The 71,772-nt window shown below is 42.1% G+C and overlaps 4 protein-coding genes across 5 annotated transcripts; 2 read left to right on the top strand and 2 right to left on the bottom strand.

The window, feature by feature from the left end:
* Positions 1-10,720: 10,720 nt before the first annotated feature.
* On the top strand, positions 10,721-14,149 carry LOG8 (Putative lysine decarboxylase family protein). Its single transcript, XM_008777692.5, has 7 exons — positions 10,721-11,806; positions 12,090-12,187; positions 12,339-12,369; positions 13,234-13,333; positions 13,427-13,497; positions 13,577-13,720; positions 13,905-14,149. Exons 1-7 carry the CDS (start codon positions 11,696-11,698, stop codon positions 13,989-13,991), a joined length of 642 nt encoding a protein of 213 aa, XP_008775914.1. The 5' UTR covers positions 10,721-11,695; the 3' UTR covers positions 13,992-14,149.
* Positions 14,150-18,513: 4,364 nt separating this feature from the next.
* LOC120110357 (uncharacterized) lies at positions 18,514-19,300 on the top strand. Its single transcript, XM_039125174.3, has one exon. The coding sequence runs from the start codon at positions 18,638-18,640 to the stop codon at positions 19,298-19,300; it is 663 nt and encodes a 220-aa protein (XP_038981102.1). The 5' UTR covers positions 18,514-18,637.
* A 22,248-nt stretch (positions 19,301-41,548) lies between these two features.
* On the bottom strand, positions 41,549-52,814 carry LOC103724077 (casein kinase 1-like protein 2). Its single transcript, XM_008815232.5, has 14 exons — positions 52,128-52,814; positions 51,989-52,029; positions 51,005-51,074; positions 50,753-50,901; positions 50,167-50,262; positions 50,003-50,073; positions 46,249-46,310; positions 46,011-46,074; positions 45,837-45,921; positions 45,629-45,755; positions 45,410-45,492; positions 45,248-45,308; positions 44,885-45,039; positions 41,549-42,439 (listed from the first exon to the last, which is right to left on the bottom strand). The coding sequence occupies exons 1-14, from the start codon at positions 52,201-52,203 to the stop codon at positions 42,146-42,148; spliced, it is 1,434 nt and encodes a 477-aa protein (XP_008813454.2). The 5' UTR covers positions 52,204-52,814; the 3' UTR covers positions 41,549-42,145.
* Positions 52,815-56,082: 3,268 nt separating this feature from the next.
* On the bottom strand, positions 56,083-69,116 carry LOC103724076 (magnesium transporter, putative (DUF803)). 2 transcript variants are annotated; one of them, XM_008815231.4, is made up of 9 exons: positions 68,759-69,116; positions 67,406-67,504; positions 62,782-62,911; positions 59,938-60,026; positions 59,086-59,142; positions 58,885-58,943; positions 58,461-58,581; positions 57,129-57,277; positions 56,083-56,589 (listed from the first exon to the last, which is right to left on the bottom strand). In XM_008815231.4, the coding sequence occupies exons 1-9, from the start codon at positions 68,867-68,869 to the stop codon at positions 56,367-56,369; spliced, it is 1,038 nt and encodes a 345-aa protein (XP_008813453.1). In that variant the 5' UTR covers positions 68,870-69,116; the 3' UTR covers positions 56,083-56,366. The 2 variants fall into 2 exon arrangements, with proteins under 2 accessions (XP_008813453.1, XP_088566115.1); XM_088709989.1 differs by having other exon boundaries at positions 58,885-58,974; positions 59,112-59,142; positions 59,934-60,026; positions 68,759-69,071.
* Positions 69,117-71,772: the final 2,656 nt, after the last annotated feature.

Genomic DNA, 71,772 nt, shown 5'->3' with positions numbered 1-71,772 from the left:
GGAGCCATATTCAACCTCAATCTGGTGGCTCACCGGCCGAATTCAAGGAGAATAATGGCCCAATGACTGGAGAAAAGAAGGAGAAGGAGGCGAAGGGCTCTCACCTTGGTCCGGCAAGGTTCCGATGGCCCTTTCCGGCTGCGAACCGAGGAGGAGGCTCGAAGAAGGGGTGAAGACCTAGCCAGGGTCTTCTTCCCCGATCGCCCACATGCCAAGCACGAGTCGGCTTTGGGCCTAGCCCATTCAGGCCGGGGGGGGGGGGGGGGGGGAGGAGGCGAACCTATTCTGTGCATTTATTTACGATAAGCACGGTTTTATGCTGAACCATGGTTGTTTTTTTTCAAATATGTCTTTTAAATGGTGAACATTTTGTTACAGAATCGTCTAGATAAAGATGAGCGCAAACATCTTATTCTTCTAGAATAAGCATGGTTTTATTGTAAGACTACCCCACAGCAGCAATAAAGATTGTTCCCCCCTTCTGCCAACCAAGAAATGTCCACCTTTTCTGTCAGGATTTGTGTTGCCATCAGAGGAGAATAGATCAAATGAATTAGGATGACCTGAACTTAAGAGTAGTCTCCTTGTAGAATATTTCTATGGAGGGAAAATATGCTAGTCTTTTAAAACATGGAACTAAGTAGTACCATCAATTGTATTCAATAATTTAGTGATTAGTTAGGATGAGTTCAAGAATTCTTCCAACACATTTTGTAGAAGCAGACAGCTTATTCTGACGTTCTAGAATCCTTGCAAGCCTGCAGCTTGTCATATAAGTTATATACCATATTGCGGGTGGACATCGAGCCCTCTTGAGCAAAAAAATGGAGCATTTTTTCTGAAATGCAGGCCTCAGTGGGTATTAGAAATACTGGAAGCCATTTTAAGGTTGTTGATGTTATTTCAGATTGACTGAATCAATATTTATTGTTTCTTCAGCAAAATCGGATCTTGAGAGATCAGAGCTTCACAGAAACTCATGCTCCTAAGGAGGCATGGCCTTTTGAGTAATAAAGAAACTCATTTTAAAGGTCAATTATCTGCCTAAAATCAAGTTGATCTTTTCACTACTGAAAGAAGAAATCGAAAATTGTGTAACTTGGATCGTAACAAGAAAGGAAAAAATGATAAGCAATTTGTGAGAAAAGATGAGGATTAAAATTAGTTAACTTTGGCAACTTTGCCAAAGAAGTAGATTGATCATTGTGGTATTTAAAATATTGAGAGCATGTTATGACTCAAATCCAACGAAATGGAAAATTGTTCAATTGATTCTTTGGATGTGGAAGATGAGTATAAATATTGATTTTCATCTGAAGAATAAATGAGGTAGAGAAGCAAAGAACTGAAAATTTAATAAAAGAATTTATGATACCAAAAAACGTTGTCTATGAAAGAAACTAATGTGGTTTCAACTCAACTTAAAGTTTATCTTGAAAAATAGCATTATGATGATATATCTAGGTGTAGCTGGCAGAACTTAACAACTCATACAAGTTGCATTTGTGTTTTGAAGATTGTTGGTTGTCCACTTATAGGTAGTGTTAAAATGCAAGCAGTCAAGGCAGTTTTTTTCCCACTGCCTGAATGTCAGAAACTGGACAAAGTTAAGAATCTTCTGGGATCTTGGTTTCTGAAAATCAAATACCTATTGCCATAGATGAGGTGTATGCTGTGATGGATGCTTTTAGGCCAGCAAAAGCAGGTCAATTTTTGACCTATAGTAGTACTTTCATTGATCAAATGACAGCTAATTAACGCATTCTTAGTAAATACAGAAAACCCTTTTTGTTTTCTAATCAATGACTATTGTTGCATCAAAAAATTAGAATTACCATTGTTTGTGCAATTTGAAGTTTGGTAGAGGCAATTCGGTCTCCCACTAGAGCACTGATTCCACTCTGCCTGCAATTTCACATCTTACCTGAAACTTCAACCTCATCAGAAACAGCACTTGCGAATGATTAGAACAACCATTGTTAATACAAGTAACATCATTATATGTATATAGATGCATACATATATATATATATATATATATATATATATATATATATATATATATATATATATAATATTGCAACCTAATTTCCACAAATGATTTCATCCATATTTATGCTACCACAGGATTGTTGGTGCAATTAATTATTGTTTTGATGGTCAAAATAACACCAGCAACACAATTTTGAGCATCACTATATCGCATCGAAATGGCTTTTTCTATCCTGGGGACATGTCTGTTTTGGAGTCTTTTGCATCTTGGAACTGCTCGCTGTCACTGAAGTTGTCAAAATTGTCCAACATTTACCAAAATTTAATCACATATCAATAACTAAATGCTAACAAATTTAATTACAAAATCATTTAAGCTCTTTCTCAGAAATAAAGATCCCTGAAAGATGCAAATGAATGACATACTATAGAGTGATATCATTATTGTAGAACCTCTTACTACTCATGAGGAATCACTAGCAGAGCCTTTAAATTTGGACCTTCATGCAATTTCCAGATTAACTAAATTTCTTGTATCACACATAATTGAAGTGTGCACATGAAAGTTCTACAATAATTCCTCGAGGATTTATTGCTGTTTCTGAAATTTGAGAAAGAGGCAGAGTGCCATTAGCGGCATTCAATAAATGTTCAATTTAGTCAACTAAGAAGTTCAATGAGAGCCTTGATACATTGGAATTTCAAACTACTGGAATTCTTACTCCATAATCTTCTCTTTTCCTATTTTGATGGTATTAATTAAAATCTGAGAATGTCTGTTCCACTGGTAATGTAGCACCACAGAGAAACCGGTCTCATCCATATTAATGCCTGAATCCTTTCATAAGATTATCTGTTCCACTTATCACAATGTACCTTTTCTGATGTAAATTGGACCACAATGTATTCAAGAAAAAAATGATTCTTGGAGATAGATAGTACTACCTTGAACTTTCTAGGAGTGCCTTAAGTCATTATCTATTTAATCACAAGTCCTTGCATGCAAGAGCTGTGAACAAACACCAATAGCCCAAGAACGCCGACCAGTAGAAGAACAACCAAGGTGTATAGTGGAGATAAGATAACTAAACTTGTATTTTATCTGGTTATCTTTTAAGGATTACATGACAACTACATATATATAGCAATGGATGGAACACAATCCAACCCATGCATTAATTACAACATAGAAAACTAAGAGACATATTAAATGCAACATAGAAAATTAAGAGACATAAATTGTTGGCCTTCCTCATGAATGCATGGAACACGAAGAGATAGCTATTAAGAGATGCTTCCATAAATACACTTTACACAAATTCCAACACTCCCCCTTAAAGTGCATTTCTGGAAAAGAGACCAAGTTTAGCTCGGAGATACTCAAACTGGCCTTTGGAGAGAGATTTTGTGAAAATGTCAGCAGCATTGTCCTTGCTTCTCACCTCCATGACATTAATGGAACCATCAAGCACCTTTTCACGAATGAAATGATGCTCGATCTCTATATGCTTAGTCCTGGCATGACAAATCGGATTTGTAGCTAACTTGAGGGCACTCTAGTTGTCACCATGAATAATAGATGGACCTTGAACAGGAGAATGAACATCTCCAATTAGCCGCCTCAACCAAACACATTCCTGAGCGGCAAGTGAAAAAGCCTTGTATTCTGCCTCAGTAGTAGAAAGGGAAACAAAATCTTGTTTCTTACTACACCAAGAAATACAAGATGATCCAAAAGAAAACACATAACCAGAAGTAGACCTTCGATCATCCAAGTCGCCACCCAAGTCAGCATCCGAATAACCATGCAAGCAAATATCAATACCCTTTTTATAAAACAAACCCATATCAAGAGTAGAATTACATATTTGAGGATTCGCTTTGCTGCATCCAAATGTGGCTTCCTTGGATCTTGCATATATCGATTAATAAGACCGATAGAAAAAGCAATATCAGGTCTTGTAATAGTCAGGTAGATAAGACTTTCAACAAGAGTTCTAAAGGAATAGGAATCAAGAAGAGTTTTGCCATAAGTTCGCCTTAATTTGACATTCTGATCCAAAGGAGTAGAACACCACTTGCCTTGATGCACACCAAATTTTTTGACAAGCTTTAATGCATAAGCCTCCTGGGAAACAAAGATCCCATCCTTTACCTTCTTTACCTCTAAACTAAGAAAATGGCTTAATTCTCCCAAGTCCTTCATTTCAAAACGAACAGAGAGATCCGCACGAAGCTTTGCAGCCTCCTTTTCATCATTTCCTGTGATGATCATATCATCCACATACAAAAGCACAACAACATGCAAGTTGTCTTGTTTTTTTGACAAATAGACTAACATCTAAATCAGAAGAAAAATAACCACAAAACTACAAGTATTGGGCAATTTTTCTATACCATGCTCTGGGAGCTTGTTTCAACCCATAAAGGGCCTTCTTAAGCTTGCACACATAATTAGGATGAGTGGCAGAAACGTACCCTGGTGGTTGCTCCATGTAGATTTCTTTGTCGATTTTCCCATATAGGAAAGCATTTTTTACATCTAATTGCCAAAGCTTCCATCCAAAACTTGTAGCTAAGGCTAAACCATATGAACTGAAGTCATATTTGCTACAGGGCTGAAAGTTTCTTCATAATCTTTACCATACTTCTGAGAGAACCCCCGAGCAACAAGCCTTACCTTATAACGGTCTATACTCCCATCTATTTTGCGCTTGATTTTGTAGATCCACTTGCAAGTGACAGGATCAACTTCCTTGGGCTTTGGTACAAGATCCCATGTCTCATTCTTCACAAGAGCCTTTATCTCCTCATCCATAGCATCTTCCCATACTTTGACACCTTTAGCTTCTTTAAACAAAACAGGCTCATGATCATCAAGAGGTTCTGAAAAGAAACAAGAAGTAATATTTACAAAGTCCCCATCTCGATAACGAGCAGGTTTCACAATTTTTCTTATGGACCTCCTTAAAGTTGGTACACCATCAACTTGTTGCACTTCTTCAGCACTGGATTGCTCAGAACAGCTCCCCCTGTCACTTTGCTCCACCACTTGTGAAGATGTAGAATCAGTAGAGGAAGAAGCCATAGGAGCACTAGGTGATAATGGAACTTCAGTGATAGGATTTGAAGCTTTTGTGCATCCAGTATCAACATCTTCGAAGACAACATCTTCTGGAGAGAAGTAAGAAGAAATTTCATCAAATACAACATCTCTAAAAACCACATACCTCTGTTTTTCTGGATTCATACACTTCCACCCCTTCTTCCTCTCATCATAGCCAATGAAGATACATTTCTTGGCCTTAGCATCAAGCTTGCTCCTCTGAGAAGATGAAACATGAACATAACAGGGACATCCAAAAACCTTGAGATGTTGAACAGTAGGCTTCTCTCCAAACAAAAGTTCATAAGGAGACTTCATGTTATTCGGACTCAAAGGAATCCGATTAATGACATAGGCTGCACACGCCATTCCTTCTGCCCATAATGCCTTTGGCAAGTCTTTTGCATAAAGCCAACTCTTGCATGTTTCCATAAGATGGCGAATCTTCCGTTCTGCGACACCATTTTGCTGTGGTGTATCCGCACAAGAGAGCTCCCCTTTTTATGCCATGCTTGCGGCAAAATGAAAAGAAATTATTTGAAGTAAACTCTCCTCCATTGTCTGTCCGCAGCTTCTTTATCTTCTTTTGTAGTACTCCTTCTACTGTCTGTTTGAACTCCTGAAATTTAAAAAATACTTCCGACTTCTCCTTGACAAAATATACCCAAGTGAATCTTGTAAAATCATCAACAAAGAGTAATATATAACGAGAACCAGAGTAAGAAGGAGTTTGGGTAGGACCCATCAAATCACTATGAATAAGCTCCAAAGGAGCCGTGCATCTTGAAAGAGATCTATCAAAGGGACGACGATGTGCCTTGCCATACTGACAACCCTCACATACTTCAACATCAGAAAATGTAGTAAAATTAGGAAGCCCATTTACCAGATTTCTTTTTACCATAATTTTTTAATTTGTCCATATCAATATGGCCAAGTCTAGCATGCCAAATTGAGGCACCATCATTTGCATTCATTTTAGCAACATATGAGTTAGAAGCTGATAAAACATGTAAGTCTTTTACCATTTTACCAGTGTGGATGACTTCCACCTTTAACTCCTTAATATTGCGGAGAAACTGGACATTCTTTGGGCCAAATAGAACATAGTGACCCGCATCCACGGCATTAGCCATCGAGAAGAGATTCTTCTTCATCCCAGGCACATGATAGACACTTCGAAGAGTAATAGAACTGCTACTATTGCATGGAAGAGTGACAGAGCCTTCTTGCTCTACTTCGTGGATTGTATTATCCGCCATTATGATAGCCTCATTTCCCTTATACTGATGGAGATTTGTCAACTTTGATTTATCACCAGTGAGATGGTGGCCGCATCCAGAGTCGACAGTCCAATCATCTAGGGACGTGATGGAAGCCATAGCTCCTATTGATGAGATATCTGCTACAAAACACTTGCTCCAATCTTCTTCAGCTTTATTAGAGTCACATTCTTTAATGGCAGCATTACCTCCTTTGAGCTTGACACGACAATTCTTTTTAATGTGACCAAACTTGCCACATCTATAGCATTGAATCTTCTTCTTGCCATCACCATTGAAAGATTCCTCCTTTTTGTCTGGGCTCTTCCTACTCTGGCTCTTCTTGCTGCCAGAGAAAAAAGCCTTTCCTTCACTTCTTGAAATAGAGGTTTCTGCCATTTGTCGAGCAAGAGATTCTTGGGAAGCAAGAAGGTTTTCAAACTCAATCAAGGATGGTTGTGTATGCCACCCTTGAATAGATGTGATAAAAAGAATATACTCCTTTCGAAGACCACGGATGATAAAGCGCTTCATACATGTCTCCAAAATCACCTCATCAGAATCTAGCATAGAAAAATCTGAACACAAGTTTTTAATTTTCAAGAAATATTGAGAAATGGAGAGATCGCCTTGAATTGAGTTAGCCAACTCATTTTCCAAAAACTGAAGCCGAGCCATATTCTTCTTATTGAGCAAAGCATCAAGAGTGGACCAGATCTTTGAAGCCGACTTGCACCCAATGATATGTTCAAAGAGATCATGAGAGATAGATCTCTTTAACACAAACTCAGCCTTCGCATTTGCTTGCTTCCAGGTTCTTAGAGCATCGACATTCTCCAAATCTACCTCTTGATTGCCATCAACAACTTCCCATAGATCTTCTCCAACAAGATAGGACTCCATGCAGGTCCTTCAAATCTTGTAGTTAGAATGAGTAAGAAGCTCTACACCAAGCCCACCAACACGACCAATGGACTCCATTGCCAGATAATAGAACCGATTGTCTTCTACACCAAGAGCGTCTTGAAGAGCACCGTCACCACCTTAGTGAGGCTCTGATACCATGTGAATAAACACCAATAGCCCAAAAACGCTAACCAGTAGAAGAACAACCAAGGTATATAGTGGAGATAAGATAACTAAACTTGTATTTTATCTGATTATCTTTTAAGGATTACATGACAACTATATATATATAGCCATGGATGGAACACAATCCAACCCATGCATTGATTACAACATAGAAAACTAAGAGACATATTAAATGCAACATAGAAAACTAAGAGACATAAACTGTTGGCCTTCCCTATGAATGCATGGAACACAAAGAGATAGCTATTAAGAGATGCTTCCATAAATACACTTTACACGCAAGAGCCTGTTGAATGCAAGCATTTAGAACCCAGCAAATGAAACACATAAGCTCTGAAAGTTTACAAAGGGGACATGCGACCTTACCTTCTGTAAGGATTCCATTATGCTTTCTAAGAATTGGAAGGACCAATGCAGTGGCTAGACAGAGTATTAAGTGGGTTTTTATGGCGGTTTGTCCAATCCCTTCTGATCCTGGTGAAGTGCTCCAGAAGTCTTTACATCTCAAATAACTTTTATAGATGGTGACAAACTATTTGAATTCACTAAACACATATCACATGTCTTTGCGAATTCTTCTTACATATTTACTGCATTCCACCAAAATGACCTACACACCAGTATCACAGTAAGTGACTCTTCTATGTCCCATACTAATGTTGGCACTTTTGAGTTTATCTACTTGAAGAAAGAGCAGTCTCAATGAACAGTCTGTCTTAGCTTTAAGTTTGGCCAGATTGCAGTAAAACATATTCTGCAAATTATCATTAGACCAGGATAATTTTGGCACCCTCGTCTGACTCGAACACTTTTCATTTGTTTGCTGCTGCTGTTTTTTTTTATTATTTGCCTTTTTTTCCTTTTGATTCTCTCTCTCTCTCTCTCTCTCTATCTATCTATCTATCTGAGAGGAGAATCTTCACTTGGTTTCTGAAACACTCTCATTAATTATATAAGCATCCTTATGAACCTGTTTCTTGCTGCATATCTCCTTGCCCATTTACGCCCCACTGATTTAGTTTTCTCATATTTGAATCACTTTTGGACACTTTTCAGTTATCTTCGACTATTGCATGATATGTATTTGCTAATTCCTGCATGCTGCTTGTATTGTAATATTTCTACACTAACTGAGCATTAGTTTGATGCTATGGATTTTTAAGCTATGAGATAACACACTCAAAATCTGGAATAAATGATCTATAAGTTTCCTAATTCTGCATAATTTGAAAGCAATCAAGAGAAAGATGAAGTACATACCTGAGAAAAATCAAGTTAATTGGCACGAGAAAAATCAATTTAGAAATAAGAAAACTATAAAAAAAATTAATCTATTGAGCCACAGCTTTCACTCGGGATGAATACGGCTAATGTTAGCCTCCATGTAAAATGTTATAAGGGTTGCTTATTATGTCTCAAAATTTATATGGTTATGTGGAAGAAAACTCATTATGACCATGACTTGGACAAGGTTAGCATCCCCTAAGCTCCTGCCTCTTTCTTTTTTTTTTTTTTTTTGCTAAAATGGGTATTCAATATATTACGAGTATGGATATACCCAATAAAATCAGAAAATAACAGGTCACGGAGTGCCCTAGGCAACTCCCCTTCCTCGGCCCACAGGGTGTGCCTAAAGTGGTAGGCCACGTAAGTAGCCACTCAATCCGCGGCTCCGTTGATCTCTCTGAATATATGCTTAGCCTGAAAGGCCACCCATTCCTCGTCATCGTCTAAATGTCTCAAAGCAGGAGATGACCCAAGCTCCTACCTTTCGGGAGCCAGAGGCTTGGGCAAATGTTGCCGTTTTCCTTTCTTTTCTACTGCCTTCTCAACATTGCGAGAGAGAGAGAGAGAGAGAGAGAGAGAGAGAGAGGGGGGGGGGGGGGGGGGGGGGGGGGGGGTGGGGGAGGGTACAGCCCTATAATTGTTGTTTTGATGAATATGCCCGTCATTGCGGCATGTAATTACTCATTTTGATGTGGAGTTCCGGCATAATAATTTTTCCAGTTAGTTTATAAACCTGTCATTTGAATCTTTTGGCAATGGAGTCAACAACTTTATGGCCATGTTGTATATTAGGTTCATGCAAGGTGGAGTCCCATTGAGCAATGATTCAAAGGACATATGGCAGTCTAAAAGCTAATATTCAAATAAATCTTGATGCACATCAGTAGCCCAAAAAATGTTAACCACGTCACCGAAGGATTAAATATGATGTCCATAGTCAACTATAGTCTTAATCATATGAGTAAAACCTACAAAGTAGAGCACATATTAGTAACTCTTGACTGTAAAAGAAATGATAAAACACATGTTTAGGGGAGATATAATAGCTAACCTAAACTCCTATCAACAAATGATTTCCCATGGATGAAATTACTACCCTTGCCCTCAGGCCACCCATTATCAGTTTATACACCCCCCCCCCCCACATCATCATCCTAATGTGGATCACTTAGGGCTTAACCTAGTTTCTCGATCAACTTAGGCTTAAGTTTGAGCAAAACTATTATCTTAGAAGAATTTACAAAAATCTCTTATGTGGGCTCCTTGGTTATCAAAAATTCAATGGAAACAATGACCTTAAAATGTCATCGATTTTGAGGAGCAAACAAAATCTCTCCAAGATAAGCCTCCTATAAAGATGTTATGTAACAATGTACTAGATCCTATTCGTAGTTAAGCAACCTCAATCAAAAAAAGCTAGATGAAAGGTATTATTTGAGTTTCTTGTATCCAGTGCATAATCTATGTAGGACTAATATATGTCTACATGTATCCTCACATACTCTTTCTATGTAAGCTCTAGCATCCTTGCCAAGTTATAGGTATAAATCAATTAAATCTAATCATAAGCATTATGATCGGTCTGTGGTCAATCTCAATGGACTCATGCTGCAATATCCTCTAGTTCACATGAGCTATGAGTTGGATCTGCTTTAATACTTTTTATCACAACTAAAGTCTTCATTTAAAAAGACTAGCTGAAAGGTATTATTAATTTTTTTGGACATCCAATGTATAGCTAATATGGGACTAAATATGCATCCGTACGTATCCTTACAGTTTTAGACTAGAATTGTGTGGGCTAGAATTGTGTGGTCTAGTCCTTTCTAACATGCAAGTTCACAGCCCAAGGGCCCACCAATCTAAAAGACACTATCCAATGGTAAATAACATCACACCGTTGCGGCCCACAGGGCAAATAACATCAATTAACGCCAACACCGGATCAATAAGTACGGGCGGCGGTCGTGGCTTTGAGAGAGAGAGAGAGAGTAGAGACGCAGCGCGAGAGCTTTCCTACTTTCGGTTTTTTTTTCCCGTGAAGTTTGCCCAGCCCCCAGGGGAAGGAAGGAGAAAAGACGGAGAATAATAAATAAAAAAAAGCCATAGAGAGAAAAAAAAGGAGACGTTGGTCTTCTTTTCTACTTTTGTTTGGATTACAGGGAGGGGAGACGTCAGGATTCCAGATACTGCTCAGATTCAAAGAAGGCGGTCGTATCGATTTGGATTCGCTCTTTCTCCATCTTAAATTCCTTCTCCACGTGAAAGTTTTTACCGAGGACCTGAGGGGGAAAAATCTCTCCTTTATCTCAATCATTTTGGAGAAGAGAGAGAGGCCGAGGGGATTAAGGGGAGGGGGGGACGGTAGGATTCCAGATACTGCTCGGATTCAAAGAAGGCGAGCGTATCGATTTGGTTTCGCTCTTTCTCCATCTTTAATCTCTTCTCTACGTGAAAGTTTTTACCGAGGACCTGAGGGGGAAAAATCTCTCCTTCATCTCAATCTTGTTGGAGAAGAGAGAGAGGCGCCGAGGGGATTAAGGGGAGGGGGGGCGTTAGGATTCCAGACTACTGCTCGGATTCAAAGAAGGCGAGCGCATCGATTTGGATTCGCTCTTTCCCGTCTTAATCCCTTCTCTACGTGAAAGTTTTTACCGAGGACCTGTGGGGGAAAAATCTCTCCTTTATGTCAATCTTTTTGGAGAAGAGAGAGAGAGAGGCCGAGGGAAAGATATCTCCTAGTTCATTTCATTCGTTTGGAGAAGAGAAAGGAAACGAGGAGAAAAATCTCTCCTTTATCTCAATCTTTTGGAGAAGAGAGAGGGACTCAGGATAAAAAATCTCTCCTTTATATATTCTCTTGGAGAAGAGAGAGGAACAGAGGGGAAAATCCTTTCCTTTATCTTAATCTTTTGAAGAAGAGAGAAGGATAAGGGAGAGGTTGAGTAGAACAACGATGGAAGAGGTGGCTACGAGCAAGTTCAAGAGGATTTGCGTCTTCTGTGGCAGCAACTCTGGCAACCGAACCATCTTCAGCGATGCAGCTCTTGATTTGGGTCACGAACTGGTATGTTTAGTTGCTGCTCCTTTTTCTTTTTCCCATCTGGGTGATCGAAAGATTGGGTTGTGGGAGCTGGGAAACCATAAAGTTTTAATCTTGAAGTGACTTAAATCAGAGATGAGGACTTGAGTATTGGTTTTTTCTTTTTTTATTGCTGTGAATGGGGTTTCCTCCTCCTCCTCTTCCTCTTTTAAGCTGGATTGTAATGTTTAGATTGGATGATGGATTAATGGTATTTGATTTTGCTTGTCTTTATATTTGTTTTGTTGTATTTCTTGGATGTTTGCAGGTGAAGAGAAGAATTGATCTGGTTTATGGTGGTGGGAGTGTGGGACTGATGGGTTTGGTCTCTCAGACAGTATATGATGGAGGTTGCCATGTCCTTGGGTAGTTACCACACAGAAACTTTGCCCCTTTGACTGCCTTCTATATTTTGCTATCTTATGCCTTCTCCTTTCTTGCAACCACTTATTAGTGTTTTTAAAAAAAATAAAGACAACTGCTTGTGTTTTAAATTTACTCGAATGAATTCATGCAGGGTTATTCCTAAGGCTCTCATGCCCCTTGAGGTATGTAATTGTTTTGTGTAGCCATTTCTTCTTTTCCTTTTTGTTCGTTCTGCCATGTCCTATATTTCCATGTTTTCTATGTTGTAAATCTTGTTTTTGAAAGAATAGGCATAGCAAATTGTTATATCTTTCCCTGGTCTTACATACTCGCGCTTCGAAATGGATCTGTTCGATGCAAACTTAATCTTATGCCTTAGATCTTATCCTTTGGTCTCTTAGATCAGAGACTTTTAAGCCCATGTGAGGCATATGAAGGCGGCACAGTGGTTAATTTGTAACTGGTAAGGGAATCATAGGTGGATTCCATCTGATTTTGGTACTTATTCAATAACATTGCATCTACCTTCTGAATTATCAATGTCCATATCATATCGGTGGTATCTTGGACCTAATTAGATGCAATCCGAAAACTGTATTAATCTTTAATTATGTACAATGTCATTCCTCGTTTCATGATTTTTTGGAATTTTATACTCCTTTTACACATGTTTTCCAGAGTATCCTCCTCCTATTGCTCATTATTAATAAGAAAAAAGGCCAGGGACTGTTAATATATAAGGATCCTCTTGAAATTAAACTGTCAGCCCTTCATTGGATTTTCAGCTTTCTATATGAGAGCAACAATCTAATAAAAGGGCTTTTGAATTATTGAGAGATATATAACATGGAAGGGATGATGACCTTATGCCCTTCCCAGATTTGACACGATACATGTTTTTGAGTTGATATGTGCCGTATGGAAAGCACAATCAGATGTGGACTGAAGAAAGAATGGGAAAGGGAATTTTCTTATCCATCATTCCTCTCCTCTTTCTTGTTATTCATTTCAAAAATGCACCGAATGGTGGAAATTTATCTTCGCAGATATCTGGCCAAACCGTCGGTGAAGTAAAAACTGTTTCTGACATGCATGAGCGTAAGGCAGAAATGGCTCGAAAAGCAGATGCATTCATTGCCCTTCCTGGTAAATCCTCACCAGATCAAGTTTAACTTGAAAGCAATTATAAGCAATAGTTTCATCTCAATAATTTACTGCATTTACTTTGGAATTCCTAAGGTGGATATGGAACAATGGAAGAATTGCTGGAGATGATAACATGGTCACAACTCGGAATCCATAGTAAAACGGTGAACGTCAATTGCTTGCATGTACATATTTAAATTTTTTAATGAATTACAGGTGATAATACATTTCCAATTTGTGCAGGTTGGGCTGTTAAATGTTGATGGTTACTACAATTCCTTGCTTGCACTATTTGACAATGGGGTGGAGGAAGGTTTCATAAAACCAGCTGCTAGACACATAGTTGTTTCTGCTCCAACCGCAAAAGAACTGCTAACAAAAATGGAGGTTAGCTATCCTCATTCTTAAATTCGTTGCATGAATTTATATTAGTTTCCCCTGCTTCATCTTTTTGTTAATTTGATTCTATGCAGCATTTTTTATGATAGTTTTAGCAAAGAGCAACAATTACCACCCTAACAATTGTTTCAGGCCTTATTCTTTTTATTTTGTTCTTCCATTTGAGTTGCAGGAATATACTCCATTGCACCAAGAAGTTGCTCCTCGTAAGAGCTGGGAGATCGGACACCTAGGTTACTCAAAGGCACCAAGTCCATGACATCTTGATCCTTCTCAATATCATTTCTTTCCAACCTAATGTGATTCTTTCTTTAACAATTGTATCTGAGAAGCCTCATGCATGGGCATAACTGTTTATGGGATGTGTTTCTTATATCATCCAATGATATCCTAATAAAATTATCGTTGCCTTCTTTATTTTTTCATATGAAGAATAAATATTTACCTACTTTTACCAGCAATCTTGTAGTCGAGATCCGAGCACAGTTGTACCTGATGTAAGACGTAATACCCGTACCAATCTGCATCCTTAGAGAGGAATCCCATCTTTTAACAGTCGTGTGCTGTCATGTATCAGAATGCAAGGACGTGCTTCATTCTTGCCTTTAATGCAATCATGTGTTCGTGACTCTGTGTGGAAGGCCATATAACCCTTCTGCATTAGTTTTGCATTAGAACCATGTTTGACAAATTTAATAACAATATCAAAGTTGCATACCATATAATTGCTTCATCGTTTAGCGGAATTGGTTCCATAAAATCTATGGTTTCCAGATTCAACAGACTTCTCTGTAATATTCTCCAATATTGGTGGAAAAAAGCGCATGGTGAGATGCTTCCCCTAGAAATACAACCTTTCTCTAGAGCTGGTCCTTGGTTCTCTTGAGCTTGTAGATACTCTTTTTACTTTTTATCCTCTCTGACCTTCAGAAGCTCTCTGGAATATTGATGCATTATCCATACCTAACAAGAAATCATTACTGTGCTTTTTACTGGTCCAAAATTGCTGATTTTGAGACTTCTAAGATGCCTTGGGTGGAAGGGATGGTCCAGAAGTTTTTCTCTTCTTTTTTTCTGGTAGGTGCCTTGGGACCTATCTAAAGCTTAAAGTTGGTGTTGGCTCTAAACTCTTATCAGGGGTTTGGTAGGCCTTGGGATGCCCCCTGGTTCTGCACCTCTGAAAACAAAATGTGGGATTGCTGTATGTGAGTTCGCTTTCATCTCCTCAGCCATGAGGTGTGTCTGTGAGCTCTGCAGACATTAAGACGCTGGGGATGACTGCTTCCATCACGGGATATGAATCAGTAGGAGTTCTTGGTCTTGTTTAATGGGACCACGTCCCCTTTCAGCCAAAACAAGTTATAATGTAACGTGCGACGATGTTCCTTGTAATCATTTGCTCTAGTTGCTATCATCATAATCAGCACTTATAATTAGTATGCCATCAACTTCTTATCAGCAACATCTTGCATTCATCAACAGGTCATGAGGACTTCGGAATGCACTGTCAGTTCTCCTCCTCCTCCTCCTCCTCCTGAAAGACCATCCTCCATGAAGAAAAAGAAAATAAAATTATCATGAAATAGTGATTTTTTCATGATCTTGTAATGTTAAGAGGGCCATAGACCGGTGGTGGCCGGGTATACTGCAGAGATCTAATGAATCTTTTAGCTTCTGCTGGTGTATGAGTGTCTTTGTATGCTATTGCCAGTGCCACCGTACGATTGCCAGTTATACTGCATGCAGGTGGTGAGTTGGACATTTTAAGAGTCCAGTTGCATAATTTATTAGAAGAGAACAGGTCATGCCAGATCGAACTTGCTCGAGTTTGTTTTGTTTCTGACACTTGCTTATGGGCTTCATGTATACGTACAGTCCTCGAATCCATTAATTTAATCAGACCTGGTTTTCTATTACCTCATGTTGTGATGAATGCATCAATGTATGGGTTTTAAACTGATGCTACATGTTTGTCTAAGATTATTAGGTATGGTTAGAACATATGATGCAAACGAATCCAAGATTCGGACTCGTTATGGGATTTTGTAAGTATTAAAATTCGTATCTTGTGATGAACGTCTCTTTCTTCGTAGCAAATCATGCCGGCAATATCTCCCAATTTTTGAATTTTATTTGGCGAATACTAATCAATTAGAACGTTTCCTAGCTCCGAGTGATTAGATTAAGGTTATAAGCAGACCTACCCATGTTGCTGAATCAAGCAGAAATCATTTCTATTTTTCTAAATGTTAGGTGATGCATGAGAAAAGGCGGCAAGCAGTTTTTTTTTAAGCAAAATGTCAAATATGATTATAATAATATAAGTAGAGTGGTGAACCTGGATAAATATGTTAAACATGTCAAGCAGGTCGAGTTTTATCAATTTCATCCATCTTGTCGATTAATTATCTTTTTCTACTTAAGACATTGACGAACCCCTAGTTGCCTACATAATTAACATTCCATGCTTACTGTTATAACATCGTTCGATCCAAAAGCCACCGAAAACATTTTGGTCTCATCCCTTTATCATATACTTCTCTCTGCTGCTCTTTTTTTTGTATTATACTTCTCACGCATGAGGAAAGAACACCTCTAAAATCTAAAATTGCTTTGGTTTTAATGACTATTTTAAATGTTGTTTCATATATAAAAATTGATCTTTTATATGATGTTCCTCAGAGAAAAACTTATATAACATGTCAAAGAGGAAGGAAAGGGCAATGTTACTTTTATGTTGAGAATTTTTCTTATAAAAAAAATCAAGTTATATAATAGCTTCGAGCATGTTCCGTCGTAAAATCCTTCCGATCAATGTTAGATTAGGCAGGCCTAATTTGGAACACTCCGAATCTGCCCTGCAGGGTATAGATTAGGTGCACTTATAGCCCAACTATAAGGTACAATATGCTAATATTTAACCATGTTGGTCATTATTAATTAATATCGGATCACCCTAGTAAAACTCTAGGTATGCAACCCTAAGACATGGTGCTTTTCTACTAATTAGGGCCTCCTCACTAGGACCTACTTGTGCCTGTCAAGCCCTTAGGAGCAGACATTGGCCACATGCAACCCATAAGTCTGGTCAATGTTCATACTGGATGGTTAAGATAACCTGGCTACTGCATGCATTGGCCACTATCATATAAAGGGTTTTTGGCAGAATCCATTTACTTGGTCATTGGAGGCAGGTCGGATTTGATGCTTTTGGGACCATTCTGGTTGTTGATGCAGATGAAAAAGAATTGATGCTTTACGTATCATATTATCAAAAGATCTGATGAGCATCAGACCTGCATGACCAGTATTTTGGAACCAAATCTGCCCCAACTTAATTGAATGCAAAATGAGCTGGGTTGATGATTCATTTGGGCCAGATCCAGTTAAACCTTTTAAGGTCTTACAACAGGCCTAGCCCAAGGGATTCTTACCCAAGATCAAAGATCGATTTTTATGAGGATATTCTTCCCAGCAGGAGGGGGCCATTGGCAATTCTCTCTCTCTCTCTCTCTCTCTCTTGAACATATGTTCAATTTCTTTTCCTTTCTCTCACTATCTCGCTTTCTATTCGGAGCATGACATGGTTGTGCTACAGAAAGGTGCAACCCATGATAACACATAGCCAACATCACATGTAGCTTCCAAATCCATCTCAAATATAGTAAAATAAATAGAAATTTAATTTCATTATCCGATAAATGCAATTACCAATACTGGTTCAAAGCGTTTAAATCTAAATATAAATACCAAACTCATAATTCTTACTATTCAGAAATTCACTAACTACAAATTCATAGTCAAAGAAGTAAAGTTTTGCTCTGCTCTGCTTCATACCAATATTTCTTTTCTCATAGTTGTTTTTATGATCTGCACTTCTTAGCAATCTATTTATAAATATAAGACCATAAACATGGCCAACCGCCTATATCAAAGCATGAACTTTCTTCACACTACTTTTTCCTCAAAGTTGCTGAATCCTCAGCCAAAAGGATGCTACTCAAATCCTCGAGTCTCTTTAGCTTTGCCTACGTTAATAAGACCTCGATGGCAATTCATTTTAACATAACATGCTTGAATTTGTCTTTCCTCTATGGGAGCGCTATCGTCCAAAATATGGACGAGTATTGAGTGGAAGAGTAATAGTTCTGCAATTCCTGAAACTGATTATATAGTTTAACATATAAAGCATGTCACCAACTTCTGCTAAACGGCGTTATTCAGACAGAAAACCAGGCCGAAGGATATTTAGGGCCTTGGGCTATGTTTCGTTACTTAACTTTGGAACATTATTGTTCTAATGAGATCATCACTAACAGCACAGAAGCAGCAAAGACTCTTGAAGAAAGTCGCAAGGAAGAAGACTCCCTAGGCGTATCTTTTGGTGTCAAAACAATGTGAAGAAAATGATGGCGACCAATTCCGAGCATACAGCTTGAGCTGTTGCTCACGTTCGATCTTATACGGTGCATGGCGAAGATTCTTTGCTTAAATTGGATGGCAGGATAAACTTCATTCCAAAGTCACTTAGGATAATAGGAATAGCCCAAAAACTTATGCCTATTTTTAGTGCTTTTTCCAAACTTGTAACAAACCCAGTCACTCATGACCACAAAGCAGCAACAGAAACATCTTCGGAGTGCCCAATCCTTCCTCACTCCCTTTATTTCGGATCAAGGAGCTGAAAGCCAATGAAGAAGATTAGCCAAGGCAACAAGAAGAGAAATAACCAGTCCTTTTTCTTTCCCTTCCTTCAATCTCTCCAAACATCAACAAGCCTATTTATGTAGTCGGAGACAAGAAGGTCTATGCTTATCGAGCAAAGAAAGGAGAAGAAGAGAGAAGCAAAGGCCCACTGGAGACCCTCAGCAGCAGCTGATCATCCCATCTTTTTCTCGAACTTCCATGGCAAGAAGGACACCTCCTTCTGAAGCCAACACCTTCATCCATCCATCACTTCTTCTCCCCCTCATCGCAGCATGGGCTGCAGCTTCCATCGCCATCTTCTTCACCCTCTGCATTTCTCATCATCGCAAGTCTTCAAGACCGAAACCACAGCCACAGTCATCACCTTCAGCAGCATCAAATAACTCGGTGGAGAAGACCAAGCCAGCAACAGAAACAATCGAGAGGTCGCCGCCGCCGCCGCCGACACCGGCAGTGATCCACGTCGAAGAACAGGAACGATCATCACCAACATCAACACCTGCGGAGAAAACGGACTTGGTGATCGCCGACGTCGCGATACACGGACCAATCGGCCCAAGCGTGCGGCCGTCAGCTTCGAGGCGAAAGCTGTCGATGAGCCTCAGCATGAAGCTCCCTGATAAGTTATCTAAGATCAAGATCAATAGAAAAGAACGGAGAGAGCAGTCGGTAGAGGACTCGATTTGGATGAAAACTATAATTCTTGGGGAGAAGTGCAAGGTTCCGAGCGATGATGATGAGGCGGCGGCGGTCTTCGATGACAATGGGAACAGACGCAGGAGCTACCGGCCAAGGACGCCAAGGTCGCTGCCGATCTCTCGGAGCAATTCATTTATGGGAGTTGAGCAAGGCTGTTCTTGAGGTCCACTCATGGTGTCGTTGCACAAACTTGTCTTGGGATCCGCTGGTTCGTCAGCATCTCAGACTGCAGGAGTTTCTTGAGGTGAGGCATTTCTAAGAGTTCATTGTTCATGAAGGACAAGCGCGCGACTTGGACCAATGTTGCTCTACTTATGTTCTTCTGTTTCTTTATGTTTTTCGCTTTTCCTCACACTTAAAATACTACATATACCGAATAATAATCGCTATCCTAGTGAGGCATTTCTCAGAGTTCATTGTTCATGAAGGGCAAGCAGTCGCAGCTTTTTTTTCTTTAGAGAGAGGTCGGGGTTTAATTATTTATCTAATTTAACAGTTACTACCTTGCCTCCATTCTAGTAAAGTCTCCATATGCACAATTGGGTTGTTAGAGAGAGAGAGAGAGAGAGTTGCTTAAAGTGTATCTGACAAAGGGGTTGCCCGAAGTTTTCAGCTTTTATCACAAAAAAAATAAAAGAAGATCCAGTTACAGATTAGGAACGAATGGCAATGCATGGTCCATAGGTTTAATTTCTATTGCTGCAAAATGAACACGGGGGCGACCGTCGGCTGAGAAGGAGGAGCTCCGGCGTGAGATGGTGGGTGGTGGTCTGTCGGCGGGCGGCGTTCTCCGGAAGACCTGCAAAAAGCCGGTGGCCAGAATTTCCGGCGCTGGCCCTCCGATGCCTAAGTCAAAAGGGGCAAATGTATGAGGGGAGAGAAAATATGTCTCCAGAGTTTCAGAGTCCAACCCCTTCTAAGGGTGAGGGATTTTTCTTTTATAGAGGGGTACAGGTGTACCTGTGATGCGACGGAGCGAACGGGTTACCGTCATGATTGAGCACGATCATGTGAATTAATGCATTGCCGTGGGAGATCAGGCCGGAGTCAGTGAGTCGTCGTGGCTGACCAGACGTGGCAGAGTAGCTCAACTATCTACCGTGGAGAGCCTGAGGTCCGTAGATGGTATTAATTGTTGAGTGAGCCGGAGATCAGCAGAGGCCATGCACATTAATTGTTGAGTGAACCGGAGATAAGCAGAGGCCATACGCATTAATTGTTGAGTGAACCGGAGATCAGCAGAGGCCATGCGCATTAATTGTTGAGTGAACCGGTAGCAGGGCATGGCCCCTGGTCGAGCTGCAGAAGGATGTGACCGCAGCAGGTGGATGGTAAGGTCGGGCTTCCGAAGTCGGGCTTCCGAGGGAGATCAGGCCGAGGTCGAGTGCTTGGATGGGACGTCTCGGAGTCGAGCGCCTGGTCGGACGTCGGGCCCGGCTGCACGTCTTAAAGTCGGACGCCTCCAGGTCGGCCGCCTTCAGGTCGGGCGTCTTCAGGTTGGGCGCCTTCAGGCACGTGATCGTCATGCGCCCATGTATTTCGGGACGACTCGTTTTTCTCCCAACACTACCCCCCAACTTCAGAGTTCGAGCCGTTTGCGAGCTTGGACGCGGGTAGTTGTCTTTACCGTATCGGTGTGGACCAGGAAGTTTTGAATTATTCCGGCGCTTCGTATGCCTTGAGGCATTCTTAATGAGAGAGGACGGGACGACACCTTTTCGCCTTTCGAAGGGGCCTCGCGTCGTGAACTTATGATGGGGCTCCGCGATCCAATGGGACGCCGCCCTGACTCTGCATTCATACGCTGATCTGAATTGAATATGCCGCTTCGGTCTTCGGGGCCGACATGTGGCACGATCTGGATGGGAGGCGGGATCCTGTCTCGCCGATCCAGACCGTTGGAGAGGTCTATATAAACCCTCATCCTGGCCCTAAGGGCTCTTATTTGGCCGTTGCTATAGTTTCTCCTTCTCTCCTGGTTCTCCTGTTCTCCAGTTCCTTCCGATAGCATTTCGAGGTGTTTCCAGGCGATCGTCTCGGTTTCTCTCCTTCGAATCGTCGACATTTTCGGTGGAAATTTCAGTAGGTGCCTCCCCTCCCCTCGTGCGCTCGGAGGGTTTTTGCTCTCTCTTTTTTTTCTTTTCTTCTTCTTCCTTCTTCTTTCATTTTCTTTTTGGGATGGGTCATGGTCCGGACGAAGTCGGATCCACTTTGAGTAGTGAGGAGTTGGAAATGGCCGCTAAGTGGTTTTCCCCTCAGTGCGGGTTTCGCCTTGAACCCGCAGGATCGAAGGATCGGATAATGAGGCCTTCCCCAGGTCGGATCGGAGTGTATATAGAAACACTCTGGGCCGGCCTACGGTTTTCCTTACACGGGTTCGTGAATGAGCTCCTGGCAACCTATCAACTTGTCCTAGCGCAGCTTGCTCCGAACGCGTGGAGGACCATTGTCGTTTTTTGTCCCTCTGCCTTGCGCACGGGATACCGGCTTCGGTCAATGTCTTCCGGCGGTGCTTCTTGCTGAAGTCCAATCCGGAAGACGGAGAGTGGCTTTACATTGCCCTTCGGGGCGGTCGGTCGCTTTTTCGGGGTGCTCCTACATCCATTCATAGGTGGAAGGAGAAATTTTTCTTTTTATCCTCTGAGCGTGCGTGGGGGTTTGACCCCAGGTGGGGGCAGGCCCGGCTCAAGACTGCCAACAAGCTCCCTAGACTTTCCGAGAGCGAGCAGAGGATCCTCGACGCTCTTTACGGTCTCGGAAAAGATATTCTTCTGAATGACCTCATGAGCGAGGTCGCTTTGGTCAATGTCGGCTTGAGCTCGGCATGCCCCCAAGGTAAGGGTGGTTGTCGTTTTTTGTCTTGTTCGTTTTACTCTTTCCCTTCTTCTCTCGTCTCCTCTTCCTTGACATCTGGGTTTTTCTTTTTTGTCTTTTCAGCCGTTCCAAAGATGGTGACCAGCAGCGCGGCTCTCTATGCCTGATTCAGGAAGAGGGCAGCCAAGGCCGAGGCAGGTGGGGCCCTACTCGAGCCCAGAAAAAAAACCAAATCTTCGGCGAGCGCGGCTGCCGAAGCAAGTGCCCCCGAGGCCGGGGCCTCCAGACCTGCTCGGAAGGAGGTTCCGAGCACCAGTCGCGGGGGCTCGAGCTCTACGGGGACTTCTGCGGCCCTCGCTTGTCCAGCTCCCGTCTCTCAGCGTCCCAATCGGTAGCTCGTCCGGTTGCGGCGCTCGGTCCCCGAGTCGGGGAGCAGCCTAGGGGTCCCGAGCTCGTCTTCGCCGAGCCCAGCGAGGCCCAGTCTTTCGGGTCCTTCGGGGGGTGAGACCCGACAAGAGAGGAGGCCCCACTACCCTGAGTGGGCGGTCTTCGAGGGTGACTCGGCCCTCCATGATGCCCAAATAGTGCGTCAAGTCTTCCGGGTCGCTCTGCTTCCGGCCGATCGGGCCGAGTTCCAGTCCGCGGACTTCAACAATCTTGTGGACGGGATCCATTGCTCCGCCATTCGGGTAAGTTTGTTTTCGGCCTTAACTCCTGTATTCGATTTTTGGCCTTGGCTTACTCTTTCATTTATTCTATTTGCAGCATCTTCACGAGGTCGTTATGCTGATCTCTGTGGCCGCAAACTACCGGGACAAGGCCCGAAGATGTCTGCGGGGGCAGGACGAGGCCGAGAGGAGACTTGGCGAGGTCGAGGTCTCGCGGAGGGAGCTTCTTGCGAGGGTGGAGCCGCCGAAGACGAGCTCCGGGCATTGACTGCGGAGCTTGAGGAGGAGAGGGCCGCACATGCTCTGGCCAGGTCAGAGGTACGCGCCGCCGAGGCTCGTCTGGCCAAGGTTCGCTCCGTGATCGCTGTCCACCAACAGGAGGCAAGGGACGCCCAGCTAAAGGTTGAGCAGCTCGAGGCTCGGGAGAAGAGGGCCTTGGAGCAAGCTCAACATGCGGTGCAACTCTTCCGGGAGTCGAAAGAGTTCCGCGAGTTGCTGGAGGAAGAGGTCGTAGATAGACTTATCCGCGGCTTTGAAGACTTCCGAAGGCAACTGAAGCGGCTCTGCCCTGAGTTCGATCTCAGTATGCTCCAGCCCGGAGGGGCGATTGACAAGGACGAGGGCGGGCCCGAAGGCCCGGCTGGAGCTGAGGTCGAAGCAGCCGAGGAGGCCGCTCGGGAGGCTTCCGCCGAGGGAGCTCCTGAAGGGGTGCCTGATGCCGCCCCTGAAGCCACTGGCGGCGTTATGACCGAGACCTCTATGATTGCGGCCGGGCCAGTGGAAGAAACCGGGGAGGCTCCAGCTGAAAATTCCGAGGTGGTCGTTGTGGACGACCTCGAGGCCGGCGTCAAAGCTGCGGCTACTCCTTAGGACTTAGTCTTTTTTTCTTCTTTTGGTTCTTCTTTTTTGTAAATGAGGTCGGCCTCCGAAATTATTGTACGGCCGAACCTTGATTTTGTACTTAGACTTTGGGCTTTTGTTAATGAAGAACTTTCTTTTTCTGAATCTATGTTTGTCTCACTTTTTTTTTTTTTTGCATAGTAGGTAAACTTTTACTTTAGTTGCTTAAGTTGAGTCTTCAAGCTCGGCTAGATCTGCAAACTTAGATTCCGGTAGCATTCGCTAAGTTGTTAGGCTTAGCTCTGATAGGGATTGCGTTAAGGCTCTGGGTTTAGACTTTAGGACTAAGTCCTTAAGCTCGGGATCCGAAGAAGTCCCGCTAAGCCTTTAGGTTTAGCTTTCGGATATTTGGCCAAGTCCTTGGGCTCAGCTTCTAGAATAAGCTTGCCAAAGCTTTAGGGTCAGGCTCCGAATAGACTTGGGCATCGGGCCGTGCCGGGCCGGCCCGGGCCAGAGGTCTAAACGGGCCGTGCCTGGCCCGACCCGCTTCGTTAGCGGGCCGTGCCGGGCACGGCCCGCTCAGCAGAGAACCGAAGCCCGGCCCGGCCCCAAGCCCGTCTATTGGCGGGCCGGGCCCGGCACGGCACGAGACGGGCCGGGCCCGGCACGGCACGAGACGGGCCGGGCCCGGCACGGCACGAGACGGGCCGTGCCCGGCACGGCCCGTCTCGGGCGCAAACGGGCCGTGCCAGGCACGGCCTGCAACGGGTCCACACGAGGCTGATGCCCCTTCGTCTCTGCCATACCTAGAAAGAGGCCTCCTTGATGGCTTGGTTGGCGGTGAAGTGGGAGAACTTGACGAAGGGGCTGATGCCGTTGAAGACCTGGAAGGCCGAGACGAGGTGGGAGCGGTGGGGGACGGAGGGGAGCGGCGCGTAGAGGCCGTACCAGGCACGGTCCGCTTCGTGCCGGGCCGTGGGCGGCCCGGCCCAGTGCCCAAGTCTAGCTCCGAAGAGATCCCGCTAAGCCTTTAGATTTACCTTCTGGAAAATTTGGCCAAGTCCTTAGGCTCGGCTTCCAGAACAAGCTTGCCAAAGATTTAGAGTCGGGCCTCGAAGAGATCGTAGACCGAGGTCGAGCTACCGTTGGGGCTTTTGTACCTTCTGCTCTCGAACTTGGTCGAAGTATCAACAAGTAGAATCGGAACTTACGGTGAGTGACTTGGCACTTCCGAGCTCGGTCAGAGTATCATCGGACGGAGCTCGGGGTCGTCGCTACAGGCCGTCATCGGCTTAAATCAACGTTTGGACTCGGCCAAGCCCTCGTTTGGAAGGGTCCGGAGCAAGTGAAGATTGTCCCGAAGATTAGTGGTGAGGAAAGTACGCGCGGGGCCTCGGGAACCCCGGCTTATGGTTGCTTCAGGTGAGCATCCCGACCTTGGTCGGGGGGGATCCTGAGCTTGGTCGGGGTTTTGTCGATCGTCTTGTAATATAAACAAGTAGATGTAATGATATAGGTGCTGGGTAGGGTTATACCTCTTGCACCATCGGAGCCGGGCATCTCAGGTTAAGGTAAGCGACTCCGCCCTGTGGTCGGCTTTTAGGGGCAATCTTTGGCATGTAGTCCGCTTCCGCAGGTGGTGTCATTTGTAGGGATGGCGCTTTGGTCGGGGCCTCGCACAACAGCATAGCCCGCACTGGCCGAGCAGGGGAGGGTGCCGCATCCCCTACGAAGTATTATCTGCTTCGGGCACGCCTACACGCTAGGGAAGGTAGGTGTTGAATGTCTTCCCGAGGTCGAGGGAGCTTGGGCTCTCTGTCGACTCAGCGGGGCATCCCGACTTTAGTCGGAAAATCGAGCACGAGGCCGAGGGAGATTGAGCTCGCTGTCGACCTGGTGATGCTTTCCGAGGTCGAGGGAGCTTGGGCTCACTGTCGAACAACGGGGCATCCCGACCTTAGTCGAGGAATCGAGCACGAGGCCGAGGGAGCTTCGGCTCGCTGTCGACCTGGTGACGCTTTCCGAAGTCGAGGGAGCTTGGGCTCACTATCGAACAACGGGGCATCCCAACCTTAGTCGAGAAATCGAGCACGAGATCGAGGGAGCTTGGGCTCGCTGTCGACCTGGTGACGCTTTCCGAGGTCGAGGGAGCTTGGGCTCTGTCACGACCCCCGCCCCGTTTCCGGCGGGCCGCCGCGACGGTCCTAGGGTGCGGGTAGGCATAAGGCCACCAGCCACCGCGTAGAACCCTACTACCTATAAATCATCAATAGATCTTGAAAAAAATTGGCATGATACATGCACAAAATGATCACTTTTCCTATAGTGACCTGTCAGGATTATCTCAATACATACAACACACTACCTGTCAGAGCAGCAATCACATAATCTGTCACATAATAAACCTGGACAATATATAGCAATACATCATCTCAGGCATATAACTCATCTGCACACATATATATATACCTGCTTCCTAATCCATCCATGGTCAAACCCATATCCACAACAGGATCTATGACTGTAACTATGCACTATATACAATAGAAGGTTTATAATACACCAAAAGGTATAAATCTCTATCTATATTATACTATACTATGGAGCGGCACAGCTAGCAGGCAACCACTAATCCTGCTCCTCTCTATACAATACCTGCCCTGCAATCAAAAATACCAAACTGGGGAGTGAGTATATAAATACTCAGTGAGTGGAGTAGAGAGTACTATACATATGAGACAGAATATAATCATGGCTCGAGATGAAATCTCAAGATCAATAACAAGATGAACATGAACTCAATATAGAGAATATGGAGTGAATCATCACAATCCCAATCAACACATCTGGAGCACATATGGAATAATCAAGTAATCATATATGCTACCCATGAATATGCTCAATAGGTCATAGTACTGAATCATATAAATCAGGTGTCAATAGGCTGAATCATCAACAAGACAGCTATCGGGAGGTGGGTTTTACGCCCCAGGCGAACCAGCAACAACTCTCTACTGCCATATAAATACATCGAATATGACACCACACCAATATGTAAATCATCACTAGACAGCTGTTGGGAGGTGGGTTTTACGCCCCAGGCGAACCAGCAATAACTCCCTACTGTCACATGCATATGCAGGATAAGACACCATACCGATAATATAAATGCTGGCCAGTATCCAGAACAGAAATCCATCTCACATCTACATACTAAACGGCACCTCGCGGGAATTCTACATCCGCGGAAAGCCATACTGCACCTCGCGGGGTCTTACTATGCCCGGCGGCAAGCAGAATATAAGTCGTAGGACCGGCCGATCCTACGCCTAGGGCCGTGTCCCCCCTAGGAAGGGACTGGGCTCCGCCCACCCAGAAGGCTACTATGTGCACAAAGGCCGATGTTCAACCCCATCGACTATAGGTGTCCTGCAGATACTGCCAAGCCATGCATAAATGCCATAATGCACCCTCCCAATACTCTACTAAAAAGGAGCATAGTCAAGACTACCACTCACTCGGCCACGACCCAATTATAACTAACATCAGGGTTGGGAGTGAGGGGTCAAGGGTGTGCAATGCAACACAATATACCACTGAAATGGGCTCTACAAATCTTTGAAATAGAGGAAATGAAATCAATTTACAAAAGAAATCATTTCACAATTCAGATCCAATTTGATTACTCATCAACCCCTCGTAATTCCTCTCAATGTTTCCTCAAATGCATGTACAAAATAATCAAGCATGGAGAATCAAGTTATAGAGGAATCTACTACGATATCAATCAATATGCTCAAGTGGAATCAATTCACACTTAGCGACATTCATGAAAATGAATTAAGGAAGCTCATGGTGCAAAGTACATGACTCCCACTCACCTGTCAATCTGGCACAGCCCTGATACGCCTCCAAAAATCTACAGCAGGCAGTGGGGAACTTCTTCCTCTTGTTCCCTAGCTTCTTGCCCAACTGTGACATGCATTTACAATACATTTAGTCTTGTATCAAGGGCTATAATCTACGTGCCAATTATAACATAGGGAACTTTAGTTGATTCAACTCCCCTGTTCCCTAAATCTTTTCTTTTCTTTCTTCTTTTCCTTTTTAATTAATTAACTCACCATTTATGTGTATTAGGGACTCCTTTGCATGAGTACAAGGTCCCTTTTAGCTTGATCTAGGCTTAATACTCTATTATAGCATGAAATCCCCTATTTTCCACCCGGATAAACAGTAACCCGAACTGACAGTGGGTTACTACATCCCGGTTTTGATCCACTTTCAGGACTCCAAATTTGATGAAATTTTTACCTAACATTCTACACTCATAGAGGATTCCAAAGAGATAACATGCATCATCATCGGAGGCCGTTTGACCCCCTAAATAATTCACCGAAGTTGGAACTTCGACACAGTTTTTCCGTAGTGCCGGAAAAATTTGTCAAAATCCGATTCTTCTTCTTTTAACCGCCTCTACAACCCTTATCCGACCTCTCTAGACTATATCCACCCTTTGTATAGCCTAATATCATCAAAAGACTAGATAGGAATGGATATTTACTTTTTTTCTTTTTGGAAATCGAGGTCCTTGCGTAGAGGAGAAGGAGATCTACACTTTTCCCTTCAGCTGGAAGTGCAACCGGGATCCCTTTCCCTCTCGAATTCCCTTCCTCTTCTTCTTTCTTCTTCTTCTTCTTCTCTTTTTCTTTCTTTCTTTCCTCTCTGTTTCACGCCTGAGAACCCCCTCCCTCTTTCTCTCGGTTTCATTCCAAAAGCCAGCTCAAACCCTCCAATTAAATCACATCAAGATACTATTCATCCTTTTTTTAATATTATTAAATTCCCATTTTGCCCCTAACACTTCAACATATCTACGGTTATGCCATTAACTTTTGATTCCTTTCTAATTTTACCCTTACCACTTCAACGCATCTACAACTATGTCATTATCTTTTCATTCTTTCCTATTTTACCCCTTATATTAATTGAAAAGGACTATTCTATCCCTTTTTATATAAAAAAAATATTTTGGGGTTATTACATCCTCCCCCCTTATATAAAATTCGTCCTCGAATTTAAAAGAGTAAATTACCTGTCATAGTTGCATTCGATGCCTATGCCTCCTGTGGATTTACCGTGAACACCCTTCCTTGCCCTCTGCCTACTGGAGCTGACAGTTGAGATGGTCCAACACTCTGCTGTGACGCTGGTGTCTGACCTCTGCCTCTGCCTACAGGCCCCCTACTACTAGGCCTGTCCATCTGCACAGAAGGGTAGGATGTTAAAGGCACAAACTGCTGGGTGGCACCCTGCGGGCATTCTCTGACAAAATGACCCGGCTGTCCACATCTGTAGCACACTCCCTGACCCATTCTGCATCTGCCAGGGTGCTGCTTCCCACATATGCTACATACTGGCCATGATTGGAACCTAGATTCAGTTCTGGCCATAGTGACTGGAGGACGAGGTACTGATGGTAGAAAAGTATCTTGTGATTGACCTCTTTCCCTCCATTTCCTCTTACGTGGGGCAGGTGGAGCTGAGCGTACAGACTGCTCCGTCGGGCCCTCCGAGAGATCTACTCCCTCAGATTTATCTCTACTGCTTTGCTCCTTCCCCACACTCATTTTTCTCTGTTCTCTTTCAGCTCTTTCCTCTTTGTTTCTGGTCTCCCACTGTTTTGCTTTATCTATCAGCCTAGACAAGGTGGGGACCTCTACTGCCAGTACTGCATTATAAAGCGGGGAAATCAGACCCCGCCTGAATCTTTCTATCCTGGCAGCTTCAGTGGGGATGATGTAAGGAGCATACTTCCCCAATCTAGTGAACTCACGAGCGTACTCAGATACGCTCATTCCGGGCATCTGCTTCAGCCTCTCAAACTGAAGAGCCCGATTCTGCCTCTCAGCCGGAGACAAGAACTCATCCATCACTGCTTGCCTGAACTCTTCCCAGGTTGGAGGATTCCTACTGTACAATCTGTCCTCCATATGCCTCTGGTACCAGTCCCAGGCATCTTCCTTCATTGTAAGCCCTACAAGTTCTATAGCTCTTGCATCAGAACAGGGCAGTCCCCGTATCATCTTTTCAGTCTCCTCCAGAAATCTCTGAGGATCTTCACCTTCTTCCCCCTTAAACTCCGGGGTTCTGAGCCTCAGAAATTTCTGTACAGTAATCCCCTCATCATCTAGAGCTCGCCTGGCCAAACTTCTTGGCACAGGTACAGGAGGTGGGATGGATACTACTGACGGGGCAGTAGATTTCCCCCGAGCAATCTGCTCCCTCAGAGCTTGATTCTCCACCAGTAACTGTTCCATCAATGCATCTCTACTTCCTACCTCTCCTTGATCATCAACCCTCCGTCTATCAGCAGGAGGAGGTTTTTCTCTTTGGGGCTCGACATGTGCAGAACCCGCATCCAATGCTATATCTGGCTCCATCCTCTTTCTAGGACGAGCAGGTCCTCTCTTTGGAGGTATTCTTTATATGTCTCTAAAAGAGTTAAAAAGAGAGGGCAGTCGTTACACACTGAGTCATAATATATTTTACTGAATTGTAAATGACTCATAAATTAACATACAGAAAAATCCTATGCTCCATAGTATAATCCTTTACTTAATCCTGACTCACTCTATTGCTCTGACAGGACTCTTCTTAACCTTTGCTCTGATACCAAGCTTTGTCACGACACCCGCCCCGTTCCCGGCGGGCCGCCGCGACGGTCCTAGGGTGTGGGTAGGCATAAGGCCACCAGCCACCGCGTAGAACCCTACTACCTATAAATCATCAATAGATCTTGAAAAAAATTGGCATGATACATGCACAAAATGATCACTTTTCCTATAGTGACCTGTCAGGATTATCTCAATACATACAACACACTACCTGTCAGAGCAGCAATCACATAATCTGTCACATAATAAACCTGGACAATATATAGCAATACATCATCTCAGGCATATAACTCATCTGCACACATATATATATACCTGCTTCCTAATCCATCCATGGTCAAACCCATATCCACAACAGGATCTATGACTGTAACTATGCACTATATACAATAGAAGGTTTATAATACACCAAAAGGTATAAACCTCTATCTACATTATACTATACTATGGAGCGGCACAGCTAGCAGGCAACCACTAATCCTGCTCCTCTCTATACAATACCTGCCCTGCAATCAAAAACACCAAACTGGGGAGTGAGTATATAAATACTCAGTGAGTGGAGTAGAGAGTACTATGCATATGAGACAGAATATAATCATGGCTCGAGATGAAATCTCAAGATCAATAACAAGATGAACATGAACTCAATATAGAGAATATGGAGTGAATCATCACAATCCCAATCAACACATCTGGAGCACATATGGAATAATCAAGTAATCATATATGCTACCCATGAATATGCTCAATAGGTCATAGTACTGAATCATATAAATCAGGTGTCAATAGGCTGAATCATCAACAAGACAGCTATCGGGAGGTGGGTTTTACGCCCCAGGCGAACCAGCAACAACTCTCTACTGCCATATAAATACATCGAATATGACACCACACCAATATGTAAATCATCACTAGACAGCTGTTGGGAGGTGGGTTTTACGCCCCAGGCGAACCAGCAATAACTCCCTACTGTCACATGCATATGCAGGATAAGACACCATACCGATAATATAAATGCTGGCCAGTATCCAGAACAGAAATCCATCTCACATCTACATACTAAACGGCACCTCGCGGGAATTCTACATCCGCGGAAAGCCATACTGCACCTCGCGGGGTCTTACTATGCCCGGCGGCAAGCAGAATATAAGTCGTAGGACCGGATCCTACGCCTAGGGCCGTGTCCCCCCTAGGAAGGGACTGGGCTCCGCCCACCCAGAAGGCTACTATGTGCACAAAGGCCGATGTTCAACCCCATCGACTATAGGTGTCCTGCAGATACTGCCAAGCCATGCATAAATGCCATAATGCACCCTCCCAATACTCTACTAAAAAGGAGCATAGTCAAGACTACCACTCACTCGGCCACGACCCAATTATAACTAACATCAGGGTTGGGGGTGAGGGGTCAAGGGTGTGCAATGCAACACAATATACCACTGAAATGGGCTCTACAAATCTTTGAAATAGAGGAAATGAAATCAATTTACAAAAGAAATCATTTCACAATTCAGATCCAATTTGATTACTCATCAACCCCTCGTAATTCCTCTCAATGTTTCCTCAAATGCATGTACAAAATAATCAAGCATGGAGAATCAAGTTATAGAGGAATCTACTACGATATCAATCAATATGCTCAAGTGGAATCAATTCACACTTAGCGACATTCATGAAAATGAATTAAGGAAGCTCATGGTGCAAAGTACATGACTCCCACTCACCTGTCAATCTGGCACAGCCCTGATACGCCTCCAAAAATCTACAGCAGGCAGTGGGGAACTTCTTCCTCTTGTTCCCTAGCTTCTTGCCCAACTGTGACATGCATTTACAATACATTTAGTCTTGTATCAAGGGCTATAATCTACGTGCCAATTATAACATAGGGAACTTTAATTGATTCAACTCCCCTGTTCCCTAAATCTTTTCTTTTCTTTCTTCTTTTCCTTTTTAATTAATTAACTCACCATTTATGTGTATTAGGGACTCTTTTGCATGAGTACAAGGTCCCTTTTAGCTTGATCTAGGCTTAATACTCTATTATAGCATGAAATCCCCTATTTTCCACCCGGATGAACAGTAATCCGAACTGACAGTGGGTTACTTCATCCCGGTTTTGATCCACTTTCAGGACTCCAAATTTGATGAAATTTTTACCTAACATTCTACACTCATAGAGGATTCCAAAGAGATAACATGCATCATCATCGGAGGCCGTTTGACCTCCTAAATAATTCGCCGAAGTTGGGACTTCGACACAGTTTTTCCGTAGTGCCGGAAAAATTTGTCAAAATCCGATTCTTCTTCTTTTAACCGCCTCTACAACCCTTATCCGACCTCTCTAGACTATATCCACCCTTTGTATAGCCTAATGTCATCAAAAGACTAGATAGGAATGGATATTTACTTTTTTTCTTTTTGGAAATCGAGGTCCTTGCGTAGAGGAGAAGGAGATCTACACTTTTCCCTTCAGCTGGAAGTGCAACCGGGATCCCTTTCCCTCTCGAATTCCCTTCCTCTTCTTCTTTCTTCTTCTTCTTCTTCTCTTTTTCTTTCTTTCTTTCCTCTCTGTTTCACGCCTGAGAACCCCCTCCCTCTTTCTCTCGGTTTCATTCCAAAAGCCAGCTCAAACCCTCCAATTAAATCACATCAAGATACTATTCATCCTTTTTTTAATATTATTAAATTCCCATTTTGCCCCTAACACTTCAACATATCTACGGTTATGCCATTAACTTTTGATTCCTTTCCAATTTTACCCTTACCACTTCAACGCATCTACAACTATGTCATTATCTTTTCATTCTTTCCTATTTTACCCCTTATATTAATTGAAAAGGACTATTCTATCCCTTTTTATATAAAAAAAATATTTTGGGGTTATTACAGGCTCACTGTCGAACAATGGGGCATCCCGATCTTGGTCGGGGTCTTTGAGGGAGATCGAGACCGAGCTTGACGTCGACGTGGCGAGTTGTTCCAGACTTGGCTGGAGCATCCGAACCTGGTCGGGCATCCGAGCTTGGTCGGGCATCCGAGCTTGGTCGAGCATCCAAGCTTGGTCGGATTTTCTGAAGATCACAAGTGTCCCAATATCAGAAGGAGCACGGAATAATTAAAGGAGAACTGTAAATAAATTAACATGAGAAGGGGATGAGAATCGTATTCCCAATCGTCGAGGAACCCTGAAGGGTTTACTGGTAGTACATCCGAAGATTTTCGGAATTCCAGCTTCGTGGAATGAGGGTCTCCTCAAGAAATTCCAACTTGTATGCTCCGGGCCGCTGGACTCACGCGATCCGGTAGGGTCCTTCCTAGTTCGGGGCAAGCTTCCCCTGCTCGGCGGGTGAGAAACCTCTGCTCTCCTGAGGATAAGATCTCCTGCCTTGAAAAGCTTGGCCTTCACTCTCAAGTTGTAGTACTGCGCCGTCTTTCGTTGATATCTTATCATACGAACTCGGGCTGCCTCCCTTGTCTCCTCAATGAGGTCCAGGTTGCCCCTGAGTTGGGAGGAGTTGGAGGTTGCGTCGTAATGTTCCACTCTTGGTGAGGGGAATCCAACTTCCAGAGGGATGATAGCTTCCGTTCCGTATGCCAGGTTGAAGGGGGTCTCACCGGTAGGAAGTCGGAATATGGTTCTGTAGACCTAGAGGACATTGTAGAGGTCCTCGACCTATTGCCCCTTGGATCGGTTGAGCCTAGCCTTGAGCCCCTGAAGGATGGTGCAATTCGTTGCCTCGGTTTCTCCATTCATCTACGGATGGGCTACCGAGGTGAAGCGGTGATCGATGCCGAGCTTAGAGCAGAATTCTCTAAAACGGGTGTTGTCGAACTGACGGCTGTTATCAGATATAAGGATGCGGAGGAGTCCAAATCTGCAGATTATTGACTTCCAAATAAAGTCCTGCATCTTCTGTTCGGAGATCCGAGCCACTGGTTCGGCTTCGATCCATTTGGTGAAGTAGTCGATGGAGACGACCAGAAATTTTCTCTGCCTGATAGCCAAGGGGAATGGCCCCAGAATGTCAATTCTCCATTGGGCGAATGGCCAGGGGACGTCGATCGAGGTCAGCGGGGCCGAAGGTCGGCGCTGGATGTTGGCATCCCGTTGGCATCGATCGCACCTTCGGACGAAGTCCGTTGCGTCCTTTTGAAGTGTGGGCCAATAGTATCCTTGGCGCAAGATTTTGTGGGCCAGTGCTCGGCCTTCCAGATGGTTTCCGCATACCTCTTCATGAACCTCTCGCATAGCATAGTCTGCCTCTGACGGGCAGAGGCATCTGAGGAGGGAAGAGGTGAAAGATTTTCGGTAAAGCTTGCCTTCATATAATATGTATCGGAAGGCTAGACGCCTAATTCGGCGAGCCTCAAGCTCATCGTTGGGGAGGGCATCATTTTGTAGATAGTTGACGATCTCGTCCATCCAGCTTGGCTCGATGTCGACGCAGAGGGTTGGCTCAGGCTCCTCTGTGCTGAGCGTTTGGAGATATTCGAGCATTGTTGCCTTAGGAAGCTTGCTCATGCAGGAAGTCGCCAGCTTCGACAGTTGGTCCGCCCTTAGGTTCTCCATTCTGAGAATGTGCTGGATATTGAAGGAGCCTAAGGTGGACGTGAGGTCTCGCACCTTTTGGAGATATCTCTGCATCGACAGTTCTCTCGCTTCAAAGTCTTCCAGAATCTTGCTTACGACCAGTTGGGAGTCACTGAAGACCTTCAGTCCTCTGCTTTCAGCTCCTTTGCCAATTTGAGCCTAGCGATGAGCGCCTCGTACTCCGCCTCATTGTTCAAGGCTAGAAATTTGAGGCGTAGGGCCTGCTCCACAACTACCCCATCTGGGCTTGTAAGGATAAGACCTGCTTCGCTACCCACCGAGGTCGAGGAGCCATCCACATAGAGGACCCATGGCTGCCTCGGGGTCTCCTCCATTGGCATGAGCGAGAGCTCGGGATCGTCCGGCAGAGTACACTCTACGATGAAATCGGCGAGCGCTTGGGCTTTGATCGCCGACTTTGGACGGTATTCGAGGTCGAACTCCCCGAGCTCGACTGCCCACTTGGCAATTCTCCCGGCGCGATCCGAGTGTTGCAGAATCTGCTTCATAGGCTGGTCGGTCAGTATGGCCACAGTATGGGCCTGGAAGTAGGGTCGGAGCCTCCGAGCCGAGATGACCAGGGCGAAGATTGTTTTCTCCAGTTTGGAATATCGGGTCTCAGCATCCCTCAAGATCCGGCTGGTATAATACACTGGTCTTTGAAGCTTGTTCTCTTCTCGGACTAGGACCGAGCTTACCGCAACCGGAAAGACGGCCAGGTACAAATAGAGGAGCTCACCCTGCTGTGATTTTGTGAGTAATGGAGGGGAAGCAAGGAGGTGCCTAATCTCTTCAAAAGCTTGCTGACATTTTTCCGACTACAAGAAGTTCTTCGATCGCTTGAGGATTGTGAAGAATGGGAGGCACCGCTCGGTCGACCTGGAAACAAATCTTTCCAGAGCCGTGACCCACCCTGTGAGCCGCTGTACCTCCTTGACCGTCTTTGACGATACCATCTCCTGCAGCGCTCGGATCTTCTCAGGGTTTGCTTCGATTTCCTGTTGGGTTACCACGAACCCAAGGAACTTGCCCGAGGTGACTCCGAAAGCGCACTTAGCAGGGTTGAGCTTCATCCGATATTTTCTAAGTGTGGAGAATGTCTCATTGAGGTCAGCCACATGGTCCCCCGCTGTTCAGCTCTTTACCAGCATGTCGTCCACATAGACCTCTATGTTTCGGCCTATTTGGTTTTTAAAGATTTAGCTGACCAGCCTTTGATATGTAGCTCCAACATTTTTCAACCCGAAAGGCATCACTTTGTAGCAGTAAGTGCCCCTGTCGGTGATGAAAGCCGTCTTCTCCTTGTCTTCTGGCGCCATTCGGATTTGATTGTATCCCGAGAAGGCGTCCATAAATGTCAGCAACTGGGGTCCTGAGGTGTAATCCACAAACTGGTCAATGCTGGGGAGTGGAAAGCTGTCCTTTGGGCAGGCTCTGTTCAAGTCGGTATAGTCCACGCACATGCACCACTTTCCGTTAGCTTTCTTCACGAGGACCATGTTTGCGAGCCAATCTGGATAGGTGACCTTCCGGATGAAGCCGGCCTCGAGAAGTTTGTCCACTTCTTCGGCCGCTGCTTGTTATCGTTCCGGGGCGGAGCTCCGTTTCTTCTGCCGCATAGGTCTGTAGGTCGGCTTCACCTGACGTCGGTGAATCATGACCTCAGGATCAATTCCCGGCATGTCAGCGGGTGACCAGGCGAAGACGTCCATATTGGACCGAAGGAACTCGATCAGGCGGTTTTTTTTAAGAAAGCTCAGGCCGGAGCCGACCTGCACGGTTAGCTCTGGGCAATTTTCTTGTAAAGGGATTTGGGTAAGAAGCTCACCATGTTCTACCCGTCCTTTTTGGGGGTCGTCCTGCACTTCCAAGATTTCGATGGGCAGCATCTGATCCGACGTTTGAGTTGGCGCCTTGGCCGGTAGCTCCTCCAGACTTGGTGCCTTAACTGGTTGCTTTGCTTGGTGAGTTGCCATGTAGCACCGCTTAGCTATTGCCTGGTCCCCACAAACTTCGCCTACTCCTAAGTCGGTGCGGAACTGCATAAGCAAGTGATATGTCGAGACCACAGCTCGGAGGGCATTTAGCCCTGGTCGTCCAAGAATGGCATTGTAGGCCGAAGATAGGCGGACCACAAGAAAATCCGTTCTTACAGTACTTTCTCGGGGAGCGAACCAGACCGTGACAAGAAGGCCGACCTCGCCCTCGACCGGAACCGAATTTCCAGTAAATCCGACTAGTGGAGCGCTCATTCTCCGAAGCTGGCTTTCCGTCATCCCCATTTTTTGATAGGCATCGTAGTACAAAAAATTTGCCGAGCTTTACATCAAATTTGTTTACAATCATGGAGATGACCACAGCGTCATCATGAGGAGTCTCAACTCCTTCCAAGTCCTCTTCTGAGAATGAGATGGTTTCGGAGGTGCGCGGGCGCTTCGGAGGGGTCCTTCCCTCGATTGGTTCTTCAGCCGAGCTTCCTCCTCCAATGGTGTTGATGGCATTTGGATTTTCGGACAGTGCGGCATTTTCCACTGACCTCCTTTCCTCATGCTGGTTTCGCGCAAACCGGTTGAGTACCCCACGGCGGATAAGCGCCTCGATCTCATTCCGGAGCTGGAAGCAATCCTCCGTGTCGTGGCCGAGGTCCCGGTGGAAACGACAATACTTCCTAGGATTGCGCCAAGCTCCTGTATCCCGCATCGGGGGTGGAGGTCGGGAATAGTCTCGACCTTCTATCTCCATTAGGACCTCTACCCGGGGAACATTCAGGGGAGTATAATTCTCGTACCTCCCCGAGGGCATTCATGGCCGCGGCGGAGATCTCGGTCGAGGCGGGGACCTTGGTCGAAGCTGTCTCCACTGTCGAGGTGGGCTCCTCAGCCGAGGCAGGTTCTTATCTCGGCGGGGAAGATCTTCTCAATGGAGAAGAGGAACCTGTAGGAGCGAGCCCCAGTCTTTAGTGCTGACATGGCTATCGACTGGTCGAGCTCGCGGACCTCCTAGGTTGCAGCGGTAAAGCGGTCGAGGTATTCTCTGAAGGATTCTCCCTTCTTTTGCTTGATGTCCAGGAGGGAATCCAACGTTCGCCGCTGGCGCCGGCTGGCAGCAAAGTTGGTGGCGAACTGCCTGCCGAGCTGCTCAAAAGAGTATACCGTGCTCGGCTTCAGTCCAGAGAACCAAAGTCGAGCTGTTCCCCGAAGAGTCGCTGGGAAGGCCTTGCAGAGCACAGCCTCCGAGGACCCTTGCAATGTCATGAGGGCTCGGTAACTTTCCAAATGATCGAGGGGGTCGATAGTTCCGTTGTAGGGCTCCACTTGGGGCATTTTGAACCTCGGTGGGACCGGCTCATCCTCGATCTGGCAGGAGAAGGAGAACTTGGTGGTAAACTCAAAGTCACCCTCGCGCCTTGCCTTCCTGCTGTGAAGCGCTTCAATCTGGCGCTCAAGGTTCTCGACCTTCTTGTCGAGCTCCCCAGCCTGGGGGATTGCCACAGTAGTCTGCTCCGGTTCGTGACGGTCCGAAACTGACTCAGCTTCCGAAAGCTGCGGCCTTCTGTCTATACTCCTTTTTGGCAATTCTCTCCGGGGAGACGCCCGAATTGAGCCTTGGCGACAGCATCGTTCTTCATTGTTGGCCCTCGAGGAGCCGTAGAGGTTTTGGCCCTGGGGCACTGGTCCATTTGGAGGAAGCACTGGCTAGACCTGGCCTGCGAAGGCGGCATAGGTGGGGCTTCCTCACGTTGCAAGCCTTGGACGGCTGCGGCCAAGGCCTGGACCTACTGCACCAGGATATTGAACTGTTTCGGTTGGACTTGGGGAACTGGGTCAGCCGGAGGTGGCGAGTTCTGGACAGAGTGTCCAGAACTTGGTGGGAGACGCCGGGAGGCATTGGAGGCTCCTTTGCTTCTCAACTTCATGGCCACAACTCGGGCCCTTCCTCTAGCGCCAACTGTTGCTGGAAATTGGATCCGGAGGCGGCCGTCGGCTGAGAAGGAAGAGCTCCGGCGTGAGATGGTGGGTGGCGGTCCGTCGGCGGGCGGCGTCCTCCGGAGGACCTGCAAAAAATCGGTGGCCGGGGTTTCTAGCGCCGGCCCTCCAATGCCTAAGTCAGAGGGGGCAAATGTATGAGGGGGGAGAAAATATGTCTCCAGAGTTTCAGAGTCCAACCCCTTCTAAGGTTGAGGGGTTTTTTTTCTTTTATAGAGGGGTACAGGTGTACCTGTGATGCGACGAGGTGAACGGGTTACCGTCATGATTGAGCACGATCGTGTGAATTAATGCATTGCCATGGAAAATCAAGCCGGAGTCAGTGAGTCATCGTGGCTGATCAGACGTGGCAAAGTAGCTCAACTATCTGCCGTAGAGAGCCTGAGGTCCGTAGATGGTATTAATTGTTGAGTGAGCCGGAGATCAGCAGAGGCCATGCGCATTAATTGTTGAGTGAACCGGAGATTAGCAGAGGCCATGTGCATTAATTGTTGACGGTGGTAGCAGGGCATGGCCCCTGGTCGAGCTGCAGAAGGATGTGACCGCAGCAGGTGGATGGTAAGGTCGGGCTTCCGAAGTCAGGCTTCCGAGGGAGATCGGGCCGAGGTTGAGTGCTTGGATGGGGCGTCTCGGAGTCGAGCGCCTGGTTGGACATCGGGCCCGGCTGCACATCTTAAAGTCGAGCACCTCCAGATCGGGCGCCTTCAGGCACGTGATGGTCATGCGCCCATGTATTTCGGGACGACTCGTTTTTCCCCCCAACAATTTCCAAATTGAAGGGATTGAACATTCTCATTTACACCGCCAAACAACTATTAGCTTAATTTGTTGATATCTCTCCTCCAATGGCTCCTCCTTGGAGGAAATCTGAGGTTCAAATCCAAATCCGAGATATTGCTCGGGAAAAGCCATAAAGGACTATAATATAAAATTTGGGTTCAGTTGGAGCTCTGATGTCCATTTTCACCTAGCAGTCTAATAAAAAATCCCTCTGGGTAATAAAAGTGTCACGTAAATACATCGTTCGTGTTCATAAACATGATCCATCAGCTGCATATCACACAAACCAGTGACTTGGTTCCTCTCCGCATAGGCGGAGCAAATCTGAAACAGCAAACTCTGATTAGTACGAAGGTCAGTACCAGAGACAAGAATGGCGCGTTGGCAGTGAGTGTTCGTGGGTCCCGATCAAAACTTTATTTCATTGGGCAGCTCAAGTTTGGAGGAGGATATCGTTTTTCCTTCTGAGGTCCAGTGTCGTGCTGGAGGACTTTCTACGGCAGGTAAGATTTATCATACGATCTCTGAGCACTGTAGGGTAGAATATTGCTACCGTTTACTTGGTTTATCATATTTGGCTGGACAGAACTATCAAAATCTTTGAGGACAGAAGGGCACCCGTAAGGTCTGTTGTAGAACGGACTCTTCATCAGGTAGTGGAGATCAATGAGACTGTTGGGTCTGATTCATCTGCGATGGCTAGGGATATCTGGGACCCCTCTTTGCTGCCACAGCACCTAGGTTTACTCTTGTTTCTTATGAGCCTCTACCCTCTGACCTTAAGGTGAATTTCGATAAAAGCCTGCCCGCCGGTGGCGATAGCGCTGGAGTGGCATTTGTGATCAGAGACCACTGCTCCAGACTGATTGCTGCAGGGGGATGTCGTTCCTTCAAGGCTTCAACATTTGGGACGGAACTCAGGACAACATGGAAGAGGCTCTCATATGCGAGACATGTACTGAAAACTGGTTGTATCATTCTGGAGGGAGACTTAATCTCGTTGATTGAGCGCTTGCGAGAGGAGAGGCGGGAGGAAGCAAAGCACCCGCTTTTACGTGACACGTGACGGATGCCACGAGAGTGCCATACTGACTAGGTCGGACATACTCTTTAAGAGGCGAACCAAACTGCTGATTGTGTCACCTCATTTGTTGCTTATTATTTTGGAGATTTTTTCTGACCAGCAATCCTCTATTTCTATTAATTTGTGTAGTCTTCTTTCTAATGATGTAGCTGGCTATGCTCATGCAAGACCAGTGTAAGCAGCTGATGTACCACAAAAAAAAAAAACACGACTCATCACTCAGGCTTTAGGCCTGCTAAGTGCCACAGCGGGTGCCAGCACCTCGAGCAAATGAGTACATAAGATACTGCACCGCCGCAGTATGGACTAAAATTCCCAAGGTTTCATAACCCTTACAAAACCAGAAAACTCCGTGAGAACCTTAATAAGCCCCAGCCCTACGCTAAGCACCGCACAGGAAAACTCTGTACTTGCCCAGAACATCAGCGTTTTTAGACAAAAATAAACTTCATTAATTGAAATCATCGCTATAATCCTTTCTTTCGATTCCTCTCCAGTTGAGAGGCTGATCAGGATAGGTACTATGACTGGGCAGAAAAAAAATCTAAGTGAATCTCTAAGATTTTTGACCAGCATCTAAATAGCTTGAGATTAAGCAATTAAGAATACCAGTTTCACAACGTGAAGAGATTGAAAACTACCTATTTTTTCTTTTTTATTAAGAAGTTATATGCGCGCAGCACCCCCCTGGTTGGAGCACTTTGCTTGACCTGATTGTTGTACCAAAGGCTATAAAGATACCCCAATCGTGCGCCTTTGTGATTGTCACAAGCTGGGCTCGAACACACGCTTTCTAGATGCAATGCACCGTCCAGATTTCAACCTTTCTGATCATAGCAGAAAATCTAAAGCCCGTGGCACGCCCTAAAACATTGTAAAAATTAACGGAACGAAAGAATTTCTCAATGCCGCAGCAGAGAGAGTCCAGAAAAACACAATTCTGCAATCAGTAACTGAATCACATCGAGGCTCAATAAGAACAGAAATCCTTGTTCAATTTGTGGACGGAATCATAGCACGAGAATCAAAGTACTGCAAACAAATACAAGGAGCTCCGAGCATGCAGATAATACATCCTCGAGCAGAAAGAGGCACAGGTAATTTGTTCAACACACCTAGAGTCCTAATATTGTTAATTAAATACAAAAAATTTAAGTGGTTTTTGTATGCAAACAAGTATCATTAAATGATTAACACCACAGACAAATGTGGATTCCGGGTGGGTGGGCGGTGGGAGGGGGGGGGGGGGGGGGGGATCCAAGCAATATGATCAAATAACACGAATGGCATCAGGAGGAAGCCGTAGCAATGCCTCAGAACGCGTACAAGCAGCCTTACCATTGGCAGCGGCATGGTTAGGTGCCGTAACCCCTTTAGACCTGCCTTTCTTATTTTGCACCGTCTTTGGGACCCCCTTCTCAAATCAGCAGCCACCTCCGACCCAACTCACAACAGCTTCCCACGTAGACTCTTAATGGGAAACATGGCCGAGCACATATTGTTCTCCAGTTTATCATATTTTTATACAGATGACCAAAGCATAAGTTGCAGCAGCTGACTAGCAACACTAATACTGAACCCTCTCATCGCTGTCGAAATTAAGGCACTCAATGCCTTCGAGGGTGGACTCATAGTTCTTGATGTTAGATGGATGCCTCCCGGACGAAGTTCGCTTATGCTCTGCAGAGCTAACTGGGGGACTTCTCTGAGCACCAGAAAGTTTGAGGAATGTCCCAGCGCTTGCCTCGGTGGTACGAGTCCGAGATGGGTCAAATTCACTAGCAGCAACATCTCGGCTGCTAGAAACAGCAGCACGCCTTGAAGATCCGCTTGACCGCCCCAAAAAAGTTGAACTGGATAACTATATTGTATATGCATCCACGGTCAGGAATTACATGGCAAACACTAAATATATCTAGCAAAGCAACATGTACTACGAAATCACATGATTTGCGACAAATATATCCCAGCCTGATGCAGCTGATCCATCAATGGTTAAAAGGTTGGGAAAAAGGGTAACATAAGCTCAGAAACAGGATTTTTTAATTCTTCAGAGCGACATTTGAAGCTATGCGCACCGCTTAATCACTGTATTCAGAATTTCCGAAGTTAATGTATCGAAAGCAGATGAAAATCTACAAGCTCAAGTCTTTAGCAAATATTTGGTGCATGAACTCCCTCTCGCAATAAAACATTCTAATAGACCTCCCTCCTATTGTTGATACCCTAACAGATATAGTTGCTAAAAATCCCTGTAACTTCACAGCTCGCAGATTACAAGTCACATGCCAAAAATTTTTATTTGCATTCGTACAGCAGGTAATTTATTATAATTGTAGGCTTGATATATTGGTTCAGAATCTGCCTTATACTGCAAGGCTGGGCATCCAATTTTGGCCCAGTCTGGAAACAGGATAAGCAATTTGGGAATAACTTTTTTTATCCTCAGTAGGTACACAGTTCCGGAATAAAATGAGGTAAGAAAGGATAATGCAAAATTTGCATTTTACAAGTGCTTTTATCCCCGTTTAATCATCACTTCTGTTGGTTATTATTTGGGTTAAAAGACAAATATGCTTTTTTCTTTTGCTTACTTTTTTGCTAATGAAGGAATTCTTTTGGTATTTTCACTAATCAAATGGGGATAAAACTTGGGGATAGTAAAATTCTGGAGACCAAGAGAATCACCGATCCCTGATTATCCCTGGTTTTGACCAAATTCTTGGCCATCAGCTGTTCCACCACACAATTTTGTTCTGTTTGGCTTTATCGATAGAGAACAATAAACCCTTTCTCCCACCCTCTCTCCCATTACCAAAGGGGGCCTTGGATATTAATTCAAACTATTTTTGTTTCAGCATGATAATAAGCTTTTACAAACCAAAGCTGTTAGGATAAAGGGATGAGCAGGGAAAAAAAGAGCAAGCAGGAAGGAAACACAGCATCATCATAAGCAAATATGTACTATGTGAGTCAACTATTACGACAACTCATGTACCAAATGAGGTATCCCTCCCCTAATACTAGATAAATATTAAATCTAGTATCTAGGATAACCATCACATGTAGCAGAAAAACTCAAGCTCAAAATCAAGGACAATAAATCTCTGTCCTCCAAAAATAAAGTGTTTCTTTGATCATCTAGAGAGAGAACCTTCTTACAGTCGTGCTTTCTTCTTGGTATTAATGCTCAAAAATGGATAGATATGAAAAATTAGGAACAATGTTGTACCGGGCATACCATACCGGTAACGAATCGGTATGCAATTTCCTACCATAACGATACTCGATATGCCTCGCCATCTCGTACCATATCGTGTACCGACATTGTAATAAGATGATACCAGCATGGGGTCCAATACTAAGATAGCGAACCTTGATTATAAATTTATCTACCCTATAACTAGATATGTGGAACCCACATAAACATATAGATCATTAAGAGCAGAACGTGAAGAATCTCAAACAGAACAGTAAAAGACAACGTTGAAGTTTGTTTGGACAAGCTGGTAAAGGTGGAATTTTAAGAGTAAAGCAGGCCACAGGAGGCAAGATTTTGTCGGTGAGACTGTGCATAAACAATTACCCTACGGTAGCCACTTATAATGCTTCATCTTATACTCGAATAAAACCATGCATATGGAAACATTTAAATCAGATAACATGACTATGAAGTCATTTCCATCACCATCTACCACTCTCGATGCAATATTTGTGAACCTAATCCCTAGTGCAATCTCCAATTTCCAATGTGTTACGAAACATAAAGGAGAACTTTGATTCGACCTGTGGATCTAGAAATCCTAGTAACCATATCTGAGGGAAAAAATTGTGGAGGCTTTTTGTATTACCATCATCACAATATTATACGGGCCAAATTCCAATGGATGTCTCAGCACTAGTAATGTAAACCAGGGAACTGAATAAGATTGTGACAATCTGCTTTCGATGTCAAAGATGACTCCTGATTATAGAAGATTAAAATGTCGGAATACAAGAAGATTATATTTGAAAGAGGACTCTACGTTGAATGACCCAATACATCAGTCTGTTCCATTGTTTGCACATGTTCTAAGCTATACCACCATATTTTCAGAATTAGAACTTATATGCGATATCTCAAACCTTGATCTAAAGGCTTCATGCATGATGCATCGATCATCTTTTAAACATGTTAGCAAGATAAACCTCCGAAAAGCATATAATAACTAAGAAAGCCTCTGTAAAATATGATTCACTGATCTCAAATATGGATAAATGAATAACAGCACATACAGGATAACAAGGTGGAATAGGAAGATCTCACCATCACATCTTTAGTAGCAGTTGGATCTTTTCTCATTGGGGTTTTCTGCTTTGATAAGCTGCCCACATTTGCAGCTGGAGCTGGAGCTGGAGCTGAAACACGTCGACGAGAAGGATCCATTGCCGACCAACCACTTGTTCTTCCTTCCTCACCACCTAGAACAAAATTTTGAGCAGAAAACTCACAATAGGTAAACAACATGCAGATATATCATACATAAGGACTCAAGAACTTCTAATCTAGTAATTGAAAAGTCAACGCTAGTAAGAATCTTAGGTATGCAATACATCAGCATAAGACCATGTAGCAAATATGCAGATTTATTTGCAGGTTGAAAATATGATAGATGACAACAAAGGCTACCTGACTGCCTATCATTAGCAACTGCAGGGGCCAAGCCAGAGCTAGGTCCAGCACCAAGACCCTAAAATGAGAACAAACAATAAAAAAAAAAGATTTAGCCATTGTTTGAGTACTGAGAGACAGGGAGGGGATCAAAAACAGCATATTCTGCATTGGACTAACAGGAGCACGTGGAGGAGCACTGGAAATCTGTGACTGCTGATATTTCAGAATGGTCCAGTCAAACACATAATCAAACTGAAATCCTGAAGAAGAACAAACACAAAAACAATGTTAGCCTTATATGAAGCAATATTCACAGTTTTCCACTTTAGAAATAAATAATCCAGTCAATAAACAAATCTTCCATTCTTTCTGCGAATAATAATGTGAAATGCCCACCCTCACGGATAAAAAGGTCCCGAAATAATCTCTTGAGATATGCATAATCTGGCTTATCTTCAAAACGTAGCGAGCGGCAATAATGGAAGTACGATGCAAATTCTGAAGGATATCCCCGACACAGAGCCTGAACATTATATAAGTGTTACGCATTAAAAGAGAAAAAAATGTTATAAGCCGCAGTTCATAATACCAACAAAAAACTTGCCTCAATTGATGTGGCAACTTTTCTTTCACTGATCTTCTCATACTTCTGTTTCTTGGTTCCTGCTTTCAAACCCTGCCATGGAAGACTGAAAACAGAGGAGAAGACTTCTTATTAGATATGGCAAAGTGGAAAACAGAAACAAATAAAGAAAAGGTCCAAACAAGAAAACCACACCTTCCTCTTAAGAAGTACATGAGAACATATCCAAGAGATTCGAGATCATCCCTCCTGCTTTGTTCTTAGAAACCAAAAAACACTAGTCAGATCCAAAACATGGCATTTAATGAATGCAGCAAAATATAGAGAAAATGAAGCACAAACAGCAATAGACAAACATCAGATCAGACATTAAAATTTCAACATTAGCAAATGTTAATCACAAATATGCATTTACAGATATACAGGTACATACCTATGCCAAGATGAGTGTTTACACTTGCGTATCTTGCTGTCCCAGTCAAGTTTTTGTTCTCTCTGCAATATACATACATAAATATAAACATGAGAATGCAAACAATGTGGCAACAACAATCTTCCAGCAACTAAAGGTGTGCAATCAAATTCAAAGATTATACTGATAGATATGAAAACCACTGATGAGATTTACAAGTATGAGATTTACAAGCTGAATATACACCATCAAGCTTCGAACAATATTGTGAAAGGGGAATAACTTAAACGGTAATTAGTGTAACTGTAATGAGAATAGCAACGCTTCTTTATGATGGCAAGAAAAACTATTTGTAGAATGTAACTAGTGAATGTATGTCATAAAGATCCCAAACTATTAAAAGAAAATCTTAATGATAAAAGTATCATATATAAGGCATTATTGAGGAAAGCCACCTTTGCTGTGAATGAGTGACATAAGGCACTAAGGTTCCAACAATGAATTAGTGGGATGGGGCACAAAGGGTTGCAAGCAAGGTCTGCCAAACCGGGCTAAATCGTACGGTTCCACCGGTACCGAACCGACCCGGTTGTAAATCGGATCGCTTTGCTACTAGGAAATGGTCCGTATGGGCCGGAACCGCCATGAGACCGGCCGGAACATGTCGGAACTGGTCGATTCCGACCAGTTCGATACCGACTCGGTGCAAACCGGTCGGTTCGCAACAAGTCAAGTAGCACTATGACTATGCTTATGATCTGGATATCTACGAGAGTCATCGCCACTCGACCCGATTATAAATATCGGCATGCATGTTGTACTTTAAACGTATATAACTGATTGTATTATTTTATATTTTTCACATCACTACTTGAATTGAAAATATTTTTATGTTGTTCATTTTATGATTTGCATTATTTAAAGCAATAAGATGCATCATCTAGGTTAAATCGAGATAATAGAAACATCAAAAAAACAATCAAGAAAATATCAAAACATCATCAAATTAGACTTAAATTCATAGAAAAAGTTTGAAAAGAGTGATTACCAATTAAATTGTTTGAGACCTGCAACAAAAAATAGGATGTGCCGATCTGTGAACCGGCACGCCCTGCCAGCTCGGTTCGGCACCGGCACAGACCAGCACACCCTGCAGATTTGGTTCGACACCGAACCGGTACCGAACCATACCGGACACCGACCGGTACGGATTCCGGTACTGATTTGGTGGACCATGGTTGCAATTGCTCCTTAAATAAGTAGAATTAGAGAATTTCAGACATCCTATATAACCTAAATGTTACGGCTCCAATCACCAAATAAGCAGAAATAAAGTGTCATCACATAGTAAGTTTATGCAAACATTTGAACTGCTCTTGGCTTGGCATGCTCAGCATTCACACAAATAATAAGGTTATGCCTTGGCATATCAACAGCTGAATTAGATGCAAACCAAAATTAAAGTGAACAGCCACTAGATGACTCCAAAAGGATTTAATTTAGACTTCCCCCACCATAAGCCTCCATAAAGAAGCAGAACAAGAACAAGAATTGCAATAATTTTTTAATAAATCAATCAGATGTGTCGCATGATAGGAAAGAAAAGAAGCCCAGCGCACAAGATCCTGCCATTGTGGGGTCTGGCGAGGGCCCGATGTATGTAGCCTTACCCCCATGTGCAAAGAAAAATATTTTTGTGTTTCAAACCCATAACCTCCAATTTACAATGGAGAAACCTCACCATTACATAAGCTCACCCTCTCGATGTGTCATATGACAAGTAGGATGAAAGCAAGGAATCCTACAATGCCAAGCCTACTATAAAAAAACAAACCAAAGTTAGATTCGATAACCACCTCACATGCAGGCCTAACCAAAGAATCCTACAATTTAAGTGCCTGCAGCAGGTATCAGATAATAAGTGATACTAAGATACTCAACAACCAGATAATGCAACATTAAAAACAACATTAAAACTTGATCAATCATGATGATTTTCTTGGACATTCCACAACCCTCCCTTACCGAGGCAAGTGGAATGGGGACAAAAACTTCAACTTGAATTATTGGCAGTAATCTATTTTAACAGCCAAATTATATTCCTGGAGCATGTAACACTATTATACAACAACAGATAAAGAATAGGTCATAAAAGGCAAAAAAAAATGATGGTTTAGCATGTTTCTTTTTTGTCATACTACACTCTTTAAATGTGTAGACAATCAAAACTAAGTTCTTCATGGAAGAAATAATCTTGTCGCAACCCTATCATGCGACTAAAAATTTCATGAGAACATGCCAATTGAGCTTCACTACCTAAAGACAAAAGAACATCAACAAGAAGAAAAACATGTCCTTCAATCATTAGCTTCTTAGTCACGAAAGACAATTTAGGCAAGAACAACTAGCTATGAGACAATCAACAATGATGCTTCAAAAAATTAAGCCGTCTTCAGGAAACATTTATCATTGATATGACTTATTTTACTGCAATTCACTTGCAATTATTATATAAGCCATAACCAAAAATCACCATTCCTTAATGACTCGTTTGGTTCGTGGGAGGAGGAAAAGTGTGGTCAACGGAAAAACAAAAAAGTGTCGCTTGTTTGGTTGGAGTTTTCAAAAAAGAGAGATGTAAAAGTAGCATTTCCATCAAAAAAAGATTTTCATATTTCATGGGAATGAAAAACCCATGGAGGATATAGAAAAGCTACTTTCTCACCGGTTGAAAGTTGGGATCTTTTTTCTCCAAAAGTACCCTTAAGCCATCAAAATCTATAGGTACGGTCTTTCCCTTTATTAAGAGTATAATAGGTATTTGATACAAATTTTTCAGAAAAGTAGATGCTCAACCAAACATAAGCCACTATGAAATGTGCCACTTTTCCTTGATTAACCAAACATATCAAGACTATTTTTTTCAGGCATCATATTCTCAGAAAAAAAATTCCTGTGACGAAAAATTCTTCCTGCAAGCCAAACGGGTCCAAAAGGGCAAGAAAAAGCCATGTAATCCTATCAAGACTTGACCATGATTAAAGCTATGCCCTATATATTTTCATAAGAATACAATTTGAGGCCAAAAGGAAAAAAAATAAGGGTAAGTATTACAGTATATTCCACTTGTATCCTTTTAGAAACAAACCTTTCCTCAAGCCAAAGCAACAATCTTATTGTATTTCTAGAAATTTAACATTTGATGTTATACTATGGCTGTTGATCAAATCCAGGAAAATTATTAATGGCCAAAAATCTTATGATTCTACTTTATAAAACTTTAGAAGGCTTCATGTCCAATGCCTTTTTTCTTTCAAGCAAGCAACAAGAATTTTAATACTATCCACTTTCAGCATTAACTAAATAAAACTTTGTTACACCAAGACTATGACAATAGCGAACTACAACATCAAATTGCTCTACAGCAGACTGTATTTTAAAATGGGAAATAAGCTGTAATAAAGAACAAAGAAAATAAAAAGATCAAAAGTTTCAGAAATATATACTTAAGACTCACCTAGGCTCAAGACTTGATTTAAGAGAATTAAACCTCTTTCAGGTTTCATGAGAGATGCTAGATGAAGTGGAGTGGCTTTTTAAAATATTCAAAACTTGTGTGCATACCCAATGTTAAATTTTTGAGACAGACTATAGTAGGAGGTTCTTCGCATTCAAGCATTGTCAAGCACAATGGAAAGCCATTCACTTTCAGACTTGCAATACAGCAATTTCAAATATAACATTTTCATGGATTTTAAACAATCCAGCATCTTACCTATATGGAATGTGTTGGTGAGTCGTAGTATCTCTATATTTCTTGGCAAGTCCAAAATCAATGACATACACCTACAAAATGTACAACAGCAGCAAGATAAACAGATTACAATTTGTTATCATGAAAAGGACTATAATGAACAAGGATAAAACTTCATGGAGCACCTGATTAGCCCGTCGCCCTAGGCCCATAAGAAAATTATCTGGTTTGATGTCTCGATGCAGAAAGGACTTGGAGTGAACAAACTCCACTCGGTTGATCTGAAGAAGGATAAAATATATATGTCAGAAACAAACAAAAAAATGAAACAATTTGCCACAAGTTTATTTCATAATGGTTTCTAGTGTAATTACGCAAGAAGAGAATGGCAAAGGAAAGTAGCTAAGGTGAATGCATTGTGAAACAAGGATGAAATAAGGAATGATTACACTAGAGGAAGCAAAGAGCTCAAGCTACTGACAACAAGATAGGGGAGAGGCAGCAAATATGGTGTGACCATGCCCCCTGAGATATGAGGAAGCCCAACAAAAGAGTAATCAAATTTCTTAAGACGAACAGGGAGAGAAAAAGCAAACAGCTAAAACAACTTGGAGTTGTGAGGATTTTGAAAAGCGAGCAGAAATAGCTGAAGTAGCTCGTAGTATGATCGCTGGTGCAGTAGAGGAACTATGAAGCATAGTACAAGATAAAAATGTTTCGACAAGATTTGACAGTTATGATCCTATAAGCACATTGTACGTAATGCTATACCATCTGATCCGCAAGCATAAGAACAGTCTTCAGAGACAGCTTTCTGCTACAGAAGTTAAAAAGGTCTTCAAGGCTTGGTCCAAGTAGATCCATCACAAGGACATTATAATCACCTTCAACACCAAACCATCTCACATTCGGAATCCCAGCTGCCAAAATCAAACATGAGGAAATACAACTAAGCATGGTAAGTTTAAAAAAAAAACTTTTTTATATGAATTGCAACAGAAAGGAAATGAAATTCCTCCTTACTTCCTCCTTGTAGAATTCTGTATAGTTTTGATTCATATAACAACTGGGGATGCTTTGTCTTGACATTTTCCTGATAAAAAAGAGATCGTGTATGGGAATTTTAACCCAAATAGAGGCTAACAACAAGGACAAGATTTGAAGAACTAAAATGAACAAGAAAAACATATATTCCCTTCCAGACCCCCAAAAGACCCCATAACTCCCTTAAAGAAAGATGATGACAAATCTTTAAGGGGTATATTTGATTAAAAAACAAGTGAGCACTATCTTTTAAAAAAGGGAATGACTAAAAAGTAAAGAGTAAACTGAAAATAAAGATCTTTGTTCTCACTTTTCCACAGTCGAAGTGCACTACTACATCATATTAAACAAACTGATAAGAGGAGAGGAAGGGGGGAAAGTGAACAGCCACAGAAACAAAAATTTGAAAAACGCCATCCAGAATTTGGGGCCCACTGCCTACTTACTGCGGAAAATCACAAAACCAATTTCAACTTACAGATATTTTCCACTTGAATGGTTCCTTACAAAAATTATTGGCATATGAAGATTCACAAAGCCAACCCCAAAGTTGAGGCATGGTTTGATAGTGAAGGTTCTAATTATGGCAGAGGTTCCTTATGTATTTCTTCGCACTTCTTCCGATGAAAATTAACAAAAAGATAAATCTTGGTACACCATCTTATCCCCAGCACAACTTGTGAGAGAAGCCCTTTAAATTCAAATAAAACCAAGAAGATATGCTGCACAGGTCCAACTAAAGAATGATCATCAGGAGGAGGAAAATTTAAAAATTTAAAAACAAAAAAAAAGAGACATGCAGAAGGCGGACAGAAGGTAATTAAAGCAACAGGCCAATAATTTCATCGACTCTGACAATTTTCTTTTCCAGACACTGAATTTATCGACCAACTAATTTACAACTCAAATAATAGTAAAAAAACCAAATCCAAAATCCAAAGTCTGTCAAGGGGTAATACTCACGAGTTTAATGCCAACCTCTTCGTTCGTTTGAGTATTAGTACCTGCAAATACGGACAAAAATAACCAAAAAATTCCGAAAAGGTGCCAAATCTCAAATCCCCAAAGAGACAAAAAATCCAAATTAAAACCAATCACATACCTAAATAGATCTCTCCAAAAGACCCGCTCCCGATCTTGCGACCGAGCCGAAACTTGTTCCCGACACGGGGCTCCATTGCCGCGGCCAGATTCAAGAAACCCACACCCCGATTTCAAACCCTAACCCTAAAAATCAGATTTTTTTACAACGAACAAGAAATCCCGAAGGAAAAAAAAACACCAGCGACCGCAAAAAATAGATAAACCCCCTCCGATCTCTCGAATCCTCACAGATTCACGCAAGACAGCAAGAAAACAGACCGACTCGCATCACCCAATCGATCGGTCCAAAAAACAGAGACGAAATATATACAGCAAAGGAGATCGGAACCTAGGATTTCCCAGACGAGAATCGATCTCTAGGGTTTCTATCTAACAAATTGGAATCAGAGACAGAGGGGAAGAGGAGGAGAAGAGGGGGGAGGGGAAGAGGAAAGGGGTCATGGATGCCGTCCCCACGCACGCTTCAATCCAATCGAAACCACGATAGCGGACAATATAGGGCTTCTCTCTCTCTCTCTCTCTAATCCTTGCTGTTGGTTTTCTTTTCTCTCTCTAAATTAGGTTGGGCCGTGACGTAGGAGCCTCTTTCTTTGTAATGGAGGAGGGAACGACGCCGTAGCCGGCGAAGTTTATTAAGCTTATTTCACCCGGCCGCGTACGTACACACTCTTTCTTTGTACTTCCCGAATTGCCCCTGTCCGTTTAGGTTAAAGTTTAAACAAATTGGACCACTGTTGAGTTCAGAACTGCAGATTTAGGGTTCCCGAATTGCCCCTGCCAAACAAAAAAAAGTACGCATTCGGGGAGCCTTTGGTCTTCCCGAATTGCCCTTGTCCGTCTGGGTAAGGGATTAGGTGTCATGTTAATCAGTTGTTGATCTACCCCTTTGTTTCTCATTATCAAAATGCCTTATTACTCTCCCAAGATAGAATTTTGACCCTGATGGAGTATAATATTTGACGAAGAATTGGTTGGTTCTCCATGGAAATGGAACAATAATGGAATCTCCTTGGTAGAAAAGATTTTTTTCGTAATCAGGTGCTTGCTCCAATTTTTCTTTTAGTTGGTGGAGGATTTGAGCATATTTTTGTGTGTGCTCGTTAATTTTTTCTCTCGATTTCAAAAATTAACTTTAAGGTATAAATTTATTGTTACATTTTCTGCATATGTTAACAAGATATTTTTTTTTCTTGCCATGCATAAAAAAATATTTATGTATACATTAACATGCTAAAACAGGAGAACTCGAGAAGTTATTCTCTTTGCTTAATTACTATTGATAGTGAGACAAGGTTTTTTTCTAATGTTAGTAATTTTTATGTTTGAATTTTTCTAATGTTTGATCCTCTTTGCTTCTTTAATACTTATATTTAAAGGTTTGACGATTAAAGCAATGACGCGGAAGTAAGTTAATGAGGTGCTGTCTCTAAAGATAACAATTTAGTTTTTTAAAAAAAAAAAAAAGCTTCCATGACTGGGGCACGCTTCAAACGTGGAAACGCGTCAAAAGAGGATCCGCGGAAGTCGTGTTTTGCGACCTCCACTTTCCAGCCGTTCGCATGTTCGAATCATCCATTTCTTATAGATTGTACCCACCGCCCAGATAGAATTTTGACCCAACTCTCCCTAGATAGAGTTTTGACCGCGATGGAGTATAATATTTGTTTTTAACTTGCTAGTTTTACGGTAATTGATTGGTTGGCCATGGAAATGGAACTAAAGGTGGAATTTTTTTGGTAACAAAATTTTCGTGAATGATGTATCAAAAAAAAATTTCTCATAATCAAGCACTTGTTCCTATTTTTCTTGTAGTAGGCGAAGGATTTCAGCATATTTTTATGTGGCTTGCATTGCTTGGTTGCTTTAGACAGCTAGAAATGAGACTTTTTTGAGACTCATTCTCTATACCGAATGAAATGAGCATCTCCTCCCCTCCCCTGTTCAGTACCTTTTTTTGTTCTGACTTGGCGGCTGTGTGGAAGAGCATTAGTTTCGCAATCCTAAAGTTTAGAGAAGATTAGAAGGTAACTCTCTTACTATTATTTCATAGATAAATGACGCAGGATCACACAGGTTAGGTTAAAGTGCAATCCTCTGTTAAAAGATCTTCTATAGTGAAGGCATCTACATGGGTTTTTAGGGCTTCTCATGTTTTATGCTCTCGAGGGAGACTATACTATAGATAGGCGTGATTCTCTTCTGCTCATGGCGTTGCCTTCAATGGGCTTTAATTCCAGCCAAGGCCTCCTCTGATGTCCGCACACACGAAAAAAAAAATGATGGACACAAAGTCTATTAGAACGTTGCATCATATATCCAATTATGTAATTCCATCACACTTTATGAAACATGTATCACGTTTGGAAAGAGTGAAAAAACAAACTAATGACACTGATTCCGAAGCTCACCGCATGAAAATCTCATTTGTAATACAATTCATGAATGCACATGCTGGACATCATAAATTCTTACATGAGTCTTAAGAGTCTTATCAAAATTTCCATTGAATTTGGCAATGTCACCACTTTATTTACTTGCAACAGGATAATTTTTCATCTGGTTCATCCTTCTTTGCATAAGTTCTCGAGCCCTCTCCAAGAACAGAGCTGCTTTACAAATGAATTCCTCCCAAACAATCAAAACATCCTTTGCTTCCCGGTTGCCGCAAATCATGCATGATGATAAGTTAATCTTGTCCAAACTTGACTCCATTCAACCTGGCCCGGTCAGAATGTTAGGAATTTTCCATTAAGGGCTGCAGGTTTGAAATTTCCGGCAAAGTTGACTGCCGTCAAAATATTCCAACGGACTTTTGGATAGCTGTTGAATCACGCAGCGGAGCCACAGTTGTCTTGGACAATGCTTCTGTAAATAGCTTATACAGGTTTATTATTATTATTATTATAGCTGTTATCTTATAGCATCAATATCTCCTTGCAATTAATTATTGAACTGCTATAACGTGTGAGAGCCAATTGTGTAGGCCCCCCTTGCTTGGCTGTTGGCCAGGAGAAATTAAGAAATCCATGGAAGTTGCACCGCTGGCTCAGAAAGACCCAGTCAATGGTGACCAAAGAAATTCCATGCTCCTTATCTAAATCTTTCATCTACCACCGTAGCAGGTGGAAACTGGAAAGCAGCTCCACCCAACAGAGGACAAAGCTCGTAAGCTTCCTGGTTCTAGAATCGTAACCAGTTGTTATTATTAAAATACTAGTAATTTTGTCATTGAAGCTCAAGCAAGATGGCACCATTGTTTTCTGATTCTGTATGATGAAGCATCGATGACTTAGGATCGAGAAAAGGCTACGTGTCATGCATCGGATGTGGTATTGATGCAGATGATGATGCCTCATCCAGCGTAGCAGCAATATGCTGCCACTGAAGACTGAGGCTGCTCGATCTGTTGCATCATAGAAATGCCTGAGTCCACTGAAACACATAGAATCCTCAACTGGTTAGCCTCTCTCCATCCAAGTACCAAAAAAAAAAAAAAACGAATGACAGTATATACTATTTTGTATGAAATCATGCGCACAGATAAAAAGAAATCAACATGGAATCAATAACAGTAGAGAGGAAATATGGTATTCATCTCTGAAACCATATCTTGCTAATTCAAGGGGTGAAATTTTCGCAAATGTTATATGTAAACGTATCATGAACCGGCTGAACTCGGGAAAATTTAGGGAACAAAGAACGTGGGTATAAAAAAAGGTATGGGAATTCCATGAACCTCTCTAGTTTGCAAATTGTCGCTTAATTTAACTGCTTCCATCAACAAGTGGAATTCACTTGAAGCTCAAGATATTGATTGATTTGGATCTCATCAAAGGACCATCAGAGTCCCACAGCTTGTTAATCACGAGACACCCAATGCTCCAATTCTCAAGAACAAGGAGGTGGAACTAAGAAAACTCATACTGTTTTTTTTTAAAAAAAATCAAAAGAAGAAGAAAAAAAAGGATCTCAGATACCATAATTACAGATGTATGGAGGTGCATTGCTTTAGCAGCCAACAGGCTGAGCCCCAAGACAAACTCAAATGAGGTGGAGGCTACAAAAACAATCATGAATGGAACAGGGAGCCTGATCAAGAAAAAACCCAGTTGATTTTACATCTTTAATCATGAATGCTGACAAGTTAACAAGATGTTTACAGGTGTTGAAAACCAATGAGACTCTGAGATGATATGCCGAAGACATCAAAAGGTAAGTCTGGCTTCTCATAACTTCTCTAGGCCTTTTCTTTTGCCGGGGATGTTATCAGATGATGCAATGTTGATGCATGGATAACTGCACTTGGTGGGCTTGTATCTTTAACCCGGAATGAGCCAGACCGCCTAAGATTGTGATGCCTCTCAAGGTTACTTTTCAAAACGTGTCGAATAGGCCTAGGTAGCAGTCCCATCAGTCGAGTTGAGCATACAAGAAGAATTACCCCAGCAGTGATAAACGACCTGCAAATAGCATAAGATGTTTTGTTTCAACCCAACATATACTAGAATAAAATGTAGAGACGTTGCATAGCTTCCAGCAATGGACAAAATCTGTTTATTATCTGAAAATTTATAAATGCAAAATGAACAAGTTTATGAGCACATTGAATCAAGAAGGAGTTCTATATAGTTGTATCATCTTCGTAATTCAAAACCATTGCCCTGCATGCATAAGCAGCTCATTGAATCGGGTTATAATGTATATACTATGCACACTCAAGATTGATATAGTTCAGCTTCTGTACATAATAGGAGTGAACAATGGCAGTCCTGATGCATAACTAATATCCATGCCAGCACAGTATATAATTGATAGCAAGACTAAAAGTTTCTGGTATCGAATATCCTTATCTGATAATATTACGTTGCCAACAACATCGGTCATTTCAATCATTGAAGGAAATAATGCATTAGATGCTTAAAATACATCTAAAAAAAAAGAAAGCGAATTGATCTTAAAGCTATTAATGTGAAATTAAGCGAGCCAAGTTGTGGAATACCATCCAAGCAAGAGAGAGAGACGAGCAAGAGGTGCTGAAGGCATATCTTCACCCAGGGCAAGCATACCAGCTAGCACGCCAGTCAAAATAGATGCCACAGCTGCACATGTAGATACCACAATAGCCCTCCCATGCTTTAGGCCTCGGGTCTGTTCAAAGAACTCAGCCAAGGTAAGATCGCAACTAAGCAAACCCATTAAAAAAATAAAAATAAAAAAAGAAAAGCAAATATTTGTATTGAGCTTAATAAAAAAAAGGGCAGCTCTCTGCACGAGGCTCCCATCATTGCAGCATCTGGGAGGGTCGGATGTACACAACCTTAACTTTGCTTGCGGAGAGGCTGTTTTTGTGTCCCAAACCCATGACCTCCAGGTCACAATGCATATCCATTTATGTGTTGAGCTTAATAAGATATTTATTTATATGCAACAACAACATTCTGACTGCTAAATTCTAGCTCTAGATAGACACGTAACCTGTACAAGCATGGGTGAAAATAGAGAGACTAAACTGAGAGGACACCAATTTTCTAAGAGGGCAGTATTATCATTCCCCATTTGAAAATTGTACTGATCCCACCCGCTAGTTATAGCCAGCTTGATGAAAAGTGCTGCCAGCTCCAACAGGCAATAGTGACTACTTATGAACTGATGGTCACCTCAGTGGTCATACCCTCTGTTTCAAACTGAAGGTTGTGGGTTAGAATCTTGAGTGGTGCATCCTCAAGAAGCCAAGCACAGGTTATTATAATAATACCGGTGGTCTCCCTCCCATCACATAAAAAAAGGGCTACAAATCATGTTGTCAGTTTTGAACTTAACTAATCAAATAATGGTACATGATCAAAAAAAATGAGGAAGAAAAAATTAGGAAATTTCTAAAAGTTGATGTTTTGGAACAATAGTACAGAATATATAATCAAATGGTAATTCCATCTTCTTAACTAACAAGCTTCATCGCATCTTTGTCAGGTCGGCTTTACGGATCAGGTTATGAATTGGAGATTGAGAATCATTGTTTATTCCCAGAAATTTGCAACAGCATCCAGCTATGAAAGTTATCAGCATAAAACTATTTTACAAATCTGTTATTACTTGCTTGCGCATCTGGTATTGAATGAGGCCCTTCAGTCTCTGCAATTATTAGATTCATGTTTTTTAAACTCTTGAACTAGTATTTAATGTTCATCAGTGCCAAGTGCACATCTTCCAATGGAATCTCTGTATGAAGTTAATTGTTCCAGCAAAAAGTATAGGCATCAAATGGCCTTCAACATGTGCACCGCATACAAGAATTCCATACAAAAGAGAAAAAGATAAATATTGAAAATACCTGATAAACAAATCCAGTGGCACTACAGCATATACTGATTGAAATGCATACAGGAACCACAACCTTAGAGAAGCCCTGCTCTGAGAACAAAAATCCCATTTTTGATATTACAGATGCCATCCTGTAATTATATGTTGCAGCATTAGCAACTAACATCTCCTTAAGAACATACCAAGCTACAGCAATGGGATAGAATTCTGCCAGCATAAAACTGCAATGACGTAATGTCTATTCCACATTTAAATAATCGACATTTTAAAAATATAGATCATTTAGATTGGCTAGATGTGAGGTGCAGGTTAATTCTGACGACAGGTAATTCCGGATGGAAAATAATGGCCCACAAATCAAAATGGAAAGAAATAATTTCACATATGCACTAATTGTAAAAGAAGAAAAGCATAGAGGGACAATGAAACAGCACCCAAATAGAATGCCTGATTCCAAGCCAAATATAATCTCCTCCACAACTTCAGATTCCATCTGCATTGGATGTGCAGAAATATCAAACATTGTGCAAGCAACATATGGTTAAAAATATGAAATCTGATGGAAATAAGATATATAGAAGAAGATTAAAAAGCACATAATACAGTTTATCTAGTACAAGGGTATGAACACTTACAAGCTCCTGCCCCCGCCGTTGACTATTGTAGATGTGAAGCCACGCATTCAAGATTATCTGAATCTCCAGGCATGGAATTAGATGTCTTAGTCCAATTAGAAGGAAATTTTATGGATCCATAACCATGTGAGTGTATGTGTCGATTCTTTTTTTCAATCTATTCAACCCTTTCTAGAGCATCTACTGTAGGATCATTGGGCAAACTGAAGAGCAGCTCAAACCCATAAAGCAGAGGGCAATTGCAGAGAATAAAAGACCCTTTCCTATTCTTTCTTAATCTATTCATAGTATTACCTTATGGATTAGTAAATTCATTCAAAGTTCATATGGTACAAGTTGAAGCCTAAAATTAGAAAATTCCCATTTTCATTTTATTGTTAAGCTATGGTGCTCAAAATAAACTTTAAAAAGCACAAATATTCAAAAGGAGCATGATATAGGGTTAAAATGATATTTTTCTAAGAAAAAAAATTCTGGAAACCAGGCTATTCCATCAGGTATCTTCTTTATATGAGGGAAAGAGTGCCATTCTGTAGCATATAAAAATTCTATACAACTCATCAAAATCGATATGCTAATCATTAACCTCTACTTGAATGATTAATCTCCATATCAAATCAAGGTTCTGGTACTCAATACATTATATGAAAAATCAAAGGTTCTGCATACACAGATTTCACACTACTGTTCAAAGAGAACTTAGATGTCGGTAATAAGAAGTATGTAGCAAAGGACTAAGATGCCAAAGTTTCCTTTTACACATGAAAAAGAAGAAGATTGTGATGGTGGTGGTAGCAATGGTGATGATAATGGTCTAGAGATATAGATTGGTGCACAGAGCATGATACCTACAAACAAGATGGCAACTGAGAAAACCAGCCAAGGTAAACGGAAAAGGGAGACCGCAGAAACATTCTGCTCCTCCCCTCCAATGCCAACCCCTGCAATAAGAACAGAACGACAAAAATTATTTCTGATATCTAGGACTATACACTGTGCAACATTAGACTACAATCATAAATGTCATGAATATCAAGTAAGGATTGTAATTTCCATAACAGGCAGAAAATGATTTCAGCTCTCAAAGTTATTTACTGTAAGCCTAAATATATTTTGTCTTGACAAGTACACAAGTGGAATTTTGGTGGTCTACTTGAAGATCCTTCAGCCATGCCAGACACTCTGCGACACAACCATGAAATCATGCTCGCTAGTTAAAGAATTACCAAAATATGTAATTGAAGATCGATATTATGCTCAAAGTTGAAAGATCATACAATAAAATTCAGACATTTTACAGCTTCTAATGTAGGAAAGCCTGAATTGTAGAAAAATGAGCTTCATGAGTTACTAAAAAGGAAAAAAATGAAGTAAACTGGCATTTCTAAGTGGTTTTGGTAATATCAGGTTGAAGAAAAGAGCACAGATGTAATAATATCTTTTTTTTGAAGTGAACTAGGCTCTAGTTGACTGGATCTCAAGTTGCAGTCAAGTGAAATTGTAAGACAAGGGGTCCAACAATGATGATCCGAGCCATTGAATTTGATCCATTATCTCTAAACTGCTTACTGACCAAAGATCATATAACTTCGAGACCCCTGGCCTATGGATCAGGTGGTCACAATAGGCATTATTTCGTGTTATTTAAACAGTTCCTTCTAACCATTTGATCTCCAAATTATACGATCTTTGGTTTGTAGGAAGTTTAGAGATAGTAGATCACATTCAATAGCTCGAATCATTGTTTTAAAAAATCTGCCTTCCAATTTCACCTGCCCAGATCTGACTTCAAATCCGGTGGACCACAGCCTAGTCCACCTCATTTATCCTTCAATCAAATTCTTTCAGTTTGGTATAAGAAAACCTATTAGCGATCATTGTGGATTAGCCATCAGAGTATTGGGTCACAAATTGGCAGAAACTTGGAGCAAACAAGAGCTGCTTAATGCAGTAATTTTATAACTACAGACATTTCAATTTCCAACAGACTGACTTTATAGACGAGCAAAATAATACGTAATTTATTTGACATCAGAAGGTTCAACACTTAACTGAAATAGAATATGGCTGGAAAGCGCAGAACATCAGAAGGTACCACTTCTGACAACCTAGACCAGAAAGCCATATAGGGTGCATATGACCATTTTTCAATATAGCTGGAAGTAATGCTAGAGTTTGTGATGCTGATAGCACCAGGGAAATGATGGATAGGATAGAAATGAATCCACTAAATCTAAGATAAAAGACTGCCTGAAGGGAATTTTTTTCAAAAAATTACAAAAATTATCAACAATTAATAGTAAGAGGAAATAGAGATTTGGAGGAGGAGGAGGAGGAGAGAAGAAGAGAAGGGGGGGGGGGGGAGGAATAGCTGACAAGCTTAACTTTATTTTCTAGAATTATACTAACCTACTTAGCCCTTAATACAGTGACAAACAATGATATGTACATGCAAGCACGAGTGCGCATACACATATGCCAACATCTTTCAAGTTTCGCAACCTTGCCACTTGTGAGTAATCTCATATGTTTTTATAGGATACCACAACACTTGAACCAAGTGGTAAAATTTGATCAACCATATTTTGTCAGACCCGTCCCCATTGTCCCACTATTATTGTATTTGCTAATCCCATTTTGTAAACTACATTTGAATTTATTTTAGCCCTCATACTTGTTGACCTCACTAAGCCTGCCTCTTTCCTGGTACCTTTTCTACACAGATTTCCATCAAAATCTTATATATTTAAGACAAACTACTTTGCTTGCAATGCCTGTGTATACAATGTCTAGCCTCCACATAATCCGCTTCAATATGACAGTATTCTTTATATGGAACTCAGTCACCATTCTTGTCCTACATGGCCTCTAGGAGTGAAATGTCTTCCCACCAATTTGCCTAGTAATCATTGGCATCATCTTTCTAGTTAGGATCAGCAGTTATCCTATTTTGTTTCCAGTCAACTTTGTTAACCTATCTCAGCACTATGTTTCTAACCTCATCTGCACCCGATATGCTTCACCAAGGTCATAATTCAAAGTTCACTCAATCATTCACTCCATAACACAGCCCTTTTAAAGCTAGACAGCCTTGTTATTGTTTCCATTGACACATATCATGCTCCAGGTAGCATTGTCAAGTTATGAATCAGAAACTTGAAAATGCCTATTTCTCAATCATCATGATGTCTCCTAGTGCCCACGGCACCTCATCAACGACCAAACCTAGTGGACAAAAGCACCACAGCCACATTTTATCTGCACAAATACAATGCAGCACTGCTTTCTTTCTTACCCTCTTCTTTCACATTGAACTACTCTCATTCAAGCATAAAACATCTTTAATTAAAGCCAAATAAAGGTAGTCTAATGAATCTTTGTAGAAACAAACACAGATTTAGCGTGTATGTACTTGCAGATTATTTCATTGTCAGGATGAAGTTGCAAAAAAAATTCCAGAACCAAGAGATATGCACAAGATTTGTCCATTGAACCTTTAGGGTGGAATCTTACAGGGTAAATTTATACATCTGATAATACATGACAAGCCTGATGACACAATGGCCTCATTCCAACCATTACTCAAATCCATAGAGAAAATACTCACCTTATTGAGATCTGACATGTTAGCAATAATTACTCCAAACAGCTAAAAGAGTAAGCAATTAACAGGAGAATTACTCTAACTTACATTACCTATTGTGCCAACACCAGCCAAGGCAATGCCCAGCCAATCAAGAGCATTCATCACCTCTTTGAGATAAAAATGAGAGAAGACAGAAAGTATAGCAAGTCCACAACCAGAAACAGGTTGTATAACAGAAACCTGAAAACATATATCACTAATTTAATTAATAAAGCACATTTAAGAGCAAATGCATATATTGCACTTCATTTCTCAGAGTGATTTTTCAGCAAATATCAACCTTAACATGAAATAACATTATGTGTGCATTTTGTTGGATTGTTAAATCACTGGCAAATAAAACATCAATATAAATCCACTTTATAGGTTACTTTAGCTGTGACTTGTTCAAGATTACAAATTTTATCGCCAAGTAGCTAATGTATATCTTTATGATTCATTCTTTTTACTCAAAGTCTGTGCTGATGGCGGACCACTGCAGGGAGAAGAGAGAAAGAGGAGGAAGAAGGAAAAGAGGAGGAAGAAGAGGTTATAGAGATGCAGGAAGAAGAGGTTATAAAGACGCAGGAAGAAGAGAAGAGGAGGAGGAAGAAGAAGAAGAAGCAGCAGAAAAGAGGCTAGCATTTTTTTATTCAATCATTCAATTGCCTCATACATGAGAGGGATGGCCTTTATATAGGCCTTACATCAGCTCAATCAATTGACGACATACCAAAGTTGGATCCTCAATCAATTGACTAAGTCAACCGATTGATTACATACCAAAATCGATCCAAACACTCGATCTAATTACTTGACTCAATTGACTTGATTAATAACAAAACAACTAGCCCAATTGACTTGACTAAAACAATGCAAATAATGCAATAAAATAAAAGTGACTCGGACTCAAATGGACCAAATCTGGATCTGACTCAATCCGAAGGCTTAGGATCATCTAAACGAACGGCTCTAATGTCCCCATTAACTCCTCCCAGGTAGAAAAAACTCGAGTCCGTCGAGTACAGGTCTAGCCGGCTGTCGTACTGCTCTAGGAGATCAGGGTCAAGGCGCTGCAGCTCGGCTCTGGAGATCCACGTCACGTCAGACTTTGGTCGGCCTTTTTCACCAAAAAAGGTAATGTTGGTAACCGCCTTTTCTGATCAACATAACCTGCTCATCTAATATATATTCTATTTGTTCTCTACGTGCATGAAATTTTGGAGGTAGCGGCTCAACAGTAGGTAATGGGTCAGGGTGATCAACAAAGGCAGATATATCGACAAAAGAGTCAGAAGGCATGAATGTTGTCTTTTTGTATGGAACTAAATCTTCAATATTAAATATCGCACTAATCCCATAGTCTTCAGAAAGATCTACAACATAAACATTCGAACTGATTTTCTATAGGACGTTAAACGGTTCCTTGGTAACCTCTAGTTTGATCAGGGAAACCACTGAAAACGAATCTGTTAATGCAGGTTACAGATTCGGTCAAGAGGGAAAAAAGGGGGAGAGCTCTCCGTTCCTGGTTCTCCTGTAGCTGGATTCTCCGGAACCACAAGAATCCTTAGAATGGGATTCCAACTCAGCACCTTTTGAGATTTTGAGAAGAGTTGCTCTACGAGCTTGCAATTTCTTGAACGTTTCCAAAAAAAGTCGTTCAAGCCTAATTCTTATCATGACGTAACCTCTTTCACTTAGCTATTTATAACATTTGTGTAAATCAGCAAAGAAATTTATATTTTAAGTTATTAAAGTGAATGCATTTGCTAATTTCTTGATGCAATGAATATGGGTGCAATGCGAATAACTGTGCAGACTCAGACACTCTATACTGATGAGATATGGAGATCAGGTCTATGGGCTGCCTAGGTTTGCAACCATGCACCACATCGAATGGACTCATGCCTATGGACTTATTGACCGAACTATTATATGCAAACTCAATAGTCGGTAATATTAAATTCCATGTCCTAGCATGTTCACCTACTAGACATTTTAATAGGTTTCTAAGGCTACGGTTGACAACTTCAGTCTAGCTGTCAGTTTGAGAATAATAGGCAGAAGAAAATTTCAGTTTGGTGCCTATCATATACCATAGGATTTTTTTCTAAAGTAGTTCATGAATGAAAATCCCTATCAAGCATAATAGATTTTGAAGGGTCAGGGGGTCTAACGACTTCATTGAAATAAAGTTTGGAAATTCTAGAAGCATCAGAAGTCTTAGAACAGGAAAGAAAATGAGCCATCTTTGAAAATCGGTTCACAACCACAAAAATGAAATCGTGCTTGGTAGAAGTACGTGGAAGCTCTAACACAAAATCCATACTGACATCTTGTCATGGGCATTCGGGACGAATCCGAATCTGGTGGTACCAACTCTTCAAATCAATCTTAGAAAAGATTGTGGCACCAGATCTAGAATCTAAAAGGTCATTTAGCCTAGGAATGGGAAAAGAGAGAAAGAGGAAGTAGAAGGGAAAGAGGAGGGGTGAGGTCGTGTCTCTCTGGTGAGATGCAGCCGAAGAAGACACCAGGGGTGTCGGCGCTTGTGGCCGTGGGAGCGGCCGATTGAGGGTAGTGGGGCGGCGTATGGAAGTCGAACCCTTCTGGGTTCGTGAGAGAAAGGGGAAGCGGCGGCGGGATGCGATGGAGCGGCGCCGAGATACGGCGGCTTGAAAGAGGAGGCGACGCTCGTCTTCGATGGCAGCGCGGCGACGCTCGTCTTCGATGGCAGCGCGGCGACGCAAGCGGTGGCCCTTCGGAGAAGACATCGCTCGGCTTCGGTGGCGGCACGACGGCGCAGTCAGTGGCTCTTCGGAGGAGACGGCGCTCGCCTTCGGTGACGGCGCAGTGAGAGGCGGGGCGGGGCTCTACAGGCAAGCGGAGGAAGATGAAGGTACCTTTTTTTTTAGTCATGTGCGGTCATGTGATTTTTTTTTAACACATGAGGTCACGTGCGGATTTTTATTTTTTTAATTTTTATTATTTTTTTTTTGAACGGATCCGGGCTGAGGGCTCGGGCTAACGGGTTTGAAACTTACCCGTTAAGCGATTTTAACCTCCAGACGGTTCGGGAGGGTGCTCCAACCCTTGCAGCGGCCGCCGTAGGCGAGGCTCCAAAGGCTATGGCAGAGGGCGGCGACTTCCAGTGGCGAGTCACCAATCACAATGGCCGGCAGGGTCCTCTCTGGGTGGGGGTGGCATGGGCAGTCGTGAGAAGACCCGGGCCTCCTGGTTCTAGGGTTTTGAGGGAGGGGAAAGGTGACCCACTTCTCTACGGGCTGAAGGTGGTGTGCGGTGCTGCCGGTGACGAAGGGTGGAAGTGGTGGCCGTGGGCTTGGCGGCCGGTGGGACGAGCCCGATGAAAAAGGGGTTTTCCCCTTTTTTGCATCTGGTGAGAATTGAAAGGAAGAAACCCTTTTCTTTGGTGAAAATTGAGGAAAAGAGGGAGGAACGAGGTGAGAGGGGAGGCTTCACATTGCAGGAAAAGAGAGAGAGAGAGAATTGGATCGTGGCTTTGGCAGCAGAGGCAAAGCCGGCCTGCTCTGATACCAAGATGATGGCGGACCACTGCAAGAAGAAGAGAGAAAGAAGAGAAAGAAGGGGAGGAGGAAGAAGAGGTTATAGAGATGCAGGAAGAAGAGAAGAGGAGGAAGAAGAAGAAGCAGCAGAAAGAAGGCTAGGGTTTTTTTATTCAATCATTCAATTGCCTCATACATGAGAGGGATGGCCTTTATATAGGCATTACATCAGGTCAATCAATTGACGACATGCCAAACTTGGATCCTCAATCAATTGACTAAGTCAACTGGTTGATTACATACCAAAATCGATCCAAACACTCGATCTAATTACTTGACTTAATTGACTTGATTAATAACAGAACAACTGGCTCAATTGACTTGACTAAGACAAAAGCAAATAGTGCAATAAAATAAAAGTGACTTAGGCTCAAATGGAATCAATTTAGGTCCGACTCAATCCGGGGGCTCAGGATCATCTAAACGGACGGCTCTGATATCCCCATTATGTGCCCTGTCTTGTGGTTCTACGTTTCATCTCATCTATCTTGGATACTTTGTTTCCACCATTGCATATAAGCTGTCCCATGGTCTTGACCAGAGATTCTCACTGTGTTGTATTTTGTTCTCTTAAAAGCCTGTATATGTTTTGAAGCCATGATAAAATAATAAAGGAATAAAAATAGCTATTTCCAATTTGCTTTTTCTCAAACCAACTGATTCATTGTATAGTGACAAAGAAAGGCATCCCCTCAAAAACTATAGGATTCACCAAATGAATATTCAGCAATATTTATGTAGGGAAGTTACTTTTTGGTTTTGGAGATGCTTGTTGAGCATCTCTAGTTGTTTAAGTTCTATACTACTGTGGCCTTACTATTTACTTAAATCCTGTCATGTACAATTTTATCTTCAAAATGAATTGGTCATTTTTCCCCTCTTATCTTATGCAATTTGTTTAACAGAGTAATGCCTCGAGGTCAACTTTGTGTGTGCTTCTCCATCGGTTTTCATGTACATTATGTTGCACAAGAAGGAAGCAAATCAGGGAAAACTAATGAGCAATCCAGGATGATATCCAGGAGATATAAAAATAGCAATTCAAGAGCAATAGTTAGTTATTAAATTTGCTTACTAAAGTTCAGAATATAGATATCGACTGACTCACCGGAGCTTGAGACAATGCCCTTAACATCAATAGTGCACCAAATATATCCATGACAAAGCCTATAAGCCATTGTTTGTTGAAAGCATAAGCTCTGATCACCTACAAAATAAGCACAATCAGCTCAGTTTATCAGTTTGAGTAGCCATACAGAATAAATATCTTGATTGCTTTACATACATTAGTTAATTTTATATTCTATGTTATTTATTACAAAAAAAACTGGGCATTATCTGTTGAAAACAAATTTTGTTGCATGGGTTGCGATAAACTAATGTGAATAATGTACTAAGGTATGTAAGAGAACATGATCATATAGAAGCATCAAAATTATGTCTAATTAATCCCCAGGACAATGCAGCATTATTATTTAGCAGCATTCCGGAAAAGCTCAGGTTGCTATTTATAGCATTTTGTTCCAAAAGTTGCAAAGGAAACCATCAGGTGGAATGAACCAACCCATGGCTAACGGAAATGACTGAATAAGGTGATAGGTGATTGTATTTATCATCTAAAAGCTTCTGGTGGCCTGAAACTCTGTCCATCATTTCTCAGTGCTTCCAGGGCTTCACCACATTTTCTATTAGAAATTTCAACTTGTTGGTTCATATAAAAACATGACACTTTAAATTTTCAAGCAGATTGGCTGCAATTAGCACATTGAGGAATGTGGAGGCACTCACATTAAAAAAATAATAATAATAAACATCCGATATAAGAACTGGATGACCTGAAAAGCGATCATTTTATTTTTATTATTATTATTATTATTATTATTATTATTATTATTATTTTATTTTATTTTTTTTTTTTGGGGGGGGGGGGGGGGGGGGGTGCGGCGGGGATCAAATTTGAACGTACTTTGTAAATAATGTGTCGAACCAACGCATGGTAGGAAATGATTGCAACAATCTCTCAAATCATACCAAAGACAAGGACATAAAGCAAATAAACCTTCTAAAAATCACAACTTTGGCAACTAACAAGGACACCTCAAGTATCAATATAAGTATCACCAACCAACTGCATTCCTCGATTTAAAAAGAAGCCAAAACTCATCGAGAATCACAAATTATAAAGGAGAAATGACGAATCACATCTCTCAATTCCAGAGTGTTTTCTCAAACAACACAAACTCTAAAGCTCTCAAAATTTCAAGAAGATGCCGGAACAAGAAAAGAAAAGATCGCTCCATTGCTATAACCAAATTAAAAAAAAATACCGTTTAAAACCAAAAAAATCACATTAAAATTCAGGCTAATCGATATATCATCGAATCAAGAAACGAAATGCCGGGTGAAGAAATCAAGCAAACAAAAAAAAAATTTTTAAAAAAAAAGAAGGAACCCTTTTGACCTTGAGCTTGAAGGAGAGGGGAGGGAGGATGACGGTGCCCTTCTTCTGGAGAACCTTTCCAATGTTGTTCCCCGCCGTCGCAATCAGCGTCAGCATAATCGATTCCCACATCGTTCTCCGATTTCTTGCCTATCTCTCCCTCCCAGGTTCTTGCGGGAGATCGATCGAGGGATCCTGGATCCCTTCCTCCCTTCTTCCCTGGTTCTTGGGTGCGGGATCGATCGAACGGCAGCGGAGCTCGACAGGTGGTTTCTTCTTTTCTCCCTCCTCCGAGCTTTTGAGGCGACGGGAGAAAAGACGGCACTGAGATATCGATCGGGTCCGATCCACTTTGTCACGCCTTTGTACAACGCACGCCGAAGTACCCAAAAAAGGGACCGCCTCTATTTAACGCAACCCGAATCTCCCGATGGGTCAGATCCGATCCGGGTTAGAGCCAATACGAACCCCACCCGATCCGATAGCACCCAACGCATGACCAACGATTTTCTGTGATATAGTCCCTATAATTGTTTATATCTTTTATATTAATTCATTTAATTTTTTATATTTACATATTAATACCTGCAATTCTTCGCTGTGCAGTGTGCATTATTAGACCTTTCAGTAGGTGTGGCTTTAGCTAAACTATGACTAATGGTGGCTAAAATTAAAAAATAAAAAATAAAAAGTTCTTGGAGTTGTTGAAAAGGAGATGAGATAGGCACGGGTTACATGCTGCTAGGAAGCATGGTTTGATGATACTACCTATATACAAATACTACAAATTGGACATGCTATATTTTGTAAATATTATATTTATATTGATGTTTATTTATTTTAGAAAATTATATGATATATGGGCTATTAGATTGTTCGACTCTAATTTGAAATCACCCGCCAGGGCCATTTTAATCGCCGCACATTTATAAAAAAACTCTTTTCCATAAATATGCAAAGCATATCATCGTGATATCATAAAGCATGGGCGGGTCTTCAACATGCGCGGCGAGTGCTACAGGCCAGCTCAGTCATCCTGAATGGTAACTTAACCACGGTGATCAGTTAGATCCAGGAGGGTGTGAGAGGTGTTGGCTTGGACCACCCTTTGTTTCGAAACATCTGGATGATGGTGAGTGATGGTGGGCCTTCCAGGCCAAGCGTGTCTTTAGAGAGGTTAACGGAGGATGTGAATTGGGTGGCCGCGTATGTGGCCAGTTATGCTGGGAGCAACTTATAGGCCGGAGAGGGGGAGTTGCCACAGGCACTCCGCGATTTTTTATTTTCTGACTTTCTAGGATGTATTCGTGCACGTATTGTATGATATACCTGTCAAAGCAAAAAAAAATATCCAATCTCTCAAAATTCAATTCTATTTAAAAATCCAATTTTTTTTCAAAACACCAAATTCATCTCCTTAGCCATGATTATGATCATACTTATATCTTGTGTCTAGACTAAAAAATAAGCTCAATAATAATCAAAGTGCTAGGGTATCAAAGAATTAATGTATAACCTCCACTGACATGATATCTAAATACCAATGTATAATTCTCACTAGTAAGGTATCAAAGTACTTGTTAGCTATATCACCTAACTAAGCAAATAAATCTAAAGTAATTAATTGAAATTCTTAAAAGAAATAATATATATATATATATATATATATATTATTCGGTATCAAAATAAATCTATTTTATCACAAAAGAAATTTATTCTAGCACAAAAAAATCTATTCATTTAATAAATTCAAATCATAAAATTGTAAATCCTACAAATCCACTAATATTAAATTTAAAACAAAAGTAAGAGGAAATAGCATAATTGAAGGCAGGTCGAAGCGCATAGATGCTATTCCAAAAAAGTGTTTACCCCACGTACGGGTCTCCCAGCAATCCTCCTTAGAGATACAACGATCCTAAACTTCTTCTGCGGTACGTCTTAGAAGAAACCAAGTCGAACCCGAACGGACTTACAGATCCAGCGAATCACGAAATAAAAAAATAAAATAAACTAAATAGAATTGCAAAAATAAAAATCAGAGTGGCTAAGAGGAAGAAGTTTTCTCCAGAATTTTTTTGATATTTTTCTCTAATTTTTCATGTCTAGAATAGGATGAAATTGGAGGTATTTATAGGGATATTTGAGTAAGGGTATTTTGGTCTTTTTGCGAACGCATCTGCGCCTTCCGCGGATGCGTCCACGGTGATTTTGCGAACACCCCAACGGGCGTTTTGCGAACACCCCAATGGGTGTTTCACGAAATTCAAACGCGAACGTGGCCGAATCTCGAACCGCGTGCGCATTTGTTGCCCAAGATGACAACCCACGAGGGGGGTGAATTGGGTTTTCTAAAAATTATGTTCCCTAATTTTTACTTTGAATTGAATGCAGCGGGATGATAAGATGCTACTTACTTAAGCTCTAGGCAATTACAAGTAAAGCAGTGGAAAATTAAGCTAGAGCAATTGTACTATGGCTTTAGCGTGCAATTGATCTAAAATTAACTTATAGTTGCATGATTAATTTTAATCTATGTGAATGGTAAGAATGGAGTGGAAGCTAAGCAAGTTCTAAACAATCACTTATAAATCAATAGGAAACAAAGCTAGAGATATTACACAATCAAGTATGAATGTAAGGCATGAAACACAAGAGATAAAGCATCACAAACACAAATATGTATAGTGGTTCGGTGCACCCCAGCACCTACATCCACTCTCCAAGACCTCTTGGGAATTTCATTATAATCCCTCAGATTACAGCCGGTTGTTTTACAAGCTCACAACCTAACTTGTTGTTTTTACGAGATCACAACGAACTCGGTCGGTTTTCACAGGCTCACCGACTAGAACCAATCCGATTGTTTTCATGGGCTCACAATCCAACCCAGTTGGTTTTCCCCGGTTCACCAATCACAACCTTACACTGTTGGTTTTCCCTTTGGCTCACCAACAAACCTTAACCCCTTGATTCAATCCCTTGATTGAATCAAGTTACAAGATATTAGAACAAGAGTTTAAAACAAATCAAAG

The sequence above is a fragment of the Phoenix dactylifera genome, chromosome 1 (assembly GCF_051530095.1).
Source record: "Phoenix dactylifera cultivar Ajwa chromosome 1, Ajwa_hap1_PhDact_Kaust_v1.1, whole genome shotgun sequence".
NCBI lineage: Eukaryota > Viridiplantae > Streptophyta > Magnoliopsida > Arecales > Arecaceae > Phoenix > Phoenix dactylifera.
This window is presented reverse-complemented; position numbering and strand designations above follow the sequence as displayed.

Coding starts and splice junctions, on each gene's coding strand:
- LOG8 (XM_008777692.5), top strand. CDS start 11,696: ATGGAAGAGGTGGCTACGAGCAAGTTCAAGAGGATTTGCGTCTTCTGT. Junction 11,807..12,089: donor TTGATTTGGGTCACGAACTG/GTATGTTTAGTT, acceptor GGATGTTTGCAG/GTGAAGAGAAGAATTGATCT. Junction 12,370..13,233: donor AGGCTCTCATGCCCCTTGAG/GTATGTAATTGT, acceptor TTATCTTCGCAG/ATATCTGGCCAAACCGTCGG.
- LOC120110357 (XM_039125174.3), top strand. CDS start 18,638: ATGGCAAGAAGGACACCTCCTTCTGAAGCCAACACCTTCATCCATCCA.
- LOC103724077 (XM_008815232.5), bottom strand. CDS start 52,203: ATGGAGCCCCGTGTCGGGAACAAGTTTCGGCTCGGTCGCAAGATCGGG. Junction 52,030..52,127: donor TTTTGGAGAGATCTATTTAG/GTATGTGATTGG, acceptor CCGTATTTGCAG/GTACTAATACTCAAACGAAC. Junction 51,075..51,988: donor AAGAGGTTGGCATTAAACTC/GTGAGTATTACC, acceptor CTTTTTTATCAG/GAAAATGTCAAGACAAAGCA.
- LOC103724076 (XM_088709989.1), bottom strand. CDS start 68,869: ATGTGGGAATCGATTATGCTGACGCTGATTGCGACGGCGGGGAACAAC. Junction 67,505..68,758: donor CCCTCTCCTTCAAGCTCAAG/GTCAAAAGGGTT, acceptor CTTATTTTGTAG/GTGATCAGAGCTTATGCTTT. Junction 58,975..59,111: donor TGCGTGGCTTCACATCTACA/ATAGTCAACGGC, acceptor TGTTGCTTGCAC/AATGTTTGATATTTCTGCAC.